The following is a 68425-nucleotide window of genomic DNA, read 5'->3' as shown; positions in this document are numbered from 1 at the left end:
TCGAGGAATTTCTTTACTTTGCTGCCGATAAATTATTTTCCGTTGTCACACACTATTTCGGCGGGTATCCCAAATCGAAATACGATATGATCCCAGATGAAGTTTATAACCTCTTTCTCTCTTACTTTCTCGAACGCCTATGCTTCAACCCATTTAGATAAATAGTCAGTCATAAATAAAATGAACTTAGCTTTACCTGGGACCGATGGCAGAGAGCCGACGATATCCATTCCCCATTTCATGAATGGCCATGGGGATATGACTGAGTGAAGTTGCTCTCCGGGCTGATGGATCATCGGTGCAAACCTTTGACATTTATCATATTTACGAACAAACTCCTTTGCATCTTTATCCATATCGATCCAATAATATCTTGCTCTGATTATTTTTCGGACTAATGAATCGACACTAGAATGATTTCCACAAGTACCCTCGTGAATCTCAAGTAGGATGTAGTCGGTGTCTCATGGTCCTAAGCACACTGCCAATGGTCCATCAAATGTCCTTCGGTATAATTCCCCATCTGCAGTCAATGTGAATCGAGCAGCTTTGGTTCATAGGGCCCTCGAATTTTTAGGGTCCGATGAGAGCTTTCCGTTCTTCAAGTATTCAATATACTTAATCCTCCAATCCCAGGTTAAGCTTGTATAGTTTATCTCGGCATGACCTTCCTCGATCACGGATCTTGAGAGTTGAACGACAGTCCCTGAGCCGATCTCATCTTCCTCGATCGATGACCCCAAATTTGCAAGTGCATCGGCCTCACTGTTTTGTTCTCGAGGTATATGCTGTAAAGTCCATTCTTTAAAACGGTGCAAAGTTATCTGTAGTTTGTCCAAATACCTTTGCATTCTATCCTCTCGAACTTCGAAGGTTTTGTTTACTTGATTTACCACCAGTAAAGAGTCACACTTGGCTTCAATGACTTTTTCTTCCAAGCTTTTAGCTAGTTCGAGACCTGCAATCATGGCCTCATACTCGGCCTCGTTGTTAGTCAACCTAGTAGTTTTGATAGATTGCCTAATAGTGCTACCCGTGGGCGGCTTCAAAATGATGCCTAGCCCGGAACCCTTCATGTTTGAAGCCCTGTCTGTGAAAAGGGTCCATATCCCCGATGATGTACCCGATTTCAACAAGAGTTCCTTTTTAACTTAGAGTATGAGGGTTGGCATGAAATTGGCCATAAAGTCCGCTAAAATTTGAGACTTGATGGTCGTCTAGGGTTGATATTCGATATCGTACCCACTGAGTTCGACGGCCCATTTGGCCAATCGGCCTGATAGTTCGGGCTTGTGCAAAATATTACGTAGTGGGTAAGTGGTTAACACGCATATGAGGAGACATTGAAAGTATGGTCTTAACTTTCTATAGGCGTTTATCAGTGCAAGTGCCAATTTCTCTAAATGTGGATATCTAATTTCTGCTTCCCCTAAGGTTCGACTTACATAATAAATGGAAAATTGCGTACCTTGCACTTCTCGAACTAGGACACCACTTATCGATATTTCTGATACCGCCAAGTACAAGTAAAGTTTCTCATATGCCTTTGGAGTGTGAAGCAGCGGTAGGCTTGATAGGTATCGCTTCAATTCCTCTAATGCATGTTGGCATTTCGGGGTCCAGGCGAAATCGTTCTTCTTTTTGAGTAGAGAGAAAAATCGGTGGCTTCGATCTGATGACTTCAAAATGAATCGGCCTAAAACATATATCATTCCGGTTAGCATCTGTACGACTTTTACATTGTCTACGATGGTGATGTCTTCGATGGCCTTGATTTTATCGGGGTTGATCTCGATCCCCCGATTTGATACCATGAAGTCAAGGAACTTGCCTGAACCGACCCCGAAAGCACATTTTTCGGGGTTGAGCTTCATGTTGTATTTTCTTAAAATCTCGAATGTTTCCTGCAAATGAGCTAAATGGTCCTATGCGCACACGGACTTAACTAGTATGTCATCAATATAAACTTCCATTAATTTACCTATTTGTTCCTCGAATATTTTATTTACTAGGCATTGGTAAGTAGCTCCTACATTTTTAACCCGAAGGGCATTACATTATAACAATAGGCTCCATACTTGGTGATAAATGAAGTCTTTTCTCGGTCCTCCGGGTTCATTTGGATTTAATTGTACCCGGAATAGGCATCGAGAAAAGTAAGGATCTTGTGGCCGGTCGTGGCATCGATCATGCGATCGATGTTAGGCAGTGGAAAAAAATCTTTGGGGCACGCCTTGTTTAAATCCTTATAGTCTACACACATTCTAGGTTTGTTCCCTTTTTTAGGAACTACGACTACATTGGCTAAACATTCGGGATATTTCACCTCCCGAATGGACCCTATTTTGAAAAGTTTAGTTACCTCATCTTTTATGAATGCGTGCTTTATCTCGGACTGGGGTCTCCTCTTTTGCTTCACCGGTTTGAACCCGGGTCCAGGCTCAGCCGATGCGTCGTTATCTCCGGTGGGATCCATGTCATGTCTAAATGGGACTAAGGAAAACAATCTATGTTATCAATAAGGAATTGAATAAGCCTCTTCCTGAGTTCGGGGGTTAATCTCGTTCTCAGGTATACCTTTCGCTCGGGCCGGTACTTGATCAATATAACATATTACAGCTCTTCGACCATTGATTTGGTGGCGTCGGAATCTTCGGGAACAATAAAAGTTCGAGGGGTCAGAATGTCCTCCTCTTCTTCTCCTATCTCCTGCTTTCCCGATTCGGTCGAAGCTGATGGTTGTGATTGCTATTTGACTTCCTCTTTTCCTTTGATTCTCGACCTTTCCGAGGTTGATAGTGTCGATATCGGTGTTACCTCGTCGACTGCAAACATTTTTTTTGCAGCGTGTTATTCCCCGTATATTGTTTTTACACCGTCCGACGTCGGGAATTTCATCATTTGGTGGAGGGTCGAAGGGACTGCTCTCATATTGTAGATCCAAGGTCTTCCGAGCAGGGCATTATATCTCATGTCACCTTCGATTACGTGGAATTTGGTGTATTGAATTGTTCCAGCAATGTTCACCGGTAGAATAATCTCTCCTTTAGTTATTTCACTGGCCATATTGAAGCCGTTTAAAACCCGAGCTGCGGGTACGATTTGATTCTGTAGGCCGAGCTATTCTACGACCCTCAATCGGATGATATTCGCCGAACTACTTGGATCAATTAAAACACGCTTAACTTGAACTTTACTTAATAATATAGAAATTACCAGAGCGTCATTGTGGGGCTGAGAAATGCCTTCTACTTCTTCGTTGTTGAATGACAAAGTGCCTTCGGGCACATAGTCTCAGGTTCATTTTTCCCTAGTGACTGATACCTTAGTGTGTTTGAACATGGGTCCCTGTGGAACGTCGATCCCACTGACGATCATATGAATGACATGTTGGGGTTCCTCCTGTTCATTTTTCCTGTTGGTGTCTCTTTCTCTGAAATGATTCTTGGCTCGATCGCTGAGGAACTCTCGAAGGTGACCCTCGTTGAATAGACGGACTACCTCCTCCCTTAATTTTTTGCAATCCTCGGTCTTGTGACCATGCGTGCCATGATACCTGCATATCAAATTTGGGTTTCTTTGGGAAGGATTAGTCTGTATGGTTCTGGGCCACCTAGTATCTTTGATCCTTCCGATTGACGATATAATGCCCGATGTATCGATGCTAAAGATATATTCCGATAACTTAGGTGCCTCTGTGGGATCGGCATACTTGTCAAAACCACTTTTGCTCATAAGTCCCCGAGAATTCTGTCCTTGATCACTTCTTCGATTGTTCAGGGCAGAATTGCGCCCTGAACCATTATTCCTTCGATCTGCGGTATATGGTTAATATCGATCTCTATTCGACCTTCGCTCCCTGTCGATGTCCCTCTGGTTCTTAACTACCGACCTGTTTGGATGTACTGAACTAGAGGGGGCTCTTAGTTGATCGTCCTCGACCCTGATCTTCGACTGATATCGATTGTGCACATCTGCCCAGGTCACAACCGGATTCTCGATCAAACTTTGTTTTAACTGACGTGATGCTATCGAACTCCGCTTGTTCAACCCTTAGGTGAAAGCTTGAACGGCCTAATCATATATGACCAGTGGCAATTCCATGCGTTCTATTTGAAATCGGGACACGAACTCCCTCAACATTTTATAATCCCTTTGTCTTACCTTAAAAATATCTGATTTTCTCGTTGCGACCTTTATGGACCTTGTGTGTGCCTTTATGAAAGAATCTGCTAACATGGCGAATGAGTCGATGAAATTTGGTGGCAAGTTGTGATACCAAATCATTGGTCCCTTTGAAAGGGTTTCTCCGAATTTTTTCAATAGCATAGATTCGATTTCGTCATCTTCTAAATCGTTACCCTTTATGACGTGTTCGTTAGGGTCGGTCATCCCATTATATTTAGGAATCTCGGGCATGCGGAATTTCTTAGGGGTCGGTTTTGGAGCTGCACTCGGGGAAAAAGGCTTTTGCACGAATTTTTTGGAATCCAACCTTTTCAACACTGGTGGTGCCCCCGGGATTTGATAGATCCTTGAGTTATATGTTTCCATTTTTTTAATCGTTTGCTTCAATTTGTTTTGTGAGTTCCTCGAGTATCTTAGCAATTTCGGGATTAGTCCCTGATTCTTGCTCATTTGACCTTACTATAACTGGCTCCGTTCTGTGGGTGATTTCTCGGGGTGGACTGGGCTCCGGTCTGCTTGGTACCTGGGTTTGACTCTGCAACTGAGCTATCGCTACTTGTTGAGCTTGCAACATTTCAAAAATCATACGCAAGCTGATTCTATTTTCCTCAACGTTATGAGTTTCTCGAGCTGCAGATCGAGTACCACCATGAATGTTATTTTCAGGTTCAGAATGTAGGTTTGCCTCAATGGACACATGCGAATTAACGTCTAATGGTACTTCGACTCGAGCTCCAACGGCGTCGACAAGTGGCATTCCGGCCCTAGCCATCAAGTTGTTGTTCTCACCTTGAAGGTCAGCTTCGTTGTCGATATGTAAGGCCATTTAATTGAGAACTCGTCGTTGCTAATCCGAAATCAAAGATACTTCCGAAAACAAGCGTAAAATAGTGTGTTTTTGCAGATTCTTATCAAATAATCACTATTATACTTAGCCCCACGGTGAGCGCCAAACGGTTTACCCGAAAAATGGATAGAGTTAAATTTATTCGTAGTTCTAAGGGTATGTAGTATAACTCGACACAAATCGTAAGAGTAAATAAGAATATCGAATATTGACTGTAAAGATGAAAAATAAGCAAAGTTGAAAAGAGGATAATTTATGGGTTAAGCAAGATGAATCAATCTTATGAAGCTAAAAAAGGATAATTCTTCAATATGGGAGTGGATGATATCGGAGGCACAATGTATGTGAAAACTTCCTCCTTTACAGAAATATGGCCATCCCTCTTATAGTGGAGGGATCCTACTTTAGATATAATTAAAAATACATAGTGGAGAACCCATGATAAATCAGTTTTTCCTTAATTCCCGCTGAGATTCTTTTCCTTAGTGCGGTTATAACGGCTCTTGTCTACGAGCTTGATCTTGATCGGACTCGGTATTGATCGGTTTTCAGTTTTAGAGCTCGATGCGGGTTTGAGCTCGATGTTGACTTGGGGCCTAGTATTAGGCCGGTATTGGTTGGCCTTTGGCCCTTAAGCTCGATTCCACCGATTCTCATCATAGTTCGATTTGGACCCGAGCTCGATAATGACTTCGAGCTCGCTATTTAACCTGTCCCTGAAACTCGAAGCTCGTGCGTTCTCCGGATCCCATCTCGATATTATGAAGACTTTCTTCGTTCCATCTCGATCAGTCGTACGAAGGCCGAAATCAATTTCGACTGTATACAAGGCGGAACATTAACCCTACATTATGAAGGAAAGCTACATACGAGTCGGCAATGAAAGCTACTTGATTCTATCTCAAGATCGTAGAAACTCTGATAACAATATGTAGGAAAAATATTTTATTATAAATCTCTAAAAGCTCTCTATAATTTTCTCAAATCTCCACACATCAATACTCCTATTTATAATAGTACGAAACTTATTTTAACTACAAATAGGAAAGTCCATTACTATATTAATTCTGACTAAAAATTCTATTTAGACGTGAATTAAATAAACTACTAGTAAATATCAGATCCTAAACGATTAAGATTTCTACTACAACTTTAAATTAGTTTTTCAATATTTTGCCTTAAGAGTTCAACTTGTGATGGACCTTTTGAATACTAATTCCAAAGTTTATCTGCATGTTTAAGCTTTTATCAGTAAACTTGAATATATATTTTTTTTTAAAAAGAGACAAATCAACAAAGAATTTGAGTTGATTTGAGAATTAAGAAATACAAAGAAAAATAAATTGTGTAAAACCTAAAAATAGAAAAATAAAGGGCTAAGCAGCTTAAAGATTTAATTATGTGAGCGTGAATTTAAAAGGAATATACGGATGCTCTGTAAAGAGAGTTAAGAGGTATTATAAATGTGCTAGGCCTTTTTAGATTTGGCCGTTTGGCACCCCTTCAAATACTGAGTTTCTTTTTTTAATTATCATAAAGTCTAGTATCATTGACCCGACGTTTGCGAATATACTCAATAGCCAGACATACGGCACACATTAGCTAACGCCGCCTGCCGGCAACGAAAGCTATTTGATTCTCTCCCAAAATCGTAGAAGTTCTGATGCCAATATGAAACAGAATATGAAAGAAAAATATTTTATTATAAATCTCTAAAAGCTCTCTGCAATTTTCTCAAATCTCCACATATCAATACTCCTATCTATAATAGTACAAAACCTATTTTAATTATAAATAGAAAAGTCTATTCCTATATTAATTCTGACTACAAATCCTATTTAGACATTAATTAAATAAACTAACAAATATCAAATCCTAAACGATTAATGTTTCTACTACAACTTTAAATTATTTTTCTAACATTTTCCCTTAAGAGTTCAACCCGAGATGGACCTTTTGTATACTAATTCTAAAGTTTATCTGCATGCTTAAGCTTTTATCAGTAAACTTGAATATTAAAAGAAAGACAAATGAACAAAGAATTTGAGTTGATTCGAGAATTAAAAAATACAAAGAAAAATAAATTGTGTAAAGCCTAGAAAGAGAAAAATAGAGGGCTAAGCAGCTTAAAGATTTAATTATGTAAGCGTGAATTTAGAGGGAAGCTATGACTGTTCTTTAGTGAGAGTTAAGAGGCATTATAAATGTGCTAGGCCTTTTTAGATTTCGCCGTTTGGCAATTGGCACCCCTTCAAATATAGAGTTTCTTTTTTTAATTATCATAAAGGCTAGTTATCAATCCACATAAATAACATTGATTATTGGAAAGTAACAGAAAAGTTTACTGGAGGGTTTTTTTTAAAGAGAAGATGATCCTCTATAACCACTCAAAATTTTAATAGCTCATATTTTTTCCTATTGATGCAAAATGTCCCTCCGACTCAAACTAAGGGTGGCATGTGGACCGGGTCCGGTCCTAAATGGGCCGATCCTAAGCGGTCCTGAATTTCGCGGGCTTCTTGTTGGAATCGGATTAGGACCACGAAATAACGGTTTCGGGCCTAAGCGGGCCCAAGCAGGCCTAAGCGGGCCCAACAGATACTTTCTATTTTTTAATTTTTTTTTTATAGAAGTTAGAGAAAAAAAATGGTAATAAAAATATCTAAGGCAATTCCTTGTAAATTATATTATAGAATTGTCACCTAAATTTTTTAATTCAAATTTAAAGACAAAAATATTGTAAACAGATATTCAAAGCAATGCGTTATAATATATATATATCTTAACATGTATATATAGCTATAAAAGTTTGGGGTTAAAATAAAGTTGGGGGATTAAATGGCTATTTTATAAATAGTCAACGACTATTTTGGCAGGTAAAACGGCCATATTTTAAATGCCATAACGGCTATAATGTGGCAGATTTTTTTTAAAAAAATTAGCAGTTGGGCCCGGATAGGCCCTTTTAGGACCTCTTGAACCGGCCCACTTCCCAGTCGGTTCCGGTCCCAACCGGTCCCAGTCTCGCGGGCCTCGCCTATGGGACTGACCCACTACCCAGCCCACCTCCCCACGGTCCCGGTCCTATCAAGTTAGGACCGTTTAGGTCCACCGCCCATTTGGGCTTGCAGTCTTGGGTCGGGCTCGGTCCTAACCGGCCCACATGCCACCCTTAACTCAAACATATTACATTTAATAGTCCGAAATATCTATTTTGTATATTTTTTGTATAGTGACACAGTCTATTTTGTATATTTTTTGTATAGTGACAGTCTATTTTGTATATTATTTGTATATTGACAGTCTATTTAGTATATATTTTATATAGTGACAGTCTATTTTGTCTATATTTTATATCCCGGGCACTTTTATCTATCCAACGTATATAAATTTTTTATATAATGTATAAAAGTGTATATATTATTCTTTTACCTTAACCTTATATATCCGACGTGTATAGACTATTTTGTATAGTAATTAATAATCAGTGTCATGTGTTCCCTTGCAATAAAACCACCTAATTGTTTGCCACATATGTTAGATATATTCGTCAAAATCTCTGCAATTGCACTTTGTGTGACCTGGCCTCACTTTTATTTGCAATCCTTCTGCGGAGGATTATTTTGCTAGTAGACATCCAGATATTTCCGGACTTCAAAGTATGAAAAGAAGATTAATGATTTACTAGAGTACTTTTTCGTACTTTATTAGTAGGTTTAGTTGATTTTTTCAGTAGTAGTTTAATTATTACTAGTACGTTAGGATTCTAAAATATTTTATTTTATTTCAGCATTCGAATTGTGTAAGAGTTATAATTAGTTCCCTTTCTTACAAGTTGATGTTTTGAGGCTAGAGTACTTATGTAATAGTCAAATTTTACTATAGTTGGTTACAAAAATTTAGTTTTGTTATTTGGAATAATATTATTAGCAAAAGGCGTACATAATTTACTATAATCTGTTATATTATAAAGATTGTGTAGCAAATTAATTAAATTGAATGTATGTCCAATATATAACATAAATCTTTCTCCAAAGTATCTGCAATGGAGAATGTGAATTTGGAAGAATATTTCTTCAATGTATTATGAGCAGGAAAACTATTTTTTGGTTAGCATATATTATTTGTTTTTGGCTACAAATTGTAATGTAAAACTATGGGCCATCAACTGATATATGTTTTGGCCGAGTGACCACTTATGTCAGAAGCTCTTTTTTTAATGGTAAAGAACAAAAGGGCCAATCAATTTTTAAGAAATATTTTAGTAATTTAATTGTTAGGTTGAAACTCCATACTTATAACAAAGTATGATGACAAGGAAGAGTTCGTCCGTATCATAGTTTAAAACTAATACCGTCCAATCACATGCACATTATATTTAAATATTTTTCGTGTACGAGGGTCAATTGACAAATTTTCGATGTGAATTTGAACATGAAATTTTTAATTTTTTTGAAATAAAATTTACATATTTAAAAATTATATAAAAAAATACTACATGTAACAAGAGTTAACAATTCAAAATATTTTTAAAACTCTTTGTAACAAACATCGTCAACTCCCCAAATAAGTGAAACAAAGAGAGTATTTTTTTTTCTTTTGGTTACTATCTTTCTGGCCTATTTGTTGTTATTACTTGTTTTCACTATTATTATTTTTTTCTTGAATCAAGGGTCTATCAGCAATAATATTTCTATCTTCTTATGATAGGGATAAGGTTTGCATACACAATATCTTCCCCTTTACATATTGTTGTTGTGGTTGTGAAGGGGGTATTTTTTTATTTTTTTTAAAGGTCAAAGTTGCATAGGGTTGGGGTTCAACGTTAAATTAAATTAGATGAGGTAGGTAAGATAAGGTACTATACCTCCCTTCTTCGTGTACTTATAATTATATAGATATTATTAACACAAAGGTAGGAGCTAATGTCTAATCGCCGTCGTCACAAAGTGAATTATACTTAAGGATTAAGTGCTACGTGTCAAGCAATTTAGGCTGCTGGATAATTTCACCACTAGCACTACCAATGAAAGAGAGAAAAGAATAGAAAAATAAAACAAGTGGTAATAAATTAGACGATATTGTGGTGGCTTGTTAAAGGAAGAGAAAAAAGAAAAGAAAAAACAAACAGAATAAGAAAACAAATACTTTCATCCTTTGGATAGGCACTGGGGGCTAGTGGTTTGGTTTAAGTTGGTATGATATTGAAAAAAAACTCGATCATAATAGGTTTGATTTGGTATGAAATAAAAAAAGTCAAATCGAAACCAAACCAACCCGACATTACATATTTTAAAATATTAGATAGATAAAAATATTTATTAGAATGTAAGTTATAAATATTTCTTAATTGTTTTATAGTTTCTGTATTTAGCATAATATTTTAAGTTGGTTTTATAGCCCATGTAAGTCCTTGTTTGGGTTTTTTACACACTTGATTCTTTTTTAACTATTATTTAAAAAAAATAGCATCATTTATTGTTTATTCCATAAAGAGCACTTTTTTTTCATTATTAGCATATTACATAAATTAAACCCAACATTCATCTTCTTCACTCCATTTTTTAAAATCTGATGCATATGTGAATGCCACCTAAATTTAAGATGTATTGATTTATACGTCTTTTATACTTTGTATATCAAGTATCACTTTAATTCAAAATATATTTTTAGGTATATAATTTTTGTATATTTATTTGTGAAGTGTCATCTTATTTTAAGATGTATTTTTAATGTATATTTCAAATATATTTTATATGTCAAGTGTCATTTTAATTCAAGATGTTTGTTTTATATATATATATATTTTTTGTATATTTATATGCCATCTTAATTAAACTTAAGATATATTTTTTATGTATATTTCACATGTCTAAGTGTCATCTTAATTGAAGATGTATTTTTTATTTATATTTTTTTGTATATTTTATGTGTTAATTCAATATATATATATATATATATATATATATATATATATATATATATATATATATATATATATATATATATATATATATATATATATATATATATATATATATATATATATATATATATATATATATATATATATTTTATATGTGTTAATTCAATGTATATTTTTTATATATAAGTTTTGTATATATTAACATATACTATTATCGAAATAAGATCTTTATGTTAAGAAAGGAAGAAAGAGGAAAGAGAAAAACTTAAGAAAGTTAAAAAGAAAACGAATGGAACAAATTTAGAAAATATATTGGTTTCGGCAGAAAATAAAATTAAGAAGATGAAGAAAAAGAAGGTAAGCTAATAGATAAAGAGAAGAAAAGAAAGACATGATTTTTGTACAAAGAATTATTGACTTTCCACTTCAAATTGCTTATGTTTAGGGATTAGTAATTAATATTCCTATTTTAATCGAACTGTGTGCTACAAATATAAATATTTTCCAATCACTTAAGAAAGATAATTAAAAAGAAAACGAATAGAACAAATTTAGAAAATATATTGGCGTCGGCAGAAAATAAAATTAAGAAGATGAAGAAAAAGAAGGAAAGCTAATAGATAAAGAGAGAAAAAAAAGCATGATTTTTGTACAAAGAATTATTGACTTTCCATTCAAATTGCTTATGTTTAGAGATTAATAATCAATATTCCTATTTTAATGGAACTGTGTGCTACAAATATAAATATTTTCCTGCCACAACTGTAATTTGGATTTCATGCTACGAATTTGTTATATTTTTTTTAAATTGTGACAGTTATGTAAAGTTTCCTTTTTTTTTTGTCTCGCCCATAAAAGTATTTTGAGCCCAAACTAAAAACTAGTTCTAAAGCAGAACTAGGCTAGTTCTAAAAGACTAAAACAATCGAAATCATTTTGCCTCTTCTCCAAAGGCAAGAAACCATACGTTCCATTAGAGCAAAAACCCCAATTAGCTCAAACCCTATCAACTTCTTAGAGTATAATATATATTTTTTTGTTTATTTTTTAGGACTCTTGACTGTAATGTCTACTTGTAAAAAGTTGGTGATAATTCTTATGCAGAGTGCAATATGATATGCATTTTATCTTTTTGATGTTTTTGCGTTGGCAGAAGAAATATTATTTGAAAAGTTCAATTACTATAGTTACATGGTTGTGTAAATTGTGACTATTTCACTGTCTCCGAATGCGATTGCAATGGACACTACTAAACATGAGAAAGTAAGGAGAATTGAGTAGGGATGGTTGATTAAAGTTTCCATTAGTTTTGTAGAACTGAAATTGGAACCATACAACCTATTGACTAACATATTTGAGGTCAACGCTAAAAAATAAAAAAAATAAAAACACGGTTATTATTGGTAAAATCGTATTTAGGACTAAAGAAATATTTGGACCACAAATTTATTGGAAAAAAAGTTCGAAGAACCCGAGAAAAATCGAGATTGAAAAAACCGACTTTTGTTGGTTTGATTTGGTCTATAAATTTAATAACCTGATACAATTGGTTTGGTTTGGTAATTGTAAAATTCGGATCAATGACCCGCCTAAAGTTACTTGGACTGAGATGAGCTAGGTCAAGATGGACTAAAATTTGGGTCATAACTCAATCTGCCCAACTCTTATCAAGCTTTAATTAATGTGTGTTATTTTCTTATTAATTGTTTAATTATCCAATAAGAATTTTTTTTTTATGGTCATATATAATATATCAAATAAAAAAAGAATTATTTTAAGATATTTTAGCAAAATTACTCATGTATCAATATGGAATAAAAATCAGCCCAATTTTAAATGGGATGGGTCAAGATGGGGTGAATTCAATGGGCGGGTCAATAACTAGCCCAACCTTGAATGGATTGGACGAGTCATTTGGGCTTGGGCCAAATTTGACAGCCCGACACGATACTTTGGGGGATGATCTTCTGATAACATTTTGTAGTTGGTCCATAATCTTGGAATTGCAAGATGGACCTATATCTAGTCTTGGACCAACACTATTTGCCAATAATCTGTGCTCCAAACTAGTTTCCATTATACTCATTAGCAGTAGACAAAAAAGACTTGGCATAACAGTGCATGTTTCAATATTTTTGAAGCTTCAGCATGTGATACATCAGAAAAATCCTCTGCTATCATCAGAAATTCAATTATTAACTATGATTAGATCTTGTAATGCAACAATGCAGAAGTTCCATCTAGACCTTTTTGACGAAAGTAATCAGTGTAGTCTTTCACTGTAGTTGCACGATATTTTGGAGGATTATCTTCTGACAATAATTCGGTAATTGGTCCATAAAGCCTAGAAGATGGTTATGGACCGGTGTAGAAGAAGCATGCAACTGATATTCTTGGTCCAACTTTGTTTGCCAATACTATGTGCTCAACACTTATGTACTTATCATTTGATATGAGCTGAAAAACCACCAACAATAAGCCCAATTAGTTTCAGTGCCAAATAGCAACGAAGCTAGAAATTTTGCAAAAGGTGTTCGAGGTTTAATATATATTTATTAATATACTAGCCTGTAGAAGATCTCCAATGTTCACGACAAGAGCACCGGGTGTAGGAGGAACATCAACCCTCAGAATGTTTATTGGTGCCTATCGTTAGTCCTGGCTGAGGGCATGCTGGATAGTAATGTCCCAAAATACCGAGCAATTTCAGAGCAATCCATATTTTTGAGATGACAACGATCGAGACCAAGACCTTCTGATAATAGTTCAAGTAAGGAGCAGCCTAATTTCATTACATGCTTAGAATAGTCCAGTAGTATTTCCCTGCAGCAATTTCAGTAAAATTAGTGAAACAGCACATATCAATATTTACAAAATAGAAATTATATGCTCATTTGGCTCTCAGGGACCAGACTTCTAGTTAAACTTTCTTAGTTTCCCAACAGTATCCATAAAAAAACTCACATTAAGCATAAATTAATTGCAAGGAATCACATAACAATGCCAAAATTTTCATGGTTTATTCTTAACTTTTGTGGAAGGAGAGTATTGAAGTAACGGTACAGTTGTCTCCGTGTGACCTATAGGTCACGGGTTCGAGCCGTGGAAGCAGTCATTACTGCTTACATTAGGGTAGATTGTCTACGTCACACTCGTTGGGTTGCGACCCTTCCCTGGACCCTGCGTGATGCCTTGTGCACCGGGCTGCCTTTTTCTTATTCTTGACTTTTGTCAAAACAGAAAACACAGTTTTTAGCATAAACTAATTTCAAGGAAGCACATAGCAATGCCAACATTTTCTTGGTTTATTTCTTGATTTGTGTCAGAACAGAACACATATTTTGTTACTAGGTAAAGAACTGAAATAGTTTCGTTTTCTAAGTCATGCTCAGAACATACCTGTTTGCTGTTGGCAATTCTTCTGGACTAGGAGGAGTAGGAGCCATCAAACAGAAAAGTGAGTCCCTCCAATTTGCTGCTGGAACAGAAGGACTATACAAATCAAAATTACTAGTATAAATCACCTTTTTCGGACCATCTCGAGTGTAATACTGTTTCTTAACATCAATATCTTGCTCAAAAAATCGTCGTGTTCCTTGCAACATTTCTTCCAGGACGGATATTTGAATGCCATGATTAACCACTTGGAAGAAACCCCATGTCTCCGATGCATCTCGTACTTTTTCCACAATCTCTTTATGCTTTATTGGATCTTCATCAATTCCTTCAAGATCTATAACTGGAAAAATGCACTGTGTTTCACAGGTTTCCGAGGAGTCTGTCCTGTTTTTTGGTGGTAAAATGAATATTTGAGGCACCTCAGTAATTCCAGCATCAACAAGTCCTTTGACACCAGCCTTTGTATCATCAAAGGCTTTTAACTCACTCATTTTGTCATAACTTTTCTGGATTTTGGCCTGAATATCATCAGTACTAGAGACTACCACCTTCTTTGCTAGGATACAACAACAACAACAAACCCAGTGTAATCCTACAAGTAGGGTTTGAGGAGGGTAGTGCGTACGCAGACCTTACCCCTACCTTGAAGGTAGAGAGGCTGTTTCCGATAGACCCTCGATTCAAGAAAGACGAATCTTCTTTGCTTGGATGTTATGAACAATTAGAGTGCCTGAGTCTCTTAGAACCTAATGGGAAGCATTTGGATATCAAAAATACTACTACTTCTATATGCAAAACACTATCTTTTCTGTCCACAAAAAAATAAGAGGTTATAAACTAGGAGATTGACATGATAAGCTTTAAATGGTTGATGAGTTTTACTGCAAAATATTCTAAGATAGATATGGAGAATTTCTCAAAATGAGGAAAGACAAGAGGAGAAGGGAGCTTGGCGTAACTAATAAAGTTGTTGTCAAGTGATCAGGAGGTCACGGGTTCGAGTCATGAAAACAGGCTCTTGCAGAAATGCAGGGTAAAGCTACGTGCAATAGAACCTTATGGTCCGACCCGTCCCTGGATCCTACGTATAGTGTATCGTCCCTTTTTTTTTTGAGGAAAGACAAGAGGAAGAAAACATTTAGATATCTGCTCATACCTCATAGTGGTTAGAGTTATTTTCAAAGAGCCATTAACTTAGACTCTTGGACACTTAGAATTCGGACCACAATTGTCATCATCACTAATTCATACCAATAAACTAGCTATTTCAGCAGAAGAAAACAAAAAGATTAGTTAATCATTTTTAGTCCCTTTCTTTGTTACTGTCTGAACCCACTGTCACTCCCCCTCTCCCCAAAACCCAACAACAACGACATATTCGGTGTATTTCCACAAGTGGGGTTTGGGGAGGATAATATGTACGCAGTCCTTACCCCTACCTTGAGGATGTAGAGAGACTGTTTCCGGAAGACCCTCGGCTCAATAAACATATAGTGTTGCTTATGGAAGGTAGATAAGCAGAACAAAACAAATATTTTCATTACTCTTAGTTATTTGTAGTCATTGAGCTAGTTTCCATTTACAGTAGGCACAACACATTAATGACTATGAATCACCAAAGTTTAAGAGTACAGCATATGTGAGTTTGTTTTCTCATAAAATAGTCTAATTTAATTATGAAATTAAGGGCAACCTTGCACTTCTATCTCCATGATTAACACCGCGAATCGTCAAATGGTGACATGCTGAACTGAATCTAGAAAAGAAATAGATGAACTCCAGTATCCTTTCTATTAAAACTAAGAAATGGATTCTTTTTGTTTAAAAGCTGCTAGTGTATTTGGTTACCCTCATAATCGAATAACAATTAAATTTGTATGTGATTTTAAGGATATGCGGATTAATTTGACACAAAGTGATAAATTAAGTTGCAATTGAAATAAACGATGACAAAATAAATTTAAACTATACGAATTGGATAATTTCAGTCTTGGAAGGTCAGTCACCCTCAAACCGGATGCACTTCGATCGGTATCAAGATACAGAAGAATAAAAGCTTAAAGAGAAAAATACTAATTTATTGCTTTTGAGTGCGCGTTACAATCTGTTTTATGCATTACCAGACCCTCTTTATATAGTAGAGGAGTCCTACTTTAGGTACAATTTTATAAAAGGTACAAAATCTCTTAATTTACTGATTGTCGGTTCCTTATTGATACGTGCCGAGATTCCCGCCGTAATATCCGACCGGTCACGAATATTTCAGTCTTCTGTTGGCTATGTTAATAATGTTTCTTCGAGCTCGTTCGAGGCTAGGATCGATTCCGGGATCACGGCCTCGATATTCTCGATGGCAGGCGTTCTGCCCCCGGGTTCTAGCTCGATGGGACTTGGGGTCGATCTTCAGTCCTTTATTGTCATGTCTCGAGCCTGGCTCACCATGTCGGAGGCTAGGATGCAACACGAATTCGATTTCGACCTTATACAGATAGTCCCATCGTTTTTCGGAGAGTAGACGACGAGAAACGTCATGAGCTTCCGACTCTTACTTCGATACCCCGTGACAGAAACGACAAGACAAACAAAACGTCTAGTCAGTCAAGTATTAACGGCATTAAATGCATGTCAGTCGCCGATCGGCCATTCCTGGATGCGAACCGCCGCTGAAATACTATAAATACCTCTACCTTTGTTCATTTTAACTTTACATTCAAACCTTCTACCCCCGTATCTTTGAAATTTCAATACTTTCTAGCAATTATACTCTAGTTTATTTGAGATCTTTTGCAAAAACTTTTGTACATCTCTATCTCAAGCCAACAAGTGCACACCTTCAACTTCCTTTCTTTCTTTATTTTTCCTCCATTTTTTAAAGAAATGTCGAAGACTTCAAAAATCGTTCCCAAAAAAGAAACACCTTCTACTTTGCGGTCGGCTACTGAGGCCGAAGAAACTGTTTCGCATACTGCCATCGATGAACCAGTATCGAAACTCCCTTTGAAAATGTTCATCCCCGGAGGATGCTCAGTAACCGTCGATTTTAAGGTCGAAAAACCTTCCTCCGTACATGGACAGTGTGAGTAGGTCTCAAGGTACATATGCTCGATCACCGAAGAAGTCCTTCCTATGGTCCGAAAAGATTGCAATTGGGCCGGTAAGGGCATAGTGATCCCTGACCTCGATGAAACCATCACCACCCATGTCGAGGGATACCAAAGTGTTTATATTTATCCCTTTACATTAGGCCCGATGGACCCGATCATCGTTGAATTCTGCAAGAGGTACGAGGTATGCCTCGGTCAGATTTATCCTTCGCTCTAGAGGATCGTGATCCTCCTTTGGTTCTTCGTGAGCAGAATCGATGGCTTCTCGTTCACCGTCGACCATCTCCTATACTTGTACAGTCCCCGAATCTTCTGGGGGGGACTGATAAAGCTCATGCGCCTGGCCAACAAAGCCTCGTTCTCGAGTATTGATGAAGGCCGAGATCAAGGCTGGCAAGGCCGTTATGTCCGAGTGAGAATTTCGGACTTGATCCTAGCTGAGCGTATGCCGTTCCCCGAGAAGTGGAATACATCACGTAAGTATAATTTTGCTTTCAAAATTTGATTTTACGCTTTTTTCCTTCCTTCTTATCGGTGCTTTGTAGTGGTGCAGTTGTTGCTCGGGTCCCGAATGCGGTCCCTCGACTCAAGGAGTGGGTCGAGGGCATCGTATCACAAATTTCCTATTCTGAGCGCTCATGGCGCGAGCTTTCGAAGGGCCGTTGGGAGGCCCGTTCTCATGGTGAGATTCCTTTCCTTTGTAATATTTGGGCTCCTTTTGTGTCATTAAGTTCTCACTTGTTTTATTTCTTTTCGCAGGTTTATCCAAGGATGTCAAACTGAGGCCTCCAGCTGGTAGCGAGGACTTACCTACCGAGTCCCCTGCTCCGAGACAGGCCTAAGAGAAGAAAAGAAAGAGGGCTCCGAGTTCTCCAAGCTCGGAGAAGAAGAAAACAAGAAGAAGGTTGGTGCACAAGTCTAAAGAAAGTACCAGCGCCCGAGCACCATCCTCGAACTCACTCTATTGGCTTAGAGACAAGTCCGAAGAAGAAAGAGAAGCCTTTGATCTGGTAGCCCGCGAGCCGTCGCAGCTCAAGTGGCAAGGGGCCTCCGAACCAGAGAGAAGCGAGGTTGGTTTGCCTCAAGCTAGGGAGGCTAATGAAGAGGCCGTGGACGGGTCTCCCCGGGATGGCAATGCCCCAAATGAAGTACTCGGTGTGATATACATCACCGAGTCGCCCTCGTTCACCGAGTCCATGTATAACGAGGCCCAAACAGTGAAAGAACGCCCCAACGAGGGGGGCCATGGGGCGGATGACCCCTTCCGCGGCTTTTTTGATGGCGTAGATTTTACCGCCATGGAGGACGTCACCGGATTGGGTGACATAGAGGTGCAAAAGAAGAGTCCATCTTCAGGAACAAGCGGGCCTTCCTCAAACCCGAAACTGATCAACCGGTTCTCGGCTCCGAGCATGGATCCTGACCAGAAGCGATCCATTGTCATCTCTATTCCGGAGGATGCCCGGGCCCTCTCCGCCCCCGTAGGGGTGGCCAGTTACCTTTGGTGTCTGCTGACCGAGGAAAACCAAGTCAAGATGAACGAGGTATATGCGCCTTGCCTGTTCAACAAAGCATAACAGGCGCTAAACCGGGTAACTTCAGATATTTCTTGATGACTCTAATTTGTACTTAAACTAATTCATGGATAACCCTAATATTTTTCTTTGTGTCTGTAGGCCTCGGTGCTTCATCATGAAATTTTTCTTCGATATCGGAACAAGCTAAACCAGCTTGAAGCCGAGGTCCGAGTTCTCACTGAGAAGAGAGATACTTACAAACTTCTCAGTGAGCAGCATGAAGGGGAGGCTAAGAGACTCCGAGCTGAGTTGGAGGTGGCCCGGAAGGAGCATGCCGACCTGGTTGAATAGGTAAAAAAATTTGAAGTTAGTGACGATGAGCTAGACTCGGTGACTAATAGTCGGAATCCGCAGGTCCAACAGAAGATCGATCGGATCGACCAACTCCGAGCTGAGATGGATGTAATCAAGGCCGAGGCCGAAGAATAGAGAGGCAAGATGGACTGCCTAGCCTCGAAACAAGAGACTGCTTGGGTGCAGCTGACTTCGGCTGAGGTCCAGCTTCGAGCGGCAAAGGAAAAGGCCGAGGTACGGGCCCAAAAGGTTGAGGAGCTCCAATCCCATCTAAGCTCGACCGTCTCTGATAGACAAACTCTTGCCAAGGAGCTTAAAAAGGGCCAAGTCGGTGGTCGTGGTGGTTAAAGCCGATGATGACGCGATGGTGGCCCAATATAAGGCCTATGCCGAGGCGGCCCAGGATCGACTGAAGGATATCGTCGAGCACACGAAGCGGCAATCCCGAAGGTAGGCCCTCGAGGAAATTCATGCTCGGGATTTCGACTTATCGGCCAAAATTGAGAGTGCTAAGGGGCTCGAAGCGAGGCCAAGAAGTTGGCGTATCCCGAGGATGAAGAAGACTCCGAGGGTTCGAGCGGATCTAAGGGTGGGGGAGACTCCAAAGACCTTGGCGGCGAGGCGGGCTCCGGTGAAGACCAGGCCGTTTAAGTGCCTTGTACATTTTCATTTTCTTTTTTGTTTTTTGTGTTTTTGTACCTTTGTACTTTTTGTCAAGGCCATTTGGCCTTTGTAAAGACTATATATATAATACAAGGCTTCTTTTTTCCCTTCGACAATTTCTAAGTTTGTTTTCCTTTGCTTTATTCTTTATATTTGTGAAGATCGAAATGCCTTAGCATGAAATAGTTAGGTCATGTTCGGAGGTTCGAACAGGCCTTGCCTTCGATATTATTTTGTTTAAGGTATCGTGGGGGTTCGGTGTGACTGAAAACCTTTCCCCAAAGTACTTATAATGTTTTAGATTATAGTTTGCCGAGGGTAGCCTTTAGAACCGGTTTAGAAATTTTGAAGGCCTTGTTTTTTGTTACGGGTCTCGGACGTCTCCGAGCCATTTTAATATGGTTGTAGCCTTTTTAGTTCGGGTATTTCTTAGTGGGCTTGTTACCCCGAGTTATCCGGGCTTGCCTAAGATAACAGTCCCCGAGTGGGGATGGTCGTAGCCTTTCAAGTTCGGGCACTGCCTAATAGGTCTTGTGCCCCCGGGCTTTGATAGCCCGGGTCGTCCGAGTTTGTCTTTGGATGGCAGTCCCCGAGTGAGCACGATCCTTTGAACCCAGATAAAGGCGGCCCTTGGGCTCGATATCTTTAGGGGATCGAATGTAGGAAATTCCTTAAGAGGAAAAGATTTTTAAGGGACAAGATATTTATCTGCAAGGTAGAAACTTCTTTTTATTAATGTGCATAATATATACGATTACACATGTGTACAAGCTTCATGTTAGGGCTCGAGCAGTCTATGTGGTCATGGCTCATTCGACCGTTTGGCCCTTACAGTAAATCCTATCGATCGAGCCGAGACTATTCGTTCACAAAGTTTCTTTCCTTGCTAAAATCATTGTCTGAGGGTGATGCCCCCCCAGTGTTGGAGGCCGATCATAGAGAAGCCTCGAACACTGTTGTTGTTTTCTTCAACTATGGTTCGTATCTAGCCTTCAATTCTTAGTTAGCACGATTTACTGTTGCCTCGTTAAAACCCTTGCCGAAAAACCATTTGGGACAAAACCGATTTAAGGGAAAAAGAGTGCAACGCGTTCTTTCAGACCTAAAAATTGTATAGTTCTTTGACGGTTGCCTGCAAGTGTTAGTTCTAAATGCAAATAATTAAAAGGAATGAATGGGGTCATACCTTAGCAATAGTATCGCTTCAAGTGAGTTACATTCCAGTTGTTCGGTAGTCATTCACCGTTCATTGCTCTGAGTTTGTACGATCCTTTTCCGGTGATCTCGATAATTTGATATGGTCCTTCCCAGTTCGGCCCCAGCTTCCATTCGTTCGGGTTCTGGGTGCTTAGTATGACTTTTCTTAACACTAAGTCCCCGACACTGAAGTGTCGAAGATTGGCCCTTCGATTGTAATACCTCTCGATTCGCTGTTTTTAGGCGGCCAATCGGACAAGGGCGGCTTCGCACCTTTCATCTTATAGCTCCAGGCTCGTATTCATGGCCTCGTCGTTTGATTCCTTGGTTGCATATTGTAACCTGAGACTTGGTTCTCCGACTTCGAGCAGTATTAGAGATTCGGTGCTGTAAACTAGCGAGAACGGGGTGTACCCGGTACTAGACTTCGAGGTCGTGCAATATGCCCATAGGACTTCGGGCAGGATTTCCTTCCATTTTCCTTTGGCAACGGTTAACCTTTTTTTTAGGTTTTGGAGTATGGTTTTGTTGGTCGATTCTGCTTGATTGTTCCCACTAGGGTGGTAGGGCGTTAATAGGATCTTTTTCATCTTATGGTCTTCGAGAAACTTGTTTATTTTGCTACCGATGAACTATTTCCCATTGTCGCATACGATCTCGGCCGGCACTCCAAACCGACATATGATATGGTCCCAAATGAAATCGATGACTTCATTCTCCCTGACCTTCTCGTATGCCTGGGCTTCCACCCACTTAGAAAAATAGTTAGTCATAAATAATATAAATTGAGCCTTACCGGGTTCCCAAAGAAGGAGGCCAACGATGTCCATCCCCCATTTCATGAACGGCCATGGTGACAAAACTGAATGCAGCAGCTCCCCGGGTTGATGAATCATCGGAGCATGTCTTTGACATTCATCACATTTTGGTACGGACTCCTTCGTGTTCTTGTCCATGTCGATCCAGTAGTAGCCGGCTCTGATTATCTTTCGAACCAATGATTTTGTGCCTGAATGATTTTCGCAGGTGCCTTTGTGAATTTCCCTCAGAACGTACTCGGTATCTCCTGGTCCTAGACATATCGCAAGTGGGCCATCGAATGTTTTTCTGAACAGGGTTCCATCTTCGGACAAGCTAAACCGGGCAGCCTTCGTACGCAGGGCCCTCAATTCTTTTGGATCCGAGGGAAGTTTTTCGGTCTTCAGATATTCTACATATTTGTTTCTCCAGTCCCAAGTCAGGCTCGTTGAGTTTATCTCGGCGTGGACTTCTTCCACTACCGATCTCATGAGTTGTACGACCGCCCCCAAATTGAACTTATCGTCCTCGACCGATGACCCCAGGTTAGCAAGGGCATCGGCCTAACTGTTTTGATTCCGAGGTACGTGTTGTAGAGTCCACTCCTTGAATCGATGTAATGTTACCTGCAACTTATCCAGGTACCTTTGCATTTGTTCCTCTCTAACCTCGAACGTCCCATTAACTTGGTTCATCACGAGGAAGGAGTCGCACTTAGCTTTGATCACCTTCGCCCCCAAGCTTTTGGCTAGTTCGAGACCTGTAATCATGGCCTCATATTCGGCCTCATTGTTAGTAAATTTTACAGTCCTAATAGAGTGTTTAACTACATTTCTTGTTGGTGGCTTCAACATAATGCCAAGTCTGGATCCTTTTGTGTTCGAGGCGCCGTCCGTAAAGAGGGTCCAGATCCCTGAAGACGTCCCCGAGTTCACCAACAACTCTCTTTCGACCTCGGGTATTAGGGACGGCGTAAAGTCATCCACAAAGTCTGCCAAAATTTGAGATTTAATGGCAGTCCGGGGTCGATATTCAATATCATACCCGCTGATCTCCGCAACTCATTTGGCCAATCGCCCCGAGAGTTCGGGTTTATGCATTATATTTCGTAATGGGTAAGTAGTCACAACACATATGGGATGACATTGAAAATATGGCTTCAGCTTCCTAAAGGCGCATAGCAAAGCGAGCGCCAGCTTTTCTAGGTGAGGGTACCTAGTTTCGGCCTCGCCAAGGGTTCTACTAACATAGTAAATTGGAAATTGCATACCTTTCTCTTCTCGGACCAGGACTCTACATACCGCTATCTCCAATACTACCAAGTACATGTATAGTTGTTCGTGTGTCTTCGGTATGTGGAGCAGAGGTGGGCTCGATAGATACCGCTTGAGTTCCTCCAAGGCCCGTTGGCACTCCAGTGTCCATGAGAAGTTATTCTTCTTCTTCAATAGTGAGAACAATTAGTGGCTCTTGTTAGAGAACCTCGAGATGAATTGCCCCAGGGCGACTATACGTCCGGTTAATAGTTGCACGGCCTTCACGTTGTCCACAATCATGATATCTTCGATGGCTTTGATCTTTTCGGGATTGATCTCGATTCCCCGATTGGATACCATGAATCCGAGGAATTTACCGGATCCAACTCCAAATGTACATTTCTCCGGGTTCAGCTTCATATTATACTTCTTTAATATGCTGAAGGTTTCCTACAAATGTTTCAAATGGTCCTCTGTTCACAGGGTCTTAACCAACATATCGTCAATGTAACCTCCACTGATTTTCCTATTTGTTACTCGAACATCTGGTTTACTAGGCGTTGGTAAGTGGCACTGGTATTTTTTAATCCAAATGGCATCCCGTTATAGCAGTAAGTGTCATACTTAGTGATGAAGGAGGTGTTTTCCTGATCGCCCGGGTTCATCCTTATTTGGTTGTACCCGAAGTAGGCATTAAGAAAACTGAGGATCTCATGGCCGACCGTGGCATCGATCATGCGATCGATGTTGGGCAAAGGGAAGGGAGTCCTTGGGACATGCCTTATTCAAATCCTTATAGTCCACACACATTCTTAATCTATTCCCTTTTTTAGGGACTACCACTATGTTCGCTAACCAATCCGGGTATTTAACTTCCCAAATGGACCCTATTTTAAGGAGTTTAGATACCTCATCCTTGATAAAAGTATGTTTGACCTCAGACTAGGGTCTCCTCTTCTGCTTGACCGGGTGGAACTTCGGGTCTAGGCTTAGTGTTATGCCCCGAAATCGAGGAGCATGACCGACACTCAACCGAGTAAACTCTGTCGAGCAAGCCTAATTTACATTAACCTCTCATCACTACTCATGCATGATTTACCATACCATAATAAGATATTGACTTTCATATTAAATACTCTTGGCTCAATGGCCCATACTTTCTTTCTCGTGGTGGTTACGCAGCTCTATAAATAGCTGTAAATACTGTGAACATAAATACATGAAAAAACTCAAATCTTTAATTACATGACCCACAGTATACATGGAGCTTCTATGACAATAGATACCTAAATACATAAAATGAACTAGACCCAAACACCCACTAGAACTGTAGCGGGCTCACCATAAGTTGAGTAGTGAAGAAGATCCCTATCAAAGATCCATATCATCCTATAGAAGTATACTTGCATCTATTAAAAGATGCAGCGCCTCCGACAAAAGGGACGTGAGTACATGTGGAATAGTACTCGTATGTAAGGCAGTCAAAACAACATATGAAAATACGGTAACTCAAAAGAGAGGCAAATAAAGTACATCCAGTAACTACGAAACATCCTATAGAATCACATTTCAAGTCTTATTATACTTGCATCATTCTAAACTTCTTTTAGGATCAACTGAGCCATATGAACTATACGTGGAATACATAATATAATGTAATTGTAACAACATGTACAAACAAGGCCAATGACAGTGGCACCTTCCTCTCTTATTTTACACATATACATTTCATAGACCGTCCTTAGTGTTCACATGTCATATTATACACCTATGCGTCTCATAAACCGTTCACAGTATCACCTATACAATATACGTGTGTGTTTCATAGACCGTTCATAGTGTTTACATACACAATACAAATACACCTATTCAAGGGCTTAAAATTCAACATGAATATGATGAATCATGGTAACAGTAAAAGGGCTTAGATAACCATCAACGTCGAGCCAATTTACTAAGTGCTTCCATTAATCATTTATAGATATTAATTCGGGGATCCTCTATAACCACCTTCACACAAAACGGCCCTCCGCCTCACCACAATAAATGCGGGTAGAGGTGTATCACGATACCACAATCCCAACACAAAGCGGCCCTACCGCCTCACCCCAATATATGCGGGTGGAGGTGTGTCACAATACCACAATCCCTACACAAAGCGGACCTACTGCCTCACCCCAATATATGTGCGGGTGGAGGTGTATCACAATACCACAATCCCTACACAAAGTGGCCCTACCGCCTCACCCCAATATATACGGGTGGAGGTGTATCACAATACCACAATCTCAACACAAAGCGGCCCTACCTTCTCACCCCAACATATGCGGGTGGAGGTGTATCACAATACCACAATCCCAACATAAAGCGGCCCTACCGCCTCACCCCAATATATGCGGGTGGAGGTGTATAAAAATACCACAATCCCTACATAAAGTGGCCCTACCGCCTCACCCCAATATATGCGGGTGGAGGTGTATCACAATACCGCAATCCCTACACAAACCGGCCCTACCGCCTCACCCCAATATATGCGGGTGGAGGTGTATCACAATACCACAATCCCTACACAAAGCGGCCCTACCGCCTCACTCCAATATATGCGAGTGGAGGTGTATCATAATACCACAATCCCTACACAAAGAGGCCCTACCGCCTCACCCCAATATATGCGGGTGGAGGTGTATCACAATACCACAATCCCTACACAAAGCGTCCCTACCGCCTCACCCCAATATATGCGGGTGGAGGTATATCACAATACCACAATCCCAACACAAACCGGCCCTACCGCCTCACCCCAATATATGCGGGTGGAGGTGTATCATAATACCATAATCCCAACACAAAGCGGCCCTACCGCCTCACCTCAATATATGCGGGTGAAGGTGTATCCCAATCACAATACCATATATAAATTCAAAGCGACATAGTTTGTCATTACATTTAAGGTTGTAATTTCCCATATTATTGGAATACTTAATGTTCATGCTCATTATGGAGAAACGCAGCTCATTACATTAGCACATGCATGGTAAATCAATAAGTCAATTTCAATGGCACATGAGCCCAATTTCTTTCCTTAAGGTTCATCATCATTTAGCATCGGACATCTCCCTTTCATCTCATTATTCACTCACTTGACATCTTAAGGCCATTGTCTAGATTCATGACTCTTGGGGACTTAACAATCGAAGTCATTTACACACATTATTTCAGAAGCATACAACTATAGTTGAAACCATTGGGACATACAACACTTCATAATTCTCTTTTAGGCAACGGCCACATTTCATGTTCATACTATCACTTCACAATTACTTTCAACTACTTATAACATCATTATTTCATTGGCTCTCTTGGCCATTCATATGATTCTTATTTCATGGCACATTGGTCGTATTTCATATTCCACACTTTCATATCTTTCCTTTCATGGATCATCATCATAAATATCAACAAATACAACATTTCGGAAATCACAACTTTAGGTTCATTAGTAATAAAAACTTTAGACACAATGGATTTCTTTCCAGAAAATGGAATAAAATGATTGGCAATCGAAGCACAAGTTAAAATCATAAACAAGTAGCACATTATTTATTCTTGAAATATTTTTTTCCAAAAAGGACAATACACAATTTCCACTCACGAATATGTAAGAATGCAAAACACATTGAAAATACTCACTAAACATAGCATTAGCTAAAACAACCACATATGGGCATCACTTGAGTTTATAAGCTTTTAGGCAATTCTATTTTCAAAGTCAATTTTAGAATAGTTGAATCAAAGCTCATTTCATAATCTTTCTCACATCATCTCATTTCATTGGTACCATTGGCCACACTTTATATCTCCAATTTACTTATTTCACTTCCAACCATCTTCATAGGTTATCAACAATAAGACATTTTCAATCAACACTTTAGGTACACATTTGAGCAATTAAGAGTCTTACGCACATTGAGACTTCTTACACAATTTGGCATAATAGCCTTCACTTGAAACACTACTTGGAGTCATAACATTTTTATACCCAACTCATGCTTTGAACACATTTCCGAAGGATAACATCATATGATAAGAACATCCGGAATACATTTTGAGCATATACCTTTCAACACAAAGCTTATTCGGAATAGTTGATTTATAAAGAATAACTCTGGACTTACAAGAATATCATGGAATTCAATTCTAGGAAAGAAGTTTAACCAACATACCTCGCTTTGAGCTTTTCTTAAATTACTACAACGTTCCAGAAATTCTAGCAATCTAAATCTATTTTGAGACATAACAAAATTGAACCATAATTAGGAATACATTCATAGTCTCAGCTCATTTGAGCATTTTATCAAACACTAGGTGTGCAAATTTAACTACAAGGTTCTTCTACAAGATTTATTTCACTCCACAACCCAATCCTTACTTATTTGAGCTCAACAATCTTCCCACAAACCTTATTGGTACAAGCATATATAAATAATACTCTTACACCCAAGAATCATACTCCTAATCAACCATTTTCTACCCAAATCCGAAATTGAATACTAGGGTATGAAACCTTACCTCTTGAGTGAAGATCTTGTGAGATTTCCTTGTTGGATTTCAAGGCTTGAACAAGATCTTGATGAATAAAGTACTCCATCTACTTCCTCTCTCTAGAACACTCTCACTTCTCTCTAAAATATCAGGTTTTAGGTCAAAAATGACTTAACCCATATCTCTACCCGGCCTTGGGGGTATTAAATGAGCTCCTACGTGCGCGGCCACACACCTGGTCAAGTGGCCGCGCATCTGGCCGCGCACCTGAGGCAGAAACTCTCAAATATGCGCGGCCGCGCATATGACACAGGTCCAGTAAATTGGCCATAACTTTCTGTATACATATCCAAATGACAAATGGTTTGATGCGTTGGAAACTAGATTCAAAGGGCTTTAATTTTATAGATAGATCACCACCTAAGTCATTATATTAAGGGAGTTCTATTCATTTGAATTCGGGTCTTGTGCCAATTGAAACATCATTTCCACTTAATGTGTCCAACTTGTTCCACACAAGTTCTTGCCAATTCCAAAACTCCTTAGTATGTTCCAACACACCTTAAACATACATTATCAATTCAATATGATGTGACTCTATCCCATAGGTCTCATTTAATAATCAAATATATTATTCCCAAATACCGTTGACGCACTTTAAAATCTTAAATCATTAGAAAGTTTTTACGGGGCCTTACACTTAGGTTGAGAGTGGTTATTTCCAGCGGGATCCCTGTCATATCAAGGTGGGACCAAGCAAAACAATCTTCGTTAGCTATAAGAAATTCAATGAGTTTTTTTCTGAGCTCGGGGTTTAACCCCGTTCCCAGGTATACCTTTCGATCAGGCAAGTACTCAATTAGTACGACTTGCTTCGGTTCCTCGACCGTTGATTTTGTAGCGTCGGAATCGTCGGGGGCTATGAACGATCTGGGGACTCCGTAGTCGTCGTCCTTGTCTACCCCTTGTTCTTTCGACTATGTCGAGGTTAATATCGGTGATTGCTATTTGGCCCCGTCTTTGACCATCCGATTCGGATCCTCCGATGTTGAGAGTGTGGATGCCGGGATCACCTCATCGACCGCGAACATCTCCTTGGCGGTCGGTTGTTCCCCATAAACTGTTTTGATTCCTCCGGGTGTTAGGAATTTCAGCACCTGGTGCAGTGTCGAAGGTATTGTTGTCATATTGTGGATCCATGGCCTCTCAAACAAAGCATTGTATCTCATATCCCCTTCGATTACATAGAACTTGGCTTCCTGTACGGTTCTGGCGACGGTCACCAGTAATGTTATCTCCCCTTTAGTGGTCTCGCATACAATGTTGAAGCTCGTTAAGGACTCGGACCGCAGGTACGATCTGATCTTATAGGTCGAGTTGTTCCACGACCCTCGATCTGATGATGTTGGCTGAGCTACCTGGATCAATTAACACATACTTAATTCGAGATTTATTTAGGAGTACCGATATTACCAGTGCATCATTGTGGAGCTGCACGATACCCTCAGTGTCTTCGTAGTTGAAAGACAAGGTCCTTCCGGTACGTAATCCCATTCTGTTTTTCCCTTATGATGGATACTTTGGTGCGCTTCAGCATTGGCCCCTGGGGAAGGACGACCCCATCGATGATCATGTTAATGACGTGCTGAGGCTCCACCTGCTCGGTCTGCTTATTAGAATCCATGTTCCTAAAGTGATTCTTGGCCCGATCACTCAGGAACTCTCGAAGATGTCCGTTGTTGAATAATAGGGCCACCTCTTCTCTTAATTGTCGGCAGTCTTCTGTTCTGTGGCCATGAGTGTCATGATATTTACACATTAGGTTAAGATCCCTTTGGGTTGGATCGAACTGTAAAGGTCTAGGCCATTTGATATCTTTGATGCGTCCGATGGCAGATACGATAGCGGTGGCATCGACGTTAAAGTTGTACTCTGATAATCTTGGCGCTTCTTTAGGCCCGATGGGCCTGTCAAAGCTGTTTTTGCTCATGAGTCCTCGGTTGCTCTGACCTTGGTCATTTCCCCTTTCATTTCTCATAGGGTTCTGCCCAGACCCACTGCTTTTTCGGTCTCCATTGTACGGCTGATACCAATCTCTGTTTGATCTCGGTTCACGATCGATATCTCTCTTGACTCTGTCGATGGTTATGACGGGATACACGGACCCTGAAGGGGCCCCAAGCTGATCATCTTCGACCCTGATTTTCGATTGATACCGGTTATGGACATCGGCCCAAGTGACAGCCGGATATTCTACCAAGTTTTGTTTCAACTGATGTGAAGACAACGAGCTCTGAATGTTGAGTCCTTGGGTGAAAGCCTGAACGGCCCAATCATCTACGACCGGTGGCAGGTCCATCCGTTACATTTGAAAATGGGATATGAATTCTCTAAGCATCTCATTATCCTTATGTTTTTCCTTGAAAAGGTGTGACTTCCTGGTCTCGACCTTAATAGCCCTAGCGTGTGCTTTTACGAAGAAATCTGCAAGCATAATAAAAGAGTCAATAGAATTAGGAGGTAAATTGGGATACCATAACATAGCTCCTTTTGACAGGGTCTCCCCGAACTTTTTCAACAATACATAATCGATCTCATCATCCTCCAAGTCGTTCCCTTTGATGGCACATGTGTAGGAGGTCACATGCTCATTTGGGTCGGTCGTTCCGTTGTACTTAGGAATCTCGGGCATGCGGAACTTCTTAGGGATCGGCTTTGGAGCCGCGCTCGAAGAAAAAGGTTTTTGAACGAACTTCTTGGAATACAGGCCTTTCAATATCGGCGGTGCTCCTGGAATTTGGTCGACCCTAGAATTGTAGGTTTCCACATTTTTGTCATTAGCTTCGTTTTTCTTCTCCCCTGATTCTACCAGTTTTGTCAGATCCTTGAGCATCTTTATGATCTCGGGGTTAGTCCCCGATTCGTTTTCATTCGACTTTTCTGCGACTGGTTCATCCCTGCGGGTGACTTCCCGGGACGGATCGGGTTCAATTCTGTTCGGTGCACAGCTTTGGTTCTGTAACTGGGCTATCGCTGCCTGTTAAACTTGAGCCTGCAACATTTCGAAGATCACCCGTAAATTGATCTCGTCTCCTCCAATATTTTGTGTATTTTGGGCTGCCGATTGGGCTCCACCACGGATGCTATTCTCGAGGTCGGTAGGCAGATTTATGTTGATGGCCACATGCGAGTTAGCATCAATCGGGTCCGCGACCGGAATTCTGCTGGGATCAACGGGCGATACCTCATCACTGGGCACTATGTTGTTATTTTTACCGTGATGGCCGGACTCATCGTCAACATGTAAGGGTGTTGACTGAGAGTTTGACATTTTGAGATTTAACATGAAATTAGACACTTCAAAGAACAAGTGTAAAGTAGTGTGTGTTATGGAAATTTCTATCAAATAACTACTATTATCCTTAGCCCCACGGTGGGCGCCAAACTGTTTACCCTCAAAATCGGATAACAATTGAATTTGTATGTGATTTTGAGGATATGCGGATTAACTTGACACAAAGTGATAAATTAAGTTGCAATTGAAATAAACGATGACAAAATAAATTCAAACCGCACGAATTGGAGAATTTCAGTCTTGGAAGGTCAGTCACCCTCAAACCGGATGCACTTCGATCGGTATCAAGATACAGAAGAATAAGAGCTTAAAGAAAAAAATAATAATGTATTACTTTTGAATGCGCGTTATAATCTGTTTTATGAATTATCAGACCCCCTTTATATAGTAGAGGAGTCCTACTTTAGGTATAATTCTATAAAAGGTAAAAAAATCTCTTGATTTACTAATTGCCAGTTCCTTATTGATACGTGCCGAGATTTTCGACCGGTCACGGATATTTTGGTCTTATGTTGGCTATGCTAACAATGTTTCTTCAAGCTCGTTTGAGTCTAGGATCGATTTCGGGATCACGGCCTCGATATTCTCGAAGGCAGGCGTTCTGCCCTCGGGTTCTAGCCCGGTGGGATTTGGGGTCGATCTTCAGTCCTTTATTGTCATGTCTCGAGCCTGGCTCACCATGTCGGAGGCTAGGATGCACCACGAGTTCGATTTCGACCGTATACAATATTAGCAATCATCCATGATAGCATGACTAGAAAGCATATAGTAATATGGAAGTTTAATAAGAAATGCTTCTAATTTTCTATAATTGATGAGATTTTCAAGTGTTATACTGCTTGTAAACCTTGTAGCTTGAGTAGATCGCTAGAACAAATTCTAACAAAAACTTAGCAAGGCATTTGGCAACATCTATAGATAATTGGTTATAGTATATTTATTCGCTAATTGTACATCATAAGTTCAATTTTGAGCTCTGATAGCATTCGACTAAATTTCTCCATTTCTAGGATAGGATCTTGTAATGCATCAAAGCAGAAGTTCCATCAAAGCCTTTACTGCGGAAGAAGTCTGTATATTCTTTCACTGTGGTTGCACAATACTATGGCGGATTACATTCTGATAACAATTCCTTAATTGGTCCGTAAATCTTGGAAGAGGGAAATGCACCTGTGCTGAAGAAGCTTGGGACTGATATTCTTGGACCTACTTTATTTGACAATACTCTATGCTCAACACTTCGGTACTTGTCATTTGATATGAGCTGAAAAAATATCAAAAGTTAAGCACATTTTGTCTCAGTACCAAGACAATGTATTATGATTAAATTATCAATCACATTAACATGTATTGAATTATGTGACCGTTTCATCTAAAAGCTTAAGTATTATTAGTAAAAAAATTCTAACCTGCAGCATATCTCCAATATTCACCACTAAAGCACCGGATGTAGGAGGAACATCAATCCACTGATTTTGGTGAAGAACTTGTAGACCTCCTATATCATCTTGCAAAAGCACTGTCATAAAAACACAGTCCGAATGCTTTCTGGTTCCTATAGTGAGATCCGGCTGAGGACATGCTGGATAGTAATGGTGTCCAATTGATAGCCCCTCAGCAATGTTCATATTTTTAAGATGCCAAGAATTGAGACCGAGACCCTCAGACAATAATTCGAATAATGAGTAGCCTAATTTCATCATATGCTTAGAAAAATCCATTAAAATCTCCCTGCAAAAAAATTATAAAACATTGATAAAGCTGCAGATACAAATTAGTCTACTCAATTAGTTTTCAGCAACTTCACTTCCTGTAAAAAGTTGTTATTTTCCATATTGTCCACCAAAATTCACATTTTAACATAAAGCAGCTGCAATGACAGCACATTAGATACTAATACTTTGTCATGATGTATTCTTGATTTTTGTTACATTTGAACATCAGGGGTGGATCGAATACACCTTCTATGGATTCAGCGAATTCAGCAATTTTTTCTTCATACCCTATATAGGTGTTAATAAATCTACTACTAAATAAGTACAAATAATAGACTTGGAACCTAGTAAATCAAATGGACTGTGATAAATCCCGAACTTGAACCCATAAAAGTTTAAATCTAGGATCTGTTTCTAGCCCTGTACTGAACATAACTAGATACTAAAAAGTAAGCAAATTTGGTTGGTCTTTTGTAAAAGAATATTTTCTTTCTGATTCATGTTAGAACATACCTGCAAGCTGTTGGCAATTCTTCTGGACTAGGAGGATTAGGAGCCATAACACAATAAAGTGAGTCTCTCCAGCTTGCTGCTGGAACAGATTTGCTATACAGATCAAAATTGCTAACATGTGCCACTTTTTTTGTATTATCTCGAGTATAATATCGTTTCTTAATCTCAATATCTTGCTCGAAAAATCGCCGAGCTCCTTGTAACATTTCTTCAAGGATAGGTAATGGAATTCCATGATTGAGCACTTGAAAAAATCCCCATGTCTCTGATGCATCTCGAACTTTATCAACAATTTCTTTATGCTTGATTGGATGATCAATGCCTTCAAGATCTATTACTGGAAAAATTAACTTTTTCTCAGTGGAGTTTGAGGAGTTGTGTATGCTTTCTTGTGGATGAATGAATATCCGGGGTACTTTAGTAATTCCAGCATCAACAACCCCTTTGACACCAGCTTTTGTGTCATCAAATGCTTTTAATTCACTCTGTCTATCATAATTTTGTTGAAATGTAGCCTCAACTTCTTCACCACTGGAGAAACCCATCTTTGTTTCTTGTTTTTTCGTGTTTTCGTTGAAACTGTAAATACAAGTTACTTTGAAAGTGTATGCAGGTAAGATTTTTAGATGCAGCAAATATTTGAATGTCACAATCACTCCGGTAATCGGGTGCACTAAGCTTTTGTTATGCGCGTGATCCTGCGGTGGAGGGGAAGGGGGCGGAGAGCACAAGGGTCTATTGTACGCAGACTTACTATACATTTCTGCTAGAGTCTATGCGCGTGATCCTAGGATGGAGGTGAAGGAGCGAGAAAGCACACACGCATCCATACATTTGTGCAAAAGACCGGTGAGGTGAAAAAGTTCCCACTCTTGGAACACCAGAAGAAAGCTAAGTAAACTTTAAAAATATAAGAATTTACATTTTATAAATAAAAAAGAAAAAGGAACCACTATCTCCCCGACCACACAAAGGTAATAGAGATGCCAGCTTTCACTAGGACCACCTTTGGTCACTTTCAGAAATTGAATATGAATAAAAGTGCAGTGACTTTGTGTGGTTATACTTTGAGTTATAATTATTTGAGGCCCTTTTATGTAAAAACTAAATAGAACATATAAAATATATCATAATCAAAATCAGGTAGGAGTGAGCAAGAACAGAAATAGTCATTCTTGGTTGAATAAATTGTTATTCTCTTGGTTTAGTATGTTTGTTAATCACTGCTAGATTTTAACTTTATGTCCAATAATGAGATATGAAAAGATCAGGTTCTGCCTTCTGATAACTGCAGTAGTCATTCCAGCATTCACTACAAAACGTCACTACTGGCTATAATATTAATATAACATCTTTTCTACTTAAGGTTCACATATAGGCTATTTCCTCAATAGTTAAATCGAAAAATATTGAGAAAACTACCCTCTATAGTCCCTCAAATTTTTAATAGCTCATGTTTTTGCCCATTAACACAAAATGGTCCTCCGGCCCAAACATATTACATCCAATAACCCGAAATATCTATTTTGTATATTTTTTGTATAGTGACAGTCTATTTTGTATATTTTTTGTATAGTGACAGTTTATTTTGTATAGTGACAGTATATTTTGTATATTTTTTTGTATAGTGACAGTCTATTTAGTATATATTTTGTATAGTAATAGTCTATTTTATATATATTTTTTATAATGACAGTCTATTGTATATAAATTGCATAGTGACAGTCTATTTAGTATATTTTTGTATAGTGACAGTCTATTTAGTATATTTTTTGTATAATGACAGTCTATTTTTGTATATATTTTGTATAGTGACAGTCTATTGTATATAAATTGTATAGTGACAGTCTAGTTTTGTATAGTGACAGTATATTTTGTATATATATTTTGTAATATACCAATATTCAAAAGAAATGCTCTCCGGTCTAATACATAATCTAAAATGATTTTTAAATATTGGTGAAGATGGTGCGCATTCTGGAGGTACTTGGAATGAATGAAAAGATAGGGAGACAGAATCTAAGAATCTGGAGAAGCCGTCGTCTGCTGCTAATTCCGACCCAACTGGACGGAATAGCCAATTTCTGTCAAGAACGGAATCATTTTCTGGTGCGTCATCGGTAGGTTCTCCAGCTAAACTCCAGAGTAAGGTTGCAGAAACTTCCATCAAGATCAATGAAGCTGCAAAAATATGGCATTACAAGGATCTTTCTGGTAAAATACAGGGTCCATTTTTCTATGGTCCAGTTGCGTAAATGGAGCAATACGACGGTCGTCAGGTGAAGGCGGTCCCCTCGGGAGTGGATCACGACGGAGGGCGTTGATTGGTGGTTCAATACGGAGGTTGTGCTTGCGACGGCGACGTTCGGCAGTTGCTTCTTCGGCTGAGGAAAATGCGTATGATCGCTGAGGGAGAAGGAAGTTAGGGTTTTGAGTGGCAGTGGCGTTGGGCTAGCCTTTTAATTAGTTTTGGGCGGTTAATTGTATGATTTATTTTGCGGCTAGCTATTGTCGTTAGTGTTAGTTTTTCCCGGATGGCTACAAATGAAATTTGCTCAAAAATATTACCAACACTAAGTTTGAGGATTAGAAAACCAGCAAACCACCCCCCCCCCCCTCCCAAATAAAATAATACAGTGTTTGGTTTGAGGGATTAAGAAAAATTACCTTGGTATGACTAATGCAACGTTTGTTTGGCCATAAAGAAAAAATATAATCTCCGCTCAACAAATGTGGCATTTGGTTGACGCCTGACGGTATTAAATAAAACATGCATTAAATTATGCAACAATCATGTGTACTATTTTATGTGAGATAATACGTGTATTACAAATACGAGAAAAAAAGTATCTAAAGATATATGTCCTTAGTAATCCGGGTATAATATTCCCTTTTATTTATTATTATTCACTGCATAACAATTTCACTTTATTATTCAGCGCAAGACAATCATTTTTTTATCATCCACCGTAAAAATCGTTCTTGCATTACAATCCCCGCATAACTATAATGTGAACCAAAGGACCCCTAAGATTTCAACTCCATAGCCGAGTTTAGATTCTGAGATGAGACAGATTGGAAGTTCCATCAAGCCCTTTCTTGCTGAAATAATCATAGAAGTCCTTCAATGTAGTTGCGCGATATTTTGGAGGATTGTCTTCTGATAGCAGCTCCTCAATTGGTCCATATAGTTTGGAAGATGGCAATGGTCCTGAACTGAAGAAGCTTGCTATAGATATTCTTGGACCAACTTTCTTTGACAATGCTCTATGCTCTACACTTTTGTACTTGTCATTTGATATGAGCTGAAAACCCAAAATTAAACAAAAATTTAAGTTGATTATAACCTATTAAAAAGACTTTATGGAAAATAGACTTATCCCTATTGTTTTCTACTCGAACTATGTACACATATGCAATAAGATTATACTCGTACTGAACTTATTGACTCTAGATCCTCAATTCGGACTTGCCTGGAGAACGTCGCCAATATTGATTACTAAAGCTCCAGGTGTGGGAGGAACATCAACCCACTGATTCTGGTGAAGAACTTGGAGGCCGCCGAGATCGTCTTGCAAAAGGACAGTGAAGAAGTCATTATCTGTATGTTTGCTGAGGCCTACAGCTAGTTCTGGCTGTGGACATGCTGGGTAGTAATTGCACAAAATGCTAAGACCCTCAGAACATCCCATTTCTTTGAGATGGCTTGGTTTTAGACCAAGACACTCTGATAGTAACTCAAGCAAGGTGCATCCCATTTTCATAACATGATGTGAGTACTCCATTATTATTTCCCTTCAAGAATGCAAGTAAAGTTAATAGCATTTAGATGTTGAAAGTATGTAGTTGATAATTTTTAAGCAAGACATTCACTTGACACCAAAAGATGAAGATGAAAGCATCATTTCTAATTAGGATCACTATATCATATTATCATGCTCATGACAGTATTTGACTGGACACATAGTTAAAAATAGTGATAGCGAAAGAAAAATACTAAAGCATCGATAGAAAAAATAGGTGGATATAAAAAACGAGTTAAAGTTAGATAGTGTAATGCGTTGAAGTTTTCGAAGGTTGTGAAATTTGTTCAAATATGGAATGGCATCAAAAAGTTTGAAACGTCCCAAAAAAGAAAAAGTCTCATATAAATTGGATCAATGGAGTAGTTTTCCACAAGAGTTTAAGTTTTATATAGTGACGGTGAAACTTTATTTAAACAATCATGCCATTTAAAAGGTAGTTATGGGCAACTCTATGGTAACCTATAACAAATGGCAAGTAACTGTTAGGATCGAAAAAATCAGGTGTCATGTGGAAGCTAGTAAAGCAAACCTTGAACGACGATAAATCAGACAACAAAAGAGAAATATAATAAAAGAGACAAATATTTAACATGGTTCAATCAATTGACTTACGTCCATGGCGGATATGAGCAATCCACTATATAAAAAAAGAGTACAAAATATCGAGAGAACAACCTCACGAAGTGGCAAACACAAGTGACACACTAACATTTGTCCCGTAAAGTTCTCCCCCTAAACATGACTCTCAAACCCCGTATGACTACATTGTGGATGCTGATGAATGAGAAGGAAGGATCCTCAATTTATAAAAGTCCAAACTTTTTCCTACAAGAAAAGAGACTTGCCAAATATGAAAGATTTATGTTTCCTTCTAAGAATAGGAAAGCTCAATTATGGTAAACATGTTGTCATTTCCTTTAAGAGGTAGGAAAACCAATATGGTAAGAAAACCAGGACAACTCCTAACAATAACCTACTATAACCGGCGGCAGAGCCTGGGTGGCGGAAGGGGTTCGAAAAATTACATTGTATATATAAGATTAAAATTATTTTTTGAGAATATCTAGTAGATGTTGAATCCTTCGTTTGTTTACTTTTTTATATTTTAAATTCCCTTTGTAAATCTTGACTCCGCCATTGACTATAACCGGTTAAAATAACATAGATTTTTAGACTGTAAATATATATAACTTAAATTCTTTCAGAAAATGTATACCTGCATGCCTCAGGCAATTCCTCAGGGTCAAGAGGAGCAGGACCCATAGTGGAATAAAGTGAGTCGCTCCAATTTACTGCTATAGCTTTAGGACTATACAGATCAAAATTGCTATTGTAAACCACCCTCTGTGTATAATCTCTATGGTAATATTGCTTTTTAACTTCAATATCTTGCTCGAAGAAACGACGTGATCCTCTCAACATTTCGTCCAGGACGGACACTGGAATACCATGATTGATCACTTGGAAGAAACCCCATGTTTCTGATGCATCTCCAATTTTTTGAACTATCTCTTTGTGCTTGACTGGATCATTGTTCATGTTTTCAAGGTCTATCAATGGAAAAATAAAATGTTTTTCCTCGAGGCTCGGGGACTTCCCCGAGCCCTCTGGATGGATGAATATTCGAGGTACTTCAGTAATTCCAGCATCGACGAGGCCCTTGACACCGGCTTTTGTGTCATCAAAGGCTTTAAGTTCACTGTTTTTATCATAGTTTTGTGGGAAATTGTCCTGAATTTGTTGTGTGTTTGAGACAACCATTTTGTATATTGGAGGTATACAAGTCATATATTGCATTCAAGGTTTATAAAGACTAGAAAGAAAGGTAAGAAAGATGATAAGAATGAGATTTATAACAACCCAACAGCCACTCGATTGTGTACTGGTACAGTGGTACTATTTAATGGCCGCTTTCACATTTCTGAAAATAGTACTACTAGTAAGCAATTATTTTATCTTATTTCTGAAAATAAGAAAAAAGCTTCATCAAACAAATAATTTAAAAGAATATCTAATTATATTAAATTTAGATATTTCGTGACTACGTGCGAATAATTTTTTTATCATTTTAAACTTCGGTAATAATTGACAAGCATACATAGGAGCTAGTACATCCTTACTGTTACGCGGCGCCTTCCTGAAGTTCCTTGGAAGGGCGACGTAAGGCTAAGCAACCGATGTCAGTACGGTTGTTGTCCGCCAACTGAGGTCCCCTCCGTACGCTAGACTAGATTGTCAGTGCCGTACCGGAAAACCAATGTAATGAGCAATTGAAAGAGAGCAGAAAAGAGAATTGAGAATGAAAGAAAGCTTGATTGTATTGAATGAAAGCTATTACAGAAAAACAAGACGGTGTCGGGGGGGAGAGACACCAGTACAGAGAATTGTTTGCTTGCTTGAAAGTTTTGATTGCTTGGTCTCCCTTAATAATGCTTAAAACAAATAAACCAAAGTTACATGACTAGACCTATGAAAGCTGGAAAATCACACTTAAAGAAAATGCAGCAAAACTACTCTATATTTACAATGAAAAGGACTTAGTCTTCTACAAAGCACCAACAAGTCTGTTGGCAGCAACTTTGTCTTTAGCATCAGGGTCTGCGCGCGCGGCATTGTCTACGCGCGCGGCGCCGTTGGCATCAGGCGCTGGCGATGGCTATCAGTGGGGCGACAGAGGCACATGCGCGCTTGTCACTTGGAGCTGCCGAGACCACGGGGCCGAATGTGGCGACGGGCATTGGGAGGCTGGCCAGGACGCCACGGGGCGCGTCCAAGGGGTCATGGGGCATGGTTGGGAAGCCGCCCATGACATTCTCCCCCACCTGAGTTGGCGACGTCCTCGGCGCCTTCCTTGCAAGGTAATCATCAATCAGGCTCTTGTAGGCTTTGAGGTTTGTTCCCTTCTCCCAAGTATTCTCCTCTGCATCACATCCCTGCCATTTCACCAAGAACTCCTGGTGATCTTTTCTTGAGGCGTGAATCACTCGATCATCAAGAATAGCTTCAGCACGCCTTTTTCCGGTTGAATTGGGGTCTCGAATACTTGGTATTGTGAGTTGGCTTCGTGAAGGATCCCCCATATCTTCCCGAAAAGGTTTCAGGAGACTGACATGGAAAACAGGATGGATTTTCCACCAAGCTGGGGTATCCACCCGGTATGTAACTTTCCCAATGCGCCTTTCAATGGACAAGGGTCCAATATATTTTTGCAATAGGCGAGGGTCATGGACCCCTGCAAACAAGTACCGCTTTGGGATTTTGACCATCACCTTGTCTCCCACCTGGTATTCAACAAAGCGGTGATTCTGATCAGCATGCCTCTTCATCCGCTTTTGGGCTTTGACAAGATAGCTCCGCACTATCTCCAAGGTTTGCTTCCATTCTTTTGAGAAGCTAGCAGCCCGAGGAGATTTTGACATGTTTGGTGCGTTCACTGTGTGTAGGAGTAGCGGTTGCTGTCCGGTAACAATTTCAAAAGCGCTCTTGTTGGTACTTGAGCTCTTTTGTGAATTGAAACACAGTTAAGCAGCATCCAGAAGCTTCACCCAATTCTTCTGCGATCCGGTCACAAAGTGCCGGAGATATTCCTCCAGCATGCCATTGAATCACTCCGTCTGGACATCTGATTGCGGATGAAAACTTGAGCTATGACTCAGTTTTGACCCGGGGCACTTAAAGAGTTGGGTCAAAAAATTGCTAGTGAAGCGTGAGTCGCGATCACTAACAATGTCTTTAGGTAGGCCCCAATATTTGATGACATGAGAGAAGAATAGTCGAGTTGTATCTTCTGCTGATATATATTGTGGGGCTGCTATAAAAGTAGCATACTTGGAAAATCGATCCACCACAACCAAGATAGTTGTGAGATCTCCGACCTTGGGCAATCCGGTGATGAAGTCTAGGGAAACGCTTTCCTAAGGTCTTTTTGGGACAGCCAGTGGTTCCAAGAGCCCTACCTGCTTCAAGCGGTCTGACTTATCCTTCTGGCATACTAGACAGGTCTTCACATACTGAGCGACGTCATCGACCATTTGAGGCCAATAATATGCACGGCGAAGTAATGCCATGGTGCATTCCTCGCCGGGATGACCGGCCCACAAAGTATCATGGCATTCCGCAAGAAGAGCCCGTCGCAGATCTCCTCCTTTAGGAACATAAAGTCGGTTCCCTTTCACCTTCAGGAAACCATCTTCAGTGTAGAACTAGTGAATCTTGCCATGTCCTACCAAATCAACCAAATACTATGCAGCAGAATCCTTGATGAGTAGATCTTGTATCTGGTCTTTTATGGTGGTGGTTACTTCTCTTCCCTTTAGGGCGGCGAGTACACACATCGATGCTAGATCAGCTCTCCGACTGAGTGCATCAGCAACATTATTGGTCTTTCCACTTCGGTACTCCAAGTTGAAGTGAAATTCCGCTAGGAGTTCCTGCCACCTAGCATGTCGACCATTGAACTTTGGCTGGGTCATGAAATAGCTAACGGCTGTGTTGTCTGTCTTGACCACGAATGGGGCTCCCAGTAGATAATGCCTCCAAAGGCGTAAGCAATGAACGACAGCCAATAATTCTTTCTCATGGGCGGCATAGCGCCGCTCTGCATCTTTCAGTTTCCGGCTCTCGTACGCTACAGGATGCCCTTCTTGTAGCAATACTCCACCAAGTGCATAGTCGGAGGCATCCGTTTGCACTTCGAACGGCTTGGCCAAGTCAGGGAGGGCCAAGACTGGGCTACTATACATAGCCATCTTCAATGCGTCGAAGTCCTCTGCCCGCTTGGGGCCCCAATCCCACGGGGTGGCCTTCTTGAGAAGTTCTGTCAGCGGCACTGCAATGAGGGAGTAACTTTTCACAAAACGTCGATAGAAGTTGCATAGACCAAGGAACGACCTCAAGGCATGGATATCCTTAGGAGGCGGCCATTATGTAATGGCCTGAATCTTCTGTTGGTCCATCTTGATCCTCCCTTCCTCGATGACATGTCCGAGGAAGTCAATTTGTTTCTGAGCAAAGGAGCACTTGGATAGCTTCGCATATAATTCGTGCTCCCGCAATCGGGCTAGGACCTTCCGCAAATGCTCCAGGTGTTCTTCCAGTGTCTGGCTATATACCACAATGTCATCCAAATAAACCACGACGAATTCATCAATGTATTCTCGGAAGACTTGGTTCATCAAGGTGCAAAATGTGGCTGGCGCATTAGTCAAGCCAAAGGGCATAACCAGGAAGTCGTACGACCCATATCTTGTCACACAGGTCGTCTTGTGCTCATCACCATCTGCAATCCGAACTTGCCAATAACCTGTCATCAGGTCTATTTTGGTGAATACTGTCGCACCACCTAGTATATCAAACAAGTCTGCCATTAGCGGAATAGGGTACTTTGTTTTCACAGTGATTTTGTTTAGTGCCCGGTAATCCACGCAGAGTCGTAAACTACCATCATGTTTCTTTTGGAATAGCATAGGGGACCCGTATGGGGACTTGGAGGGTACAATGATCCTTGTGTCTAGCATTTCCGTCAATTGTCTCCGAAGCTCGGAGAGTTTGGGTTGTGACATTCTGTACGGCTCCCAGGCAGGTGGCTTCGCACCCGGCACCAACTCAATCTCATGGTCCACAGTTCGCCTAGGTGGAAGGCGCTTCGGCATGTCTTGTGGCATGATGTCTTCAAATTCCAGAAGCAACTCCTTCACGGGTGCAGGAATGGGACCCGAGGAGCGTTCTATATCTTCCATGCAAAGGGTAGCCAGGAACGTGGGTTCTTGTCTTTTTACCCCCTTCTTCAACTGCAAGGCCGAGATGTTCTCGACTTCCATCCTCATGGGAATGCACGGAATAATGCAGGGCTTGGCCCCATTTGCTCCCATCATCAGTAGCATGTCTGCATACGGTGCGGGCATGGTATTGGTCTGTCTCAGGAATTCCAACCCCACTATTAACTCAAAGTCATCTATGATCACTACGCGCAGGTTGAACTTTCCTTCATAAGGGCTAAGCTTCACTGGTACTTCTTTGGCTATTCCACCCACTGGTTGAGGTGGTGAATTGATAGCCTTCACACGACCTTTGCCCTTTCCTACAATTAGCCCAAGACGCTCCACCTGAGTCGAAGCTAAGTAGTTATGGGTGGCACCTGTGTCTATCATTGCCCGAATGGGCTTGCCATTTACCTTCATGTCAACGAACATTAAGGTCCTCTCTTGATGAGGAGGAGTCCTATCATTCGCCTTCTTTGTTCCTTTCCTAGCAATTGGACATGGGTCTTTCTTCTTGCGGATACCGGCACTGGTTCCTGTTAAGGGCTCAGAAATGGAGCCAACAATTGCATTGAATGCACCTACTGGCTCGGTCTGGTCTGCATCATCGGCGTCGTCATCCGTCCCATCCTCAAAAGCTTGATGGGCGTTCATTTGTGCATGTGGGCATTCATTATTCCAATGTGGCCTGCCGCAATGACGACATCCTGAGGGGGGCTTCCTCCCCCGATCATTGTTGTTAGATACAGCACTAGTACTGCCTAAAGAAGGAGCCTTAGCTTTGGGTGCACTCTGGTCTCCTCCACTTCTGCTAGGGCCACCATTGTTTGGGTGGCCCCCTTTGTATCCTCCTCGGACAGGGCTGTTGCGGCCTATCCTTCCGAGCTTCCACTTGGTAATCCCCAAGGCACTCCGCTTCTTGGATTGCCTTAGGCAACGTGTCTACCCTTTGTCTCTGCAACTCCATCCGGGCATAAGGTTTCAACCATTCCAGGAAGGTGAAGAGTTTGTCTTTGTCCCCCATGTCACGGATGTTCAGCATGAGCGCGGAGAATTCCCGCACGTAATATCGCACTAATTTGGTCTGGCGGAGCTCCCATAACTTTCTCCTGGCATTGTACTCAACATTTTCGGGGAAGAACTGTAGGCGTATGGATGCCTTCAGTTCTGCCCATGTCTCGAGGGCATCTTCACCAGCCTTGATGGCTTCGTACTTCACCCACCACCAGAGTTTGGCATCACCCTGAAGATACATGGCAGCAGTTTCTATCTTCTTAGCTTCTTCTAGGCCTCCCACGGCATCGAAGTATTGCTCGATGTCGAAAATAAAATTTTCCACTTCTTTGGCATTCCGAGCCCCACTGTATGGCTTTGGCTCAGGAATTTTCAGCTTTTGTGCTATAGGGGCAAGGTTCACACCACCCCCAAATTGGTTTTCGCCTCCTCGAAGTAGGCCTTGTAAAGCAGCATTGACAACGTTGAGCTGGCATGTCAAGTTGTCTATAGTTTGTTGCATGGCAGTCATCTTGTCTGCCTCTTGTTCCCTGTTGGCTAAATCCTCGGCACGCTCCAGCTGGAGGACCTCAAATTTACCAAAAATTTCAGCTGCCTCTGTGGCTGCCGTTTGCCGGTCAGCTTTAGAGTCGCGACTGATATTTTCTATGTCAACTTCAGCCTGGATCAGTCTGCGGTCCAGGTCGTCCAACCTTTGCACTAGGCTGGTCTTTAGGTCATGCACCATTTCCACAATGGGCCATCATGCGTCAACCGTTCCCTCAAGGGTCGCGATGTGATCCCCATAATTCACCATGGTCAGAAATTGTGGTGATTGCAATGTAATCCCTCGTCCGATGTCAAGCCTAGGCTCTGATACCAACTGTTACGCGGCGCCTTCCTGAAGTTCCTTGGAAGGGCGACGTAAGGCTAAGCAATCGATGTTAGTATGGTTGTTGTCCGCCAACTGAGGTCCCCTCCGTACGCTAGACTAGATTGTCAGTGCCGTACGGGAAAACCAATGTCATGAGCAATTGAAAGAGAGCAGAAAAGAGAATTGAGAATGAAAGAAAGCTTGATTGCATTGAATGAAAGCTATTACAGAAAAACAAGACGGTGTCGGGGGGAGAGACACCAGTACAGAGAATTGTTTGCTTGCTTGAAAGTTTTGATTGCTTGGTCCCCCTTAATAATGCTTAAAAAAATAAACCAAAGTTACATGACTAGACCTATGAAAGCTGGAAAATCACACTTAAAGAAAATGCAGCAAAACTACTCTATATTTATAATGAAAAGGACTTAGTCTTCTACAAAGCAGCAACAAGTCCGTTGGCAGCAACATTGTCTTTAGCATCAGGGTCTGCGCACGCGGCATTGTCTACGTGCGCGGCGCCGTTGGCATTAGGCGCTGGCGATGGCTATCGGTGGGGCGACAGAGGCACATGCGCGCTTGTCACTTGGAGCTGCCGAGACCACGGGGCCGACCGTGGCGACGGGCGTTGGGAGGCTGGCCAGGACGCCAAGGGGTCATGGGGCATGGTTGGAAAGCCGCCCATGACATTACATATGATAAGAAAATGGACCTAAGGAGAAACTCAATCCAAAAAGTTAGCTCATTAGGTGAGGATTGCCTTCTCAATCCAAAAGGTTAGCTCATTAGGTGAGGATTGCCCAAGACCATACACTGATTTTGAAACTCAACAATATAAGGATATCTAGCATAGTAACAACTGCGTTGACTAAAATCGTTTATTTTTAGTATTAGTATTGTTTGTCTATATGGTTTTTGTTTGAATTTGTTGTTGTATAAATTGTTGGATTGGGGATTATCTTTAGATTTAGAACATAATTTCGATGGCATTTATTTTTATAATTTAAATATTTCTATCACGAAAGAGAGTCTTGGCGTAACTAGTAAAGTTGTTGCGATGTGACCAAAAGGTCACGAGTTCGAGCCGTGAAAACAGCCTCCGGCAGAAATACAGTTATATAATAAAGCCACATTATGGCTTCATTCTCTCGTTCTCTCCATTCTCTAGGCAGTTACTCTTCATCTTCAGACAGTAATCCTTAGAATAAGTTTTAAACTTTTTTGAATTTCTCATCTTAATTCTTCAGTTAAGATTTTTAGTTTTAAACTTTAAAGAATTAATTGTTCGGATTTTTAGTTTTTTCATTTGTTTCTTTTGTTGCACTGATTCTTTAATATTTACAAGATTAGGATTTATTATTTTCTTGTGAGTTATGTCCGCCGCAGTGAGGTAGTTAGTAATATTAGATTGTTGAATGTCCTATTTATTACTCCTATTAACTTATAACTTTGAAAATTGAGATCATTTATTAGGATTTTCAGATGCAAAGAAAGTTTTCTTTTGCTAAAGTTGAAATTTGAGGAGCAAAAATTCAACTTCTTTCTCTTAACAGTATGATCACGATTTCTATAATAAAAACATGAAATTTTTGGATATTTTCTATTCTTATCGGGTAAACCGATAACTAAACAGGTAAGAATAGATAACCGACTAACCGATACTCGATGACTGATTTCTTATTGGTTCAGTTATCGGTTTAGCATATTTATAAACTTATAACCAATATGCCGAACTGAACCGAACTGAACCGATCGATACCCACCCTAGTTGAGAGAAACTGTCTCCTAATATCTCTAGAGTTAAACGACAAAAATCGTCATTGTTTGACACTCCTCTAACTTTCGGATGTACAGTTGTTCACCTCGTTTAACTCATAGTACCTTCGGGGTCGTTTGGTTAGAAATAAATTATCTCATGATTTATTATCCCAAAATTAATTATTCTGTGATTAGTTATCCCACCCTCTCATAGAAATAAGGGAAACTTAATCCCGAGCCTAAATTTGAGACGCGTTTATCTCATGTTTGGTTGAAATTCATGATAATGGATAATTAATCTCGAGACTAAATTTGAGATGAGTTTATCCCATATATGGTTGACAAACAATCGTGGCATAACTAATCTCGGGATTAGTATCGCGTGATTGTTATATTTTTTTATCCTCATGGGAAGGTAGGATAACTAGTTCCGGAATAAATAATCCCAGAATAATTAATCTTAGGATAACTTATTTCCAACCAAACGACCCCGAAGGAGTTATTAGTGGCCCACTGGTCCTCCCTACAAGTTGAATCGACCACTGTTGAAAAAATATCACCAACATTTACTACAGGTAAAAGCTGGATTTTTTCTTCATAAACGCGTGTTTAGTGCGCAACTCCATAACTTTAGATCCTTTTCTTTTAAAAAAAAGACCCATTTGGCATATATCTCGAGATATCCCGAGATAAAATCGAGATATAACTAATCCCGTGAATAGTTATCACGGGATTATAATATTTTTTTATCCTCATAGGAAGGTAGGATAACTAGTTCCGGAATAAATAATCCCGTAATAATTAATCTTGGGATAACTTATTTCCAACCTAACGACCCCTTAGAGTTATTAGTGGCCCACTAGTCTTCCCTACAAGTTGAATCGACCATTGTTGAAAACATATCACCAATATTTACTACAGGCAAAAGCTGGTTTTTTCTTCATAAATGCGTGTTTAGTGCGCAACTACATGACTTTAGGTCCTTTTCTTTTTAAAAAAGACCCATTTGGTATATATCTCGAGATATCCTAGGATAAAATTGTGGTATAACTAATCTCGTGATTAGTTATCCCAGGATTGTAATATTCTTTTGTCCTCATGGGAAGGTAGGATAACTAGTTCCGGAATAAATAATCCCAGAATAATTAATCTTGGGATAACTTATTTCCAACCAAATTACCCCTTAGAGTTATTAGTGGCCCACTGGTCCTCCCTACAAGTTGAATCGACCACTGGTGAAAAAATATCACCAACATTTGTTACAGGAAAAAGATAGTTTTTTCTTCATAAACGGTGTTTTAGTGCGCAATTGCATAACTCTAGGTCCTTTTCTTTTAAAAAAAGACTCATTTGGCATATACATCGAGATATCACGGGATAAAATCGTGGTATAACTAATCCTGTGATTAGTTATCTCGGGATTGTTATATTTTTTTATCCTCATGGGAAGGTAGGATAACTAGTTCCAGAATAAATAATCCCGAAATAATAAATTTTGGGATAACTTATTTCCAACCAAACGACCCCTTAGAATTATTAGTGACCCGCTGGTCCTCCCTACAAGTTGAATCGATCAATGTTGAAAAACTATCACCTATATTTATTACAGGCAAAAGCTGGTTTTTTCTTCATAAACGTGTGTTTAGTGCGCAACTGCATAACTTTAGGTCCTTTTCTTTTAAAAAAAGACTCATTTGGCATATATCTCGAGGTGTCTCGGGATAAAATCGTAGTATAACTAATCTCGTGATTAGTTATCCCGTGATTGTAATATTTTTTTATCCTCATGGAAAGGTAGGATAACTAGTTCCAGAATAATTAATCTTGGGATAACTTATTTCCAACCAAACGACCCTTTAGAGTTATTAGTGGCCCACTGGTCCTCCCTACAAGTTGAATAGACCACTGTTGGAAAAATATCACCAACATTTACTATAGGCAAAAGCTGGTTTTTTCTTTATAAACGCGTGTTTAGTGCACAACTGCATAACTTTAGCTCATTTTCTTTTTTAAAAAAAACCATTTAGCATATATCTCGAGATATCCCGGGATTCAATCATGGTATAACTAATCTCGTGATTAGTTATCCCGAGATTGTAATATTTTTTTATCCTAATGGGAAGGTAGGATAGCTAGTTCCGGAATAAAGAATCCTAGAATAATTAATCTTGGGATAATTTATTTCCAACCAAACGACTCATTAGAGTTATTAGTGGCCTACTGGTCCTCCCTACAAGTTGAATCGACCACAATTGAAAAAATATCACCAACCTTTATTACAGGCAAAAGCTTATTTTTTTTCTTCATAAACGAGTGTTTAGTGTGCAACTGCATAACTTTAGGTTCTTTTCTTTTAAAAAAAGACCCATTTGGCATATATCTCGAGATATCCCGAGATAAAATCGTGGTATAATTAGTCCTGTAATTAGTTATTCCGAGATTGTAATATTTTTTTATCCTCATGGGAAGGTAGGATAGCTAGTTCCGAAATAAATAATCCCGCAATAATTAATCTTGGGATAACTTATTTCCAACCAAACGTCCCTTAGAGTTATTAGTGGCCCACTGGTCCTCCCTACAAGTCGAATTGATCAATGTTGAAAACATATCACCAACATTTACTACAGGCAAAAGCTTGTTTTTTCTTCATAAACGCGTGTTTAGTGCCCAACTGCATAGTTTAGGTCCTTTTCTTTGAAAAAAAGACCCATTTGGCATATATCTCGAAATATCCCGGGATAAAATCGTTGTATAACTAATTCTGTGATTAGTTATCTCGGGATTTTTATATTTTTTTTATCCACATGTGAAGGTAGGATAACTAGTTCCATAATAAATAATCCAAAAAATAATTAATCTTAGGATAACTTATTTCTAACCAAACGACCCCTTAGAGTTATTAGTGGCCCACTGGTCCTCCCTACAAGTTGAATCGACCATTGTTGAAAAAATATCACCAACATTTACTACCGGCAAAAGCTGAATTTTTCTTCATAAACGCGTGTTTAGTGCGCAACTGCATAACTTTAGGTTCTTTTCTTTTAAAAAAAAACCCCATTTGGCATATATCTCGAGATATCTCAGGATAAAATCGTGGTATAACTAATCCCGTGATTAGTTATCCCGGGAATGTAATATCGTTTTATCCTCATGGGAAGGTAGGATAGCTAGTTCCGGAATAAATAATACCGGAATAATTAATCTTGGGATAACTTATTTCCAACCAAACGACCCCTTAGAGTTATTAGTGGCCCACTGGTCCTCCCTACAAGTTGAATCGACCACTGTTGAAAAAATATCACCAACATTTACTACAGGCAAAAGCTGATTTTTTTCTTCATAAACGCGTGTTTAGTGCGCAACTCCATAACTTTAGATCCCTTTCTTTTAAAAAAGACCCATTTGGCATATATCTCGAGATATCCCAAGATAAAATCGTGATATAACTAATCCCGTGAATAGTTATCCCGGGATTGTAATATTCTTTTATCCTCATAGGAAGGTAGGATAACTAGTTTCGGAACAAATAATCTCGGAATAATTTATCTTGGGATAACTTATTTCCAACCAAACGACCCCTTAGAGTTATTAGTGGCCCACTAGTCTTCCCTACAAGTTGAATCGACCATTGTTGAAAATATATCACCAACATTTACTACAGGTAAAAGCTGATTTTTCTTCATAAATGTGTGTTTAGTGCGCAACTACACAACTTTAGGTCCTTTTCTTTTAAAAAAAGACCCATTTGGCATATATCTCGAGATATCACGGGATAAAATCGTGGTATAACTAATTCCGTGATTAGTTATCCCAAGATTGTAATATTCTTTATCCTCATGGGAAGGTAGGATAACTAGTTCCGGAATAAATAATTCCACAATAATTAATTTGGGGATAACTTATTTTCAACCAAACAACCCCTTAGAGTTATTAATGGCCCACTAGTCCTCCCTACAAGTTGAATCGACCACTAGTGAAAAAATATCACCAACATTTATTACTGGCAAAAGCTAGTTTTTTCTTCATAAACGTGTTTTTAGTGCGCAATTGCATAACTTTAGGTCCTTTTCTTTTTTAAAAAAAAACGATTTGGCATATATCTCGAGATATCCCCGGATAAAATCATGGCATAACTAATCCCGCGATTAGTCATCCCGGAATTGTAATATTTTTTTATCATCATGGGATGGTTGGATAACTAGTTCCAGAATAAATAATCCCGAAATAATTAATTTTGGGATAACTTATTTCCAACCAAACGACCCCTTAGAATTATTAGTGGCCCACTGGCCTCCGTACAAGTTGAGTCGACCACTGTTGAAAAAATATCACCTATATTTACTACAGGCAAAAGCTGATTTTTTCTTCATAAATATGTATTTAGTGCGCAACTGCATAACTTTAGGTCCTTTTCTTTTAAAAAAAGACTCATTTGGCATATATCTCGAGATGTCTCGGGATAAAATCGTAGTATAACTAATCTCGTGATTAGTTATCCCGTGATTGTAATATTTTTATTATCCTCATGGAAAGGTAGGATAACTAGTTCCGGAATAATTAATCTTGGGATAACTTATTTCCAACCAAACGACCCTTTAGAGTTATTAGTGGCCCACTGGTCCTCCCTACAAGTTGAATAGACCACTGTTGAAAAAATATCACCAACATTTACTATAGGCAAAAGCTGGTTTTTTCTTCATAATCGTGTGTTTAGTGCACAACTGCATAACTTTAGCTCATTTTCTTTTTTAAAAAAAACCATTTAGCATATATCTCGAGATATCCCGGGATTCAATCGTGGTATAACTAATCTCGTGATTAGTTATCCCGAGATTGTAATATTTTTTTTATCCTAATGGGAAGGTAGGATAGCTAGTTCCGGAATAAAAAATCCTAGAATAATTAATCTTGGGATAACTTATTTCCAACCAAACGACTCCTTAGAATTATTAGTGGCCTACTGGTCGTGCCTAGAAGTTGAATCGACCACTATTGAAAAAATATCACAAACATTTACTACAGGCAAAAGCTTATTGTTTTCTTCATAAACGAGTGTTTAGTGCGCAACTGCATAACTTTAGGTTCTTTTCTTTTAAAAAAAGACCCATTTGGCATATATCTCGAGATATCCCGAGATAAAATCTTGGTATAATTAGTCATGTGATTAGTTTTTTCGGGATTGTAATATTTTTTTATCCTCATGGGAAGGTAGGATAGCTAGTTCCGAAATAAATAATCCTGAAATAATTAATCTTGAGATAACTTAATTCCAACCAAACGTCCCTTAGAGTTATTACTGGCACACTGGTCCTCCCTACAAGTTGAATCGATCAATGTTGAAAACATATCACCAATATATATTACAGGCAAAAGCTGGTTTTTTCTTCATAAACGCGTGTTTGGTGCTCAACTGCATAAGTTTAGGTCCTTTTCTTTGAAAATAAGACCCATTTGGCATATATCTCGAGATATCTCGGGATAAAATCGTTGTATAACTAATCCTGTGATTAGTTATCTCGGAATTTTAATATTTTTTTATCCACATGGGAAGGTAGGATAACTAGTTCCAGAATAAATAATCCTAAAATAATTAATCTTAGGATAACTTATTTCCAACCAAACGATCCCTTAGAGTTATTAGTGGCCCACTCGTCCTCCCTACAAGTTGAATCGACCATTGTTGAAAAAATATCACCAACATTTACTAACGGCAAAAGCTGATTTTTTCTTCATAAACGTGTTTAGTGCGCAACTGCATAACTTTAGGTCCTTTTCTTTTAAAAAAAGACCCATTTGGCATATATCTCTAGATATCCCGGGATAAAATTGTGGTATAACTAATTTCGTGATTAGTTATTTCAGGATTGTAATATTGTTTTATCCTCATGGGAAGGTAGGATAGCTAGTTCCGGAATAAATAATACCGGAATAATTAATCTTGGGATAACTTATTTCCAACCAAACAACCCCTTAGAGTTATTAGTGGCCCACTGGTCCTCCCTACAGGTTGAATCGACCATTGTTGAAAAAATATCACCAACATTTACTACAGGCAAAAATTGGTTTTTTTCTTCATAAACGAGTGTTTAGTGCGCAACTGCATAACTTTAGGTCCTTTTCTTTTAAAAAAAGACCCATTTGGCATATATCTCGAGATATTTCGGGATAAAATCGTGGTATAACTAATCCCGTGATTAGTTATTCCGGGATTGTAATATTTTTTTATCCTCATGAAAAGGTAGGATAGCTAGTTCCGGAATAAATAATCATGGAATAATTAATTTTGGGATAACTTATTTCCAACCAAACGACCCCTTGGAGTTATTAGTGGCCCACTGGTCCTCCCTACAAGTTGAATCGATCAATGTTGAAAAAATATCACCAACATTTACTACAGGCAAAAGCTGGGTTTGTTTTCATAAACGCGTGTTTAGTGCACAGCTGCATAACTCTAGGTCCTTTTCTTTTAAAAAAAGACTCATTTGGCATATATCTCGAGATATCACGGGATAAAATCGTGGTATAACTAATCCTGTGATTAGTTATCTCGGGATTGTTATATTTTTTTATCCTCATGGGAAGGTAGGATAACTAGTTCCAGAATAAATAATCCCGAAATAATAAATTTTGGGATAACTTATTTCCAACCAAATGACCCCTTAAAATTATTAATGGCCCACTGGTCCTCCCTACTAGTTGAATCGACCACTGTTGAAAAAATATCACCAACATTTACTACTTGCAAAAGCTGGATTTTTCTTCATAAACGCATGTTTAGTGCGCAACTGCATAACTTTAGGTCCTTTTCTTTTAAAAAAAGATTCATTTGGCATATATCTCGAGATATCCCGGGATAAAATCGTAGTATAACTAATCTCGTAATTAGTTATCACAGATTGTAATATTTTTTTATCCTTATGGGAAGGTAGGATAACTAGTTCCGGAATAAATAATCCCGAAATAATTAATTTTGGAATAACTTATTTCCAACCAAACGGCCCCTTAGAGTTATTAGTGGCCCACTGGTCCTCCCTGATTTGTTCTTCATAGACGCGTGTTTAGTGCGCAACTACATAACTTTAGGTCCTTTTCTTTTAAAAAAAGACCCATTTGGCATATATCAGATATTCACAGTTGTAAAGATCCTTAGGAGTCGTTTGGTTACCAGGATAAAATATAGAAAAAGATAAAATACGCATAAGCAAGATAAAATAATGCAGTATTTTATTCCGAAATTATTATCCCTTGTCCCACCAGACCGCCCCTCAAAACATATCAAGATTTGATTTGCTATGGCTGGAACGGTACTTAAATGTTTAAAGGATAAGGTAATAGACATAAAACCAAATTAAAAACTTGTGCAGAACTCTATCACATTTTCAATCTGTGGGTGAAATAATGAAACTGCTGCAAATTGAGGGCTTGAATGCAAGAGAACCAACAATAGTATCAACTAGATATTCCTCTTGTCGCGCTGTTATCTAAATAATTCTAGTGAAGTTTAAAATTGCAAGCAAAAGGAAAACAAAAAGATAAATGCTAAAAAAAAGTTGGGAAAGTTCAACCAAAATAGAACAAGAGGTAAATGCAGTAAAGCTGCAAAAATTCAAAGCTTACAAGAAAATCCCTCCGACTATGGTACTGTGAAAACATGCAACAAAATTGCACCTCTCTCTTAATTTGTTTTTGACTTGGGAGCCTTCTTCTTTGAGGATCTCCTGGGCATAGAGTTCTTCATGCCAATGAAGAAGAGGAGTGCACCAAGCAATGCCAAGTTCTGTTCGAAAGAGTGAGAACAGAGGACGCATTAGGAAAATTGCAGATAAGACAATCAAACAAATCAAAATTTGGTAGAATAAGTTTTAAGATATAATAATTTAGAGAGCAATCCAATGCCTAACCTGAGAAAACTTGAAAAAGAGTTGAACAAATTCTTTCTTGTCAACATCATAGTTGTAGAAATCATACAAGATGGGGGAAGCAATGGCTTGATGCAGCAGCTGCATAAACCAATAACAAAATCAAGATTAGTTGTATGAAACGAGAAGGTTCAAGCAAATGCCCTTCTCAATGAATTCCCACAAAAGAAGGGGGGCATAATTCAAAGAAAGTCCAACGAGAAAACAACAGATAGCATGATACAAACCAGAATATAAGCTCCAAGAGAGCTGCCAAAAATGAATAGAAGGCTGCCAAGACCCTTCATTACTATGGCCCCCAGAATAAGATGTTTCATCTGTGAATCACATACAAAATGTTAAATTGGATAGAACTAGAGAAAAAGTCAAATAAGCCAAGCCAAATAGTTACCTCTACATGTGGTACTTGAAATCCAGTGTGAGTTGCCACATGCTTTGAGAAAATATTGAACTTTGGTCTTAATGCTTTTGCTGCAGGCCCGCCATCTGCCCCAAATTCACTGAACCTATAACCAGTAGCAGTAAATGAATGATGCAGTTAGTATTACTGTCCAAGATAGCCAATAGTTTTTCTTCCTAAGTTTTCCGGCAGAAAGCAACCAATGCATACATATCAATCAATGAACTAAGCATCAAAATCCAGTAGCATCAGCTATAGGACTATTCATATAAACCGTCCATATAAATTCCACTCAAATCCAAAACATTCGTTGCATATCTTCCCAAAAATACTTAAGACAGTTAAATTGCAGAGGAGGATCATCCTTGAAGGTATCTTCCTTTCCAAGTCTAAATGCTTCTTGAAGAATGATGCTACAGCAGAAAAGATAATGACTGCATATCGTTGCTGCTATAACTACATGTTTGCACCGCAGTATATGTTTCACAGCATTTTGTTATTGCCCTCTAACAGATTTATTTTTGCCTTCATCTAACAGCTCTTTGGTAGTACAGGAGTTTCAAAAAGAGAGGAAACAAGACAAAAGTAGAATGTGCTTTCTTTATCTGATCCCCACCCACCAAAGAGAAAAGTTTATACACAGCTTTCAACACAATGTGGCAATGAACACAAGTTATCGACCTTTTTCGGACTTGAGGAAGGTTAGATATCACCCATGCACATAAAATGGGGCAAAAGGAATATTATCCAAGTAGTCATTACGCCCTTAAGAATTGGCTTACATACTAACAAAGATTGTACACCAGTATAAGCTTAAGAATTGCATCAAAAAAAGAATTGCTTGTTCAATCAATTTGAAAATGAGTTCAATAATGTGTTTATAGAATTGGCAGATAACTTCTTTTACAAATGCTGTAGAAATTAGATAAGTCAAGAAGAACTAAAGTTTATTGATCGGGCAAGAGTATTTATATGCTAAACTAGTATACAATGACAGACTCAGAAGAGAGAATTGTAACACAGTTACACTATAGAACACTCATACCATACCATGGAACAGCCTTAGTTGTTGATGATTACATCCAAAACAATAACACACCAAAAATACAAAAGATATCAAGCTCCCAATACCAACTTCAACAATAGAATTCCCCTCTAGCGATATAAAACTCCAACGATAGATCAACCCGACCAGTAGTTTTAACAACATATCAACTGCCAACATAATAGGCATGCTTCAATCAATGATGTACACAAGAAGGCATAATAACCTAGGTCTGGAGTCAAGCTATGTATCCCGTCATGCCATATAGTCAGTCACATAGTTGTAAATCTACACCTTGAATGGATCAATACACAGAGCAAAAAAAAAAAACAGTTCCCAACCCAAAGCTTCCTAAATTCAACATCCAAGTCAAGGAAGGTAACATAAAAACATTGGGATATGGCAGATCCGACTACATGACAAACAACCCAGTGTAATCCCACAAGTGGGGTCTGGGGAGGGTACAGCGTACGCAGACCTTACACCTGCCTTTAAGAAGGCAGAGAGGATGTTTCCAGTTTCAAAACCCCAATTTCAATTCCATTACACTAATTCATCCAATGGTCCATCTCTGCAAACAAATCAATTGAACCAAGTTTAAACATGGTCAAGATCTAGTCGCCAATGACCTAATGTTCAAGGCATTAACCACCTAAGATTCCAGATTGAATCTCAATTACAACACTCAGCGGGTCTGAGTTAACCATAAGCTCTAACCTTGGTAGGCAGGTTTATCTAGCTACCGCATAGAGACTATCACCAGAGGCGGAATTTTTGAGACATAGTATATCTGTGAAAAACTACTAATAAATTTGGAACCCAGTAACTCTAACTTAAAAGGGCTAGAATCCAAAACTCATTACCTGCCTCTGCAACTAATGCAGGACACTCTTAACACCCCACAAAAAATGGGCGGATCTGCATGCTGGCTAGTACAAGCAAACCAACAAGGTTGCAACTTGCAACACAAACCATATTTAAAAAAAATTGAAATTTAAATATATTAGGTCAACTCGTATTATCATATTTCGCATCAACTTAAAATTCTGGATCCATCTGTCTCTGTAAACAACGAAAAAAAACCTAGCTTCCCTCACTATACACAAAAATCCATACACCAAACCAAATCACAAACACAGATAACTAAATGCAATTAAATTGAGATAAGTAGATGCTGAATACATTGATGTGCGTGAAAAATACATACAGTACAAGTGAAAAAAGAAGAGCAGATCTGAAGAGAAAAGCTTACTCTTGATAGGCGGAGAGAACGAAGACGGATACGAAGAGAGCTCTTCCAAGGAAAGATACGAACGCCATTACGCAATGCTTCAAATTTCTCTCTCTCCTTTCTTCTTTTCTTTCTCTCTCTAGAAAACAGACAAGTTCAAACTGGAGAGAGAGAAAACAGGGATCTTTGTTTGAAGTAGTTTTCATTTATTTATAGGTAATAAAACAATAAGAGAAAAGTAAGAGAAATATGTGAAGATAGGGGGAAATTGCTCTTTGGTCCCTTGAGCAATGGGAAATTCAAATTTTGGTACTGAAAGATGTTTTATGAGCATATCTTAACCTTCAATTCTTCTATGGGAAATATATAGTATTTCGTTATCTTTTTTTAAGATAGAAAGCCGAATCACTAATAAAGGAATTTTTTTTCGGGACGTTGACAATATCAAAACAAAAAGAGAAGTTTTTCCAAAGAATAAGAAGATGTAATGAGAATAGAAAACGTGAGTAGTGTAACTTCTAAAAAAATTGGTACACTTTAATATGTTTAAAAAGTCACTTCCCTTGTTTTCTTTTACTAATACAATATATTAAAAATAATTTTTCTTACCTATCTCTTTTAATAAATCAAGAGAAATTTATTAACTTTTCAATTCTTGCTTTGTTGGTAGGATTTTAATTATCATTAATACAGATAATTTAATAAAACAAATTCTCGATAAATAACTCCTTAAGGGAGTACCAAGTTAATACTGAACCAATAAAAGGAAGCTGAGGAAGTACCTTCTTTAAAAAGTAAACACTATTTGAAGAATTGAAAAAGAAAGAGATACATATTTAATTTCAGATCAAGAGATTAATAATGTTTAGTTGGATTAGTAAGGAAATTTAATCTTCTATACGGTCAAGCGTTAATTGAAACAATATTTGGTTGTTATTTTTATTTTTTTATAAATAATATCTGTATAAATTATGAAAAAATTTATGCACTAATTTAAGCAATTTAAATATAGAATAAAAATATGGCTATTAGAAATACATTGATTAAAAACACCCAAAAAAGATCCATACATAAATAATGTTGGAATATGTATATTATTTATGCAAGATAGTATAAAAATAAGTAAGCAATAATTAATAATATATAGATTAATAATACTGAAATATAAAGACTAACTATTAGTACGATATTAAGCAAACTCTTTTCGTTAAAAAAGTATATACATATCATAAAGTATACATTGTATAGGAGTAATGTAATATATCTAGACTAAATATTCTAACATGAAATAATTGTTGTATCTCTACATTACAATTCATGCACTATTAATCTCCACATAACTTATTTATAAGCAAAACAGCCCCTTAATTTCTATTATTATACTAAAATTAGAAGTTTTGTTATGCTTAGATACTTGTATGCACTTTTTTGTAGAGGTAAATCTCATACTTAGAAAATTCATAATTTTAGAAAATTTTCAAATATCATATAATTACGTATTTAATTATAGAATGCAAAGATCTTAAATAGAGCATAATTATATAATTGGAAATTTTATATCGTCGAGCTAAGATAATTGGTTATTGGGTTTCACAGTTTATTAAGCGGCATGCCTTTTACGCGATTTATTATTTAAGGATCGATTAAATTGGTAAAAAGTTGGAAGGAGAAGGATAAAGATGCACATATTGATTCTCTTTGAAAGTTAAAGTTAATCTCATAATTAACAAATTTGAAACTTATTAATAATTGAGGGACTAAAATCACAACTTTTGTCGGAGAAGTTCACATCTCTTTTTCTCTTTTGACTGCTTAGTTGAGTACTTGAGTTTTCTAATTCCCTCCACTGTCGGCTTTGAGTTTCACTGTTTAGGCGGCGAACGCTCGCGAGTGAAATATAAGACTGTACTCGCTTTGTCGTTAATTGATTTGTTGAAATGAACGGTTGATTGAAGGAGACACGTTTCACAACCAATAGCATTTGGTTTAATGATGTAACTATTGAGAAACGTGGCAGCTGGAATAAGCGAGTAGCTTACCAGTAAAGTACACGAGTATGGAAGGACTATTGTTGTGTCCTTCTCGAATGTATCCCTGTTTTTCTTGTTGAACCTTTATGGCTTTTGTTCGTTTCATTTTGGTCTCTCTCTTCAGAATCGGAGTCCCTTATTGCGATTTTTCACTAGTAAAATTATTAGCAAATTAAAGAGCATGTTTGGATAAATACCTAGTAATTGGGTTTGAGTGTAATTACATAGTTTAGTATATTTATCTAGCCAAATAATTAGTTCGTTAGTATGAAAGAGTGTTGTTTACCCGAAAAACGAATAAAGTTGAATTTATACGTAGTCTTAAAGATACGTGGTATAATTTGGCACAAATCAGAAAGTGAGTAGAAATAATATTGAGTATTGACTGTGCAAAAAATGAAATACAAATCGAATTGAATGGAGGGCTATTTAATTATTAAGCAAGATGAATCAATGTATTAGCTCGCAAGAGGATATCTTCTATATATGTGTCACTATGTTTTTCTCTATCAATAATATGAGAGTGTATCAATGCCTTGATCATGGATGTAACGATCCGGCCTGTCGTTTCGAGGGTTATAGCCCCGTTTCACCATTCCTGCTTCTTTATGTGTTGTTCAGCGGTGTTAAGTTGTATCGAGTTGGTAGGTTTGGGTCCGGAGTAGTTTTGGAGTGAAATGAACACTTAGTCTCTTAGTTAGAAAGTTAAGTTAGAAAAGTCAATCGGATGTTGACATATGTGTAAACGATCTCGGATTTGAATTCTGATGATTCCATTAGCTCCGTTAGCTGATTTTGGACTTAGGAGTGCGTCCGGAATGTAATTTGGAGGTCCGTGGTAGAATTAGGCTTGAATTGGCGAAATTGAAAATTTGGCGATTTCGGTCGGCAGTGGATAAATTTAATATCGGGATCGGAATGGAATTTCGGAAGTTGGAGTAGGTTCGTAGTGTCATTTGTGATGTGTGTGCAAAATTTGAGGTCATTCAGACGTGGAAATTTAGAAGTTCTTAGGCTTGAATTTGAGGGTAATTTGGTGATTTAATGTTGTTTTGAGTGATTCGAAGATTCGACTAAGTTGGTATGTTGATATATGACTTGTTGTTATTTTTTTGATTGAGGTCCCGAGGGCATCGGGGTGATTCCGGGTGGTTAACGGATTTATCGAAGTTGAGAAATACAGCTGGAAGCTACTGGTGTAAGGCTGCTGGTGTAAGGCTACAGGCGTGGCCGTACCTGCGGATGGTGAACCGCAGGTGCGATGATCGTAGGTGCGGATGGCATGTCGCGGATGCGGAAAATGGAGGCTTGGCATTGAGCGCAGGTGCGGAAGAGAGGATCGCACATGCGAGCCCGCAGATGCGAAGGGGCAGCCGCAGGTGCAAAGCTTGGCGTCTAAGTGACTTTCGCAGATGCGCACCTGGGACCGCAGGTGCGGAATCCCTGGGGCAGATCCTATATATCACACTTCGCGAATTTTGGTGCATTCTTCACCATTTCTATCCGATTTTGGAGCTTTTGGGAGAGATTTGAAGGGGGAATCTAGGGGGCTTCATTGAGGTAAGTTACTTGAGCCTTAATACTTGTATATATGGTGATTTTTTGTTGTTTAATCATTGTAATTAGTGAAAATGAGGGGTTAGGGCTTGGAATTTTTTGAGAAGTAATTTAAGGATTTGAAGGACTAAACGATGTCGGATTTTGATGAATTTTATATGCTTAGACTCGGGAGAGGACGAGGTTTATTATTCTGCTATTTTTGACTGATTTCGAGACGTGGGCCGGGGATCGGGTTTTGGCCGATTTTAGATTTTTGGCATATTTTGTAGTTTTTTCTTGTGGAATTCATTCCATTAGCGTATATTGATGGTATTGTACTGATTGTGAATAGATTCAGAGCATTTGGAAATCGAGTCCAGAGACGAGGGCATCTCGGAGTAGGATTTTACATTGTTAAGGTAAGTAACAGTTTTAACTCTAGCTTTGAGGGTATAAACCCGGAGATTTGACATTACGTGATTGTTTGAAAGTGATACCCACGCTAAGTGACGAGCGTGTGGGTGTGCACCGCGAGGGATTGAGACTTGGTCCGTCCCGTGAGGCCTAATGGCTATTATCTGTGGTTATGTGTTTATTTGTTGTTGAACTTGGTTGCCTTCATGTTAGAGATCATGCTTAAGCTTTATTCATGCTCACATTATTTGTACTCAATCATAGAAATTATTGTACATGTTTACCTCAGTCTCTATTAATTGATAATATGCGGTGATACTTGATGTGGGTTGTGTTCCCTTATTGTTGATGATGGTGAGTCTAGTGAGGTACATGATTGAGTGAGGCCGAGGGCTGAGTTGTGAGGATATTAATACCATAGCGCGTGAGTTGTCCGCGTAACACGTGAGTTGACTGTGCGGGTCCAGGTTTTTGATACCATAGCGCATAAGTTGTCCGCGTAGCACGTGAGTTGACCGTGCGGATCCAGGTATTGATATGATGGCACGTGAGTTGTCCGTGCTTAGCGCTTGGAGTTTGGGAGTCCCTCTGGTGTCTGTACACACCCCCAATGAGCGTAGAGTGTTGAGTGTTTTGAGTATTGAGTGTTGAGTATGAGTGCGAGTGATGAGTGATGGAGTGACACTGTTGTGAGGTTGTATTTATTTGTGTTGTTGTTGCATTTATCTATTAAACTTCTTTGTGGCATTTGCTGAGTTATGGAATTTACCTGTTTATTTCTGTTTATATTTTAAATTGTGAAAATAAATAATTGGACTGTTTTACTTAGCTCGTCACTATTGCTCAGTTCCTTAGTTATTTCTGTTACTTGCTGAGGTAGTTGTACTCATACTACACTCTGCACTTTATGTGCAGATCCAGGTGAGTTAGAGCGCGACGATCGTTGAGTTCAGGCCGGCTATCTGGGGAGATTGCAAGGTAGCTGCTAGCGTCCGCAAGACCTTGTTACTCCTTTTATCATTTCTTCTTTTGGACTGTATTGACAGTTAGAAAGTTGCCATTTCATAGCTCATAGATTTAGACGCTCATGACTTAGTGACACCCTGAATTTTGGGACTCGTTTCCGTATTTCTAAAATTATATTTAGAGTTGATTTAGTTTATGATAAATTCAAATGTTGAAATATTTTATTAAATTCTTATAATCGATTTAATAATAATATTTTGGGAAGTAGGCTTGCCTTGTAACACGATAGGTACCATCACGACCATGATCAGATTTTGGGTCGTGACAAGTTGGTATCAAAGCCTAGGTTACATAGGTCTCATGAGTCATGAGCGGGTTTAGTAGAGTCTTGTGTATCGGTACGGAGACGTTTGTACTTATCTTCAAGACGCTGCAGAACCTTTAGGAAAACTTCACATTCTTGAATTCTTTTCGTGTGGTATTGATTCAGCTTGAAGTGTAACTCTTTGAATTCCTTTCACGCATTCGTATGCACACATGGACGCTCGGTATCAGTTGTGCATTGACGACTTGTGATTCCCTGGATGAGGTGCGAGATATGATTTCTGTGTGTTGATGTCGGGCCAGTCTGGAGGACAGAGGACATGAGGCCGGGTTTTGACTATAGCTTGAGCACTGGGGTGTTGATTGTGTGAGCGCGTGCTTGTGGTACTTTTGGGGATATTTAAGAGAGTATTCAGCGGCTTATGAGCCTTAGGGCGGTGTGGTTTTATGCTTAGGTCTCATGTGGTGAGTCTCAGTTGAGGATTGTGGTATTATGGCGGGGCAAAGTATCAATTCGAAGGAAATTCAGAAGGAACTCGGATAGATATGACATCTTAGTAGTAGGTTGGATCGGCATGGTAATGTGTATGATTAATTCTTTGGGTGTGTATGAGGTAATGAGTTCTATAGGTTTTTGTGGCAATGTCCTTGGCTTTTTGGTGGTTTGCGTAGCTTGGTTGAGTTAGAAGGATTCAGTCCTGACGGATTTGTTTTGTGCCATTGGGGTTCGGAGAGAGTTCTTGATGGTTTTGAGAACAACTCTTGGCACGTTCGATGACGAACGTTTGTTTAAGAGGGGGAGGATGTAACGACCCGGCCTGTCGTTTTGAGAGTTATAGCCCTGATATTGACCTATGTGTAAATGATCTCGGATTTGAATTCTGATGGTTCTGTTAGCTGCGTTAGCTGATTTTAGACTTAGGAGTGCATTCGAAATGTGATTTGGAGGTCCATGGTAGAATTAGGCTTGAATTGGCGAAATTAAAAATTTGGCGCTTTCGGTCGGCAGTGAAAAAAATTTGATATCAGGGTCGGAATGAAATTTCGAAAGTTGGAGTAGGTTCGTAGTGTCATTTGTGATGTGTGTGCAAAGTTTGAGGTCATTTGGACGTGGTTTGGTTGGTTTCGGCATCGGTTGCCAAATTTAGAAATTTAGAAGTTCTTAGGCTTGAATCCGAGAATAATTTGGTGATTTGATGTTGTTTTGAGTGATTCGAAGGTTCGACTAAGTTGGTATGTTGATATATGACTTGTTGGTATTTTTTTGGTTGAGGTCCCGAGGGCCTCGGGGTGATTTCGGGTGATTAACAGATTTGTCGAAGTTGAGAAATGCAGCTGGAAGTTGTTAGTGTAAGGTTACTGGTGTGGCCGCACCTGCGGATGGTGAGCCGCAGGTGCGATGATCGCAGGTGCGGATGGCATGTCGCGGATGCATAAAATGTAGGCATGGGCAAAGATGCAGTCATGAAGACCCCGTCTGGCGAGGAAAAGACTTTGACCCCGGTTCCAAAACCGGTGAAGGACAACAAAAGAAAAAGGGCCTCTACCTCCGAGGATCCAAAACTTAAGATAAAGACGGCTCGTAAGCCGAGAAAGAAGACTATCCCTTTGACCAAAGAATCATCTCGGTGTCAAAGGGATAAAGACGAAGAAGAAGAAGAAGAAAAAAAAATGACGGGTCCATATTGGTGGCCCGAGTGAAGAAAACCATCGATGCCTCAAAGGCAACTGGGTCGATAGCGTTTGACGAGGCTCCATCTCGAACTGAGGGGATGTCGGAGAAGGACTCGGGCAAAGTTCTCGAGTTTTTAGAGATCGAGGATGCCTCCCACCGAAGTCAACAAATGGTGGGTATATATGAAGGGGTCGGCCCTGAAGCTCTCCGAACTGAGGGGAATGCCCCAAGCGATTCGCTTGGGGAAATAGTAATCGGAGACTCACCTACTCTCCCGGCTTTTTCCGAATGGGCAATTCGGGAAGACCGAGCTTTGGAGACCCACGAGGTAGACGGGGCCCATGAGGGGATGACCTCTTTTGTGATTTATTTACCGGTATTGAGGATGTTGCCGACCCGAGTAACGCATCGGGTCTTTTCTTCGAGGTTCAACGAACCCTGAATCGGGGTAAGTCTCGATTCCCTTTGTTGATGTTATATTTTTCCATTTTCTGCCTAACTTTTTCTCTTTTTCATATAGGCTTTAGCTCTTTATCAAGAGGAGTTTTCCAAGTCTCGAACGGAGTTAAGCCGACGTGAGGACGATTTTTGAGGGCTTTCGGAGGAGAGAAATGCCCTCAAACTTCTTAATGGGCAAAAAGAGGAAGAGATCAAAGATCTTCGAGCCGAATTGGGCAAGGCATACCAAGATCAGACCGACCTGACCGAGCAAGTATTGATAATCTTAAAAACTCATGGGCTCAATTCGGGAACGGTGGCTAATATTTCGATCTCACAGTTGCAGCAGAAGCTTGAGGTGATCGGGCTATTTCGTGAGGAGGTCGATACGATAAGGGTAGAGGCCTTAGGGTGGAAAGAAGGCATGGACCGCCTGGCTACAGGGAAAGAGACTGCTCGAGCCCAATTATCATCGGCTGAAAGTCAACTCCAAGGCATGAAGGAGAAGAGCTCGATTCAAGCAAGAAAGATAGAGGAACTCGAGGCTCGGCTGGCTTCCGAACTTGCCAAGGCCAAATCTAAAGCTAAAAAAGCAAAGGCCGAGGTGGATGCATTCGTGTTCATCTATCGGGCCGATGCTGAAGTCGCTCAAGTACAGGCAAAAAAGGCAGCTGAGACCGCTCAAACTCGAGCATATTGGGTTGCTGAACTCGCCAAATGCCAATCTTTGAGGGAAACCTTCGAGGAGATCCATGCTCGAGGTTTTAATCTTACCGAAGAGATAAAAAAGGCTAAAGGGCTTGAAGCGGATGCCGGAGCCTTGGCTTCCGATGATGATTATGATGATGATGGGAGCAAGAGTGTGTCTGAGAGCGGGGAGCAGCCCGATAGAGAAGAGACTACCCCCGGAGAAAAGTAGGAAACTTAGAGTTTTTTCCATTTTGATTTTTTGTGTAGGGTCCTGATCGGACGTTGAAAATATCCTTATATATGTAGGGTTCTGATTGGACGTTGTAAATACTCTTATATATATATAAAGATCTTTTCCTTTCCCGGCTTGTCTCTATTTTATTCTCTGCCTTGTGAAGATTCATGCCTTATGAAAGTTTTCATAAATTTTGAGGCTTTAGGCAATTTGATCGAAGTTAGTCTTTATAACCAAGTGAGCGTTTGCTCGAACTTGAATTAAAAAGTATCCCTTAGGCTTTAATAGCTGAGTGTATTTGTTTTCTCGAATTCGAAGTAGTGTAGCTCGTAGGCTTTATGGTCGAGTGAGTGATTGCTCGAACTCGAAGTAATGTAGCCCCTAGGCTTAGTGGTCGAGTGAGTGCTTGCTCGAACTCGAAGTAATGTAGCCCATCGGCTTTGTGGTCGAGTGAATGATTTCTCGAACTCAAAGTAATGTAGCCCGTGGGTTTTATGGTCGAGTGAGTGATTGCTCGAACTCAAAATAAGATTAACCCTTAGGCTAAATATAGCCCGTAGGCTTAGTAGTCGAGTGAGGATTGCTCGAACTCGAAGTAATGTAGACCGTAGGCTTTATGGTCGAGTGAGTGATTGCTCGAACTCGATAAAGGATTATCCCTTAGGTTTTATGTACCCCGTAGGCTTTATGGTCGAGTGAGTGATTGCTCGAACACGAAATAAGATTAGCCCTTAGGCTTAATGTAGCCCGTAGGTTTAGTAGTTGAGTGAGTGATTGCTCGAACTCAAAGGAATGTAGCCCGTAGGCTTTATGGTCGAGTGAGTAATTGCTCGAACTCAAAGTAATGTAGCCCGTATTCTTAGTGGTCGAGTGAGTGATTGCTCGAACTCGAAATATGATTAGCCCTTAGACTTAATGTAGCCCATAGGCTTTATGATAGAGTGAGTGATTGCTCGAAGTCGAAATAAGATTAGCCCTTAGGCTTAATGTAGCCCGTAGGCTTTATGGCCGAGTGAGTGATTGCTCGAACTCGAAATAAGATTAGCCCTTAGGCTTAATGTAGCCCGCAGACTTAGTAGTCGAATGAGTGATTGCTCGAACTCGAAGTAATGTAGCCTGTGGGCTTTATAAGTTAGTGTGTAGGCTTATATGGGGCTCGATCTTGTTGATTTTTCGGTTGGCAGTCCCCGTTTTATGGGGTAATGGTCGGCCCTTAAGCCTATTTGCATAATAGATCGCGAAATAAAGGATGGATTCTGAGATATAAGATATCGGTAAAGGAGAAATTTCTCTTTATGTCATTATACACTTGTTCATGTTTTGTACCAGGGATCGAGCAAACTACACGAGCATGGTTTGTTTTGACCATTTGGCTCTTACTATTTTTCCTATCGAAACCCTATTGTCATGAAGTAACCTTCTTGCATCGAACTTAATATATTTGATGGTAATGCCTCCAGTATTCGTGGTTGATTATAAAGAGGCCTTGGATACTGTTGAATTGTTCTAAGTTAGCACGATCACTGGTTGCCTCATTAAAAACCTTGTCGAAAAACCCATTTGGGATAAAATCGGTCTAAGGGAAAAAGAGTGCAACGCGTGCTTTCAGGCCTAAAGGCTTCGAGGTGAATATTCCATCCTTGTTTCTGATCGATCACTGCAAGGGTTAATTTCTAAATATAAATGAGCATGGGGGGGGGGGGGGGTTGTACCTTAACAGTAAGTAACGTTTTAGGTGCGACACATTCCAATTGCTTGGTAGTTGTTTGCCGTTTATTACACCGAGCTTGTAGGATCTTTTTCCGATGATTTTGAGAACCTGATACGGTCCTTCCCAGTTCGAACCCAGTTTTCCTTCATTTGAATTTCGGGTGTTGAGGGTGACTTTCCTTAGCACTAAGTCCCCGATTTTAAAGTATCGAAGATTGGTTCTTCGCTTATAATACCTTTCGATCCGCTATTTTTGGGCGGCTAATCGGACGAGAGCCACTTTTTTTTTCGTCCAATAATTTTAGTCTCGTGTTAATCGTCTTGTTATTTGACTCATCTGTTGCATATTGAAACTTGAAGCTAGGTTCTCCGATCTCAACTGGGATAATAGCTTCGGCGTCATAAACCAACGAGAATAGTGTCGCTCCGGTACTCGATTTTGAGGTTGTGCGGTATGCCCATAAGACTTCGGGTAGTATTTCTCTTCATTTTCCTTTTGCGTTGGTTAATCTTTTCTTAAGATTTTGGATGATAGTTTTGTTGGTCGATTTGGCCTGTTCGTTTCCGTTGGGATGATAAGGTGTTGATATGATCCTTTTGATTTTGTGGTCTTCGAGAAATTTAGTTACCTTACTTCCGATGTATTGCTTTTCGTTATCACATAAAATCTGGGATGGCATCCCGAACCGACATATTATGTGGTCCCAAATGAATTCTATCACCTTATTTTCTCTAACTTTCTCGAAAGTCTGTGCTTCAATCCATTTAGAGAAATAATCAGTCATAAACAAAATAAAATGAGCCTTACCTGGGGCCGATGGGAGGGGTCTATGATGTCCATTCCCCATTTTATGAAAGGCCAAAGAGATAGGACCGAGTGGAGAAGTTTCCCGGGTTGATGAATCATGGGCGCATGCCTTTGACATTTGTCGCATTTTTGAACGAACTCCTTTGCATCTTTGCCCATATCGGTCCAATAATATCCTGCTCTGATTATTTTGTGGACTAATGAATCGGCACTGGAATGATTCCCACAAGTGCCCTCGTGAATCGCACGTAGGATGTAGTCAGTGTCTCCCGGTCCCAAATATATTGCCAGTGGACCATCGAACGTCCTTCTAAACAGCGTTCCATCATTGGACAAAGTGAACCGTGCCGCTTTTGTGCGTAGAGTTCTTGATTCCTTAGGATCCGATGGAAGTTTCCCATTCTTGAAGTACTCTATATATTTGTTTCTCCAATCCCATG

The 68425-nt window shown here is 39.4% G+C and overlaps 3 protein-coding genes and 1 pseudogene across 3 annotated transcripts; all 4 read right to left on the bottom strand.

The window, feature by feature from the left end:
* Positions 1-13016: 13016 nt before the first annotated feature.
* Positions 13017-15562, bottom strand: LOC107759788 (1-aminocyclopropane-1-carboxylate oxidase homolog; annotated as a pseudogene).
* Positions 15563-32039: 16477 nt separating this feature from the next.
* On the bottom strand, positions 32040-34303 carry LOC107763723 (1-aminocyclopropane-1-carboxylate oxidase homolog). Its single transcript, XM_016582215.2, has 3 exons — positions 33375-34303; positions 32556-32877; positions 32040-32410 (listed from the first exon to the last, which is right to left on the bottom strand). The coding sequence occupies exons 1-3, from the start codon at positions 34133-34135 to the stop codon at positions 32249-32251; spliced, it is 1245 nt and encodes a 414-aa protein (XP_016437701.1). The 5' UTR covers positions 34136-34303; the 3' UTR covers positions 32040-32248.
* Positions 34304-36240: 1937 nt separating this feature from the next.
* On the bottom strand, positions 36241-39168 carry LOC107763724 (1-aminocyclopropane-1-carboxylate oxidase homolog). Its single transcript, XM_016582216.2, has 3 exons — positions 38397-39168; positions 36848-37169; positions 36241-36679 (listed from the first exon to the last, which is right to left on the bottom strand). The coding sequence occupies exons 1-3, from the start codon at positions 38975-38977 to the stop codon at positions 36428-36430; spliced, it is 1155 nt and encodes a 384-aa protein (XP_016437702.1). The 5' UTR covers positions 38978-39168; the 3' UTR covers positions 36241-36427.
* A 14784-nt stretch (positions 39169-53952) lies between these two features.
* LOC107763725 (uncharacterized) lies at positions 53953-57352 on the bottom strand. The gene is made up of 5 exons (XM_016582217.2): positions 57178-57352; positions 54872-54986; positions 54708-54797; positions 54463-54561; positions 53953-54338 (listed from the first exon to the last, which is right to left on the bottom strand). The coding sequence occupies exons 1-5, from the start codon at positions 57243-57245 to the stop codon at positions 54237-54239; spliced, it is 474 nt and encodes a 157-aa protein (XP_016437703.1). The 5' UTR covers positions 57246-57352; the 3' UTR covers positions 53953-54236.
* Positions 57353-68425: the final 11073 nt, after the last annotated feature.

The sequence above is a fragment of the Nicotiana tabacum genome, chromosome 14 (genome assembly GCF_000715075.1).
Source record: "Nicotiana tabacum cultivar K326 chromosome 14, ASM71507v2, whole genome shotgun sequence".
In the NCBI taxonomy this organism is placed as follows: Eukaryota; Viridiplantae; Streptophyta; class Magnoliopsida; order Solanales; family Solanaceae; genus Nicotiana; species Nicotiana tabacum.
This window is presented reverse-complemented; position numbering and strand designations above follow the sequence as displayed.

Excerpts from the sequence above, each read along its gene's own strand:
- LOC107763723 (XM_016582215.2), bottom strand. The coding sequence starts at position 34,135 with ATGTATAGTAAGTCTGCGTACAATAGACCCTTGTGCTCTCCGCCCCCT. Across the intron at positions 32,878-33,374 it reads GAATTGCCAACAGCTTGCAG|GGAGATTTTAATGGATTTTT; the intron begins GTATGTTCTAAC and ends ATTTTTTTGCAG. Across the intron at positions 32,411-32,555 it reads ATATTGGAGATATGCTGCAG|CTCATATCAAATGACAAGTA; the intron begins GTTAGAATTTTT and ends ATATTTTTTCAG.
- LOC107763724 (XM_016582216.2), bottom strand. The coding sequence starts at position 38,977 with ATGCAATATATGACTTGTATACCTCCAATATACAAAATGGTTGTCTCA. Across the intron at positions 37,170-38,396 it reads GAATTGCCTGAGGCATGCAG|GGAAATAATAATGGAGTACT; the intron begins GTATACATTTTC and ends GCATTCTTGAAG. Across the intron at positions 36,680-36,847 it reads ATATTGGCGACGTTCTCCAG|CTCATATCAAATGACAAGTA; the intron begins GCAAGTCCGAAT and ends TTGGGTTTTCAG.
- LOC107763725 (XM_016582217.2), bottom strand. The coding sequence starts at position 57,245 with ATGGCGTTCGTATCTTTCCTTGGAAGAGCTCTCTTCGTATCCGTCTTC. Across the intron at positions 54,987-57,177 it reads GTTCTCTCCGCCTATCAAGA|GTTCAGTGAATTTGGGGCAG; the intron begins GTAAGCTTTTCT and ends TACTGGTTATAG. Across the intron at positions 54,562-54,707 it reads CTCTTGGAGCTTATATTCTG|CTGCTGCATCAAGCCATTGC; the intron begins GTTTGTATCATG and ends TGGTTTATGCAG.